Raw genomic sequence first — 72,089 nt, 5'->3', positions numbered from 1 at the left:
GGTCGGAATTTCCGACAACACGCTCCGATCGGACATTGTCCATCGGAAAATCCGACCGTGTGTACGGGGCATTAGGGTGTCAGCATACCAAGACATTTGGTAAATCTATGTAAAGGAATCAGGACCTCCTTTGTCTTGCTGGTGATCCTTCTTGTGATTCACCCTAGAATTCTATTTGCTTTTCCCACTGCCTGGCCACACTATTTGCAAATTTTGAAATCATCTGAAATAACTACCCCCAGATCGTTTTCTCTGTAGTTCTGGCCAAAACTGTACCCCAAATAGTGAACTGTATCAGTGAATTCTTTTTCTCTAGGTACTTTTTTTTATTTAGAAGCATTTATCTGCAGTTTCCACTGTTTTGGCCAGTTTTTCAGCAATGCCAAATCATGTTCCTTGTTACTAACACCTCCAGGACTTTCAACCCTATTGCACACCTTTGTGTCATCAACAAAAATACATACCTTACCCAACAAACTTTTAGTTATATCACTTACAAACAGAGTAACACAGCAGTGTCTGATGGCCCTTAAAATGGGACCACCTTGTTCTCCACCTTCTTACCAAGGTATTGTGATTGACTCAGTGGCGGAACTACCGCCATAGCAACCCACGTGGGCGCTATGGGGCCCGCAGCCGAGTGGGGCCCGCTGCCGAGTGGGGCCCGCTGCCGAGTGGTTTGTTCATCTTTTTTCCCCCAGGCTGTGACGGGTGGCCTGGGTTATACACAGTGCTGAAGTCGGCTGCGGCGACAAACGATTGGCTAGCTGCATTGTGGGAGTTGTAGACCGGCTGCGCTAGTTCCTGGCGGTGTGAGGAACTCATCGTTAGGGCGTAGCAAACTACAACTCCCACCTCCCAGGAGTCTCAGAGGCAGGTCGTGTGGCACTCCAGGGGAGGGGACACCTGGCATTACGTCACACGTGACTTGCTGAGCTTGCAGGCGCTGACTTGAGGAGTGGCTGCAGAGAAGAGAAGACTGACTGATTGATTCAGAATCATCATCCTCCCCCCGAAGAGTGGCAAGGACCTGGCTCAGTGTCTCCTCAGAGTCCTCACTGAAACACACAGCTCTTCCCAGCCTGAAGTAAGGTAGTAAGGTGTGATGACTGGTGATGATGATGACCCCTGTTTTTTTTTTCACAGTTAAACTTTATTTCATTATGAATGTAACCATATAAATAAATAACTTATGAAAACAGTCACAATGAGCAACCTTTGAGAATTTGTAAAACAAAAACCCTTTCATGTAAAGGACATACAAAAAAAAGTTACAAAATGGCAGCGCCTAAGAAACAGTTATTTCATCTACATTGTGTAGAACACATCTGCTGTGGTCAGGTGGGACAGACTTTCCTTATAACCATAAAAAATTACCAATTTAAAGTCTACACTGCCAAGAAACATTCATCACCCTTGTTAGTGGGTTACTAAACAAGTTCCATATTGGCAGCATTTTAGTGCCACATGAAGGCTCTCAAAGTCCGGAAAACACCACATGCTAGCAATTACTGTAAAGACAGTCATGATTATGAGTGGAGCAAAAAAGGTGATTCTAGGACCACTAAATTAATGGAATGGAGTAATACTTTCGTACACAGATGGCGCCCAGGATCACAGGATACTTGCCAAGGCTAGTAAAACTCTGAACCTGTGGTAATGCCTTATAATAGCAGTCTTAGAAAATCAACTCTGGATCTTTATTAACAAACTGACTTAAATTTAAGAAATGATGCATAGCATAGTCATCATGCCAATTGTAATTTTTTGCAATGGCGTTGTTCTGACGAGAAAGGTCCCCCCATCAGATAGTGTCCGCCCTGTACTGTGCAGGTGCAGTGCTTGCGCAGTACGGAGGACAAAGGAGACACCGAAAGTCTCCGAACATGAACAGCTGTTCATGAGCACTACATGGCGCCTGCGCAATTAATAGTACATTCTGTCACATGCTCCCGCGTGCTCCCAATGCTCGTGGGGGTGGATTTCTCAAATGGGAGGATCTTTGCAGGCGCTGTTTACACAACTGAAGGGTGGGTTTAGCAATGTTGATGGGTGGGTTTGGTGGACCTATTAATAAAAATTAAATCAGTAAAGTATTGAAATTGCTTGTGTTATGTATGTAACATTGAACTACCCGCCCTTATGAGCTCTGGTCAGCATAGTAAAACTCCTTCAGTTGTGTAATCAGCTCTGCCCATTTTGTAGGCACACCGCCCCTTGCAGAGTTGTACGAGCATCGGGAGCGTGCGGGAGCGTGTGACAGAATGTAGTATTAATTGCGCAAGCACCGTGTAGAGCTCATGCACAGCTGTTCATGTTCGGTTACTTTTGGAGCCTCCTTTGTCCTCCGTACTGCGCAAGCGCTGCACCTGCACAGTATAGGGCTGACACTATCCAATGGGGGACATTTCTCAACAGGACAGCAGTTTGTGTTTTTGTTTTGGGGGGGGGCTGTTTGCAGGGGGGGGCCCATACAACATTTTGCTATGGGGCCCTGTGATTTCTAGTTACGCCCCTGGATTAACTATTATATATCTTCCCATTTTCTTTATCGGATTAGAGTGATATGGGTCCCTAATAACTAGTAATTTTATGTATCTATATTGCCATCTATAGTACCACTAGGGACCACTATCTCTATAGATTCTGTTCTCTGCTGGTGGATTTGAAAATGTTTACCAATGAGCCTGGATGTAACCTGGGGGATTAGTTTAAGGGTAGGCCATTTCCACCTTAGGTTTGGGGCAATTGATTTTCTAAACTACATATTTATATTACTATCTGCAGTGGTCCTATCAAGACACAATTGTGCTCACTTATGAATGTTATCCTTCCAGGCTGGGCGTTCTTTCATTGGCGTCCTCTATGCTTTATTGGACACCTTCTGGCTTCGTGGTGTTCTCTTGGGCTCCCTTATTGAGTATGAGGAATACCATCCTGCCCCAATTTTTTGAGTATATTGCATGCACCACCTGTTTTTAATAACTTTTCCTATAAAAAAATATGCTGACTAATATATTTATTTATTGCGTTACTGTAAATGTAAAAAAATCTCTGTGATACATTGTAAATCTCTATGTGGTTATCTGAGATTTCATTCACATATGCTCCTGATGAAGATACAATATTTATCTAAAAGAATCAAGATATATTGTGGTTAAAGTCTTATAGGATGATTTTATGTTGACTTTTTAACATTTGTACAATAAACCTTGTTTTGTTTTTGTTTTTTTTTATATGATTTTATCTGTTCTGTGGTGCCACGCCACACACTGAGGCCTTGAAAAGAAATTTACTATTTACCAATTTTATTAGAACTTTTCTTTATCACAACACATTGTACTTGACAAACATAAAACATATATGTGCATTAAAAAGCATTATCATTACTTGGTAAAAACTGAGCATACATGTTGTGTTGTTACAAAGAAAAAAAACAACACTGACAATACTATATGTGTTAATATATATATTAATATACTATACTAATATTATATTATATTATATTATATTATATTATATTATATTATATTATTTTTAAGTATTATTATACTATGTGTATGTGTTACTATATATTGTTTTAATGTATGAATATGTTTGTATTAGTATTATAATATGTAATATTCATTCAACTATATTAAATGCTTCAGACACACAATGCTCTTTTGTAAAGTAAAATAAAAAAGTAAAATGCGTTAAATGAACAGATAACCTTTGCTAATCAATACTCAATGTGAAAGGTTAAGAATCCGCCTGGGGAAAGGAGTGTAAGTTTAATAGGGGTGACCTGTCCAGTCTTAAGATGAAAAGTACAGCCATGGATTCCTCCAATGAGAACACCCTAAGGGACAATAAACAATATGTTTTTTTAGGTGCTTAAGTTTGTATAAATAGAATGAACTGTTTTTTAACCTCATAGGAAGGATTTCTCCTTTGTTAAATAACCTTTATATTTAGTTGTCATTGCTCTTTTTTTTCCACCAATACATTAAAGTATAGGATCTGAAGGGTTTGCTTGTGACAACAGTAATTTGGAATAACATGAAATAAATTGAAATAATTTGAAATAAATATGAGTTTGCATCATAGCTTCAGTATCATTTTCTCTGACGTAGTCCTATTGATATTGCATATGACTAGGGCATAAATGTTCTGTAAATACACTTAATGTTTCTCCAGTAAAGTATGTTCTAATGGACTATAGCTGGCACTTAGTATATAGGACAGTGATTTAACCTTAAGGCTGGGTTCACACCAGAGCACAGAGCATCTCACAGCAGGGGGTCCGGTGCACCTCCATTCAACGGTTCAGGTCCGATTTCAGTCCGAATTTTTGGCTGAATTCGGACCTAAAACGGGCCTAAAATGGACCAAAAGAAACACAGGACTCCTGTGCAATTCACGCCTTTGCCGCTCCAGAGATGTGTGAACTGCTCCATAGAGACCCGGTCACAAGCTCCTGCTTTGCAAATTGGATGTGGGGAAACCTGCATCCAATTCGCAATAGTGTGAACTCAGCCTTAAAGCGGAAGTAAACCCATCCATTTAACAGTTTAAAAAAACAGTTACATTTCTGCCATATGCCGGGAATGTAACAATCCCATTGGTTGTGCTCTCAACCAAACTGTCAAACCATCCAATGGCTGGTGTCATAGCTGATCACATGTTCAGCATCATGGCAGTTATAGATCAAACATAGGCCAAGATGGCAGCTTCCTTGGCTGAAAGCAATAGAAGGGTTTACTTCCACTTTAAATGAAAGGCTGGATAGTTGTATTTATTTTCACTATAAACTAGCTGCCCTGAACACACAGTTAGTCAGTGGTTTAGTGCTGTTTGCTTCCACCTAGAAAATCCTAAATAAACCCTCTTCCTAGATCATTACTAAAAAAACAATTTTATTACAAAATCTTATGTACATTTACCTTAAACACAGATTTCAACTTACCAACCCCCCCAAATGCATACACACACACTCACAGATTACCTTCCCCACCTACCTCACCCCCCTGCTCACAATGCATACACTGCTCACAGTGAAGTTTATATCCCGCCCAGAGCACATTTCTGCTCACTCAAACCACATTCCTCCTCATCCACTGTCCCCACTCAGAGCAGCACATACCACTTTGGCCTCCCCACCCTGATCTAAATGCCTCGCTCCTGTCCTTTACAGTGTATTGCACCCTGGTCACCTCACCACCTGCTTTGTTCATAAGTGATCCTTGCAACAACAAAATCCATTCTATCCCTCCCTGCCTACCTAATAACAGCCACAACACCCCCTCCCCACACACACACACACACACACACACCAGTCACAGTGCATAGCTCCTTAATTAACCACCTAACCTTGCAGAGAATTCTTCCCTGTCCACCTCACTTTATGTCTTACAATATATCCTTCTTACGGCACCCAGCCTCAGTCACATCTCTTTTCCCTGAACCTCACCTTTTTGCTCACAGTACATCCCTTCTCGCCCACCTCACATCCTGTTTACAGCGCATCACACTTCTAAACCTATTCACAGCACATCTCTTCCCTCCAACTACGAGCCCCAGTCACAGCACAGACTTCTTTTGTTCCCTAAACATGGAAACAGGGGCTTCTGAACCATCTGTCACCTACAAATGATACCATTTCCCTACAGAAATTTGAAAGTTTACACCTTTGCCCATAGAACCAGAACAATTAACACATGCCCCAGATTTATTGGCATTGTGTTGATTGTATTGTGGATAACTTGGAACAGCGTGGTTCCACAACCTTTCACGTCATGTCCTTGAAAACTCAACACATACCGTAACATTTTGATGGTGACTGGATTTATTTAACTAAGTTGTTTTTTTGGCGACGAATGTTGCATGATCTCAGCACTCATTTGAAATGAGGACATTATGAAACAATTCCTGTTAAATGTGACTTATAACTACAAGCTACATATTAATGAACATGAATGTTTTTCCTCAAGAATCAGAACATTTGAAGCAAATGTCTAGAAAATATTTAAATTAAAAAGTCTGAAAAAATGTATTACAGAATAGGAATAGGTTTGATTAGAACAAAGACAATTGAAAAGAAATGTTTTATTTTAGAGTTAAACAAGTTGAGCTAAACAAATCTGCTGGTTGAAAGAAGCTTTTTTCACTACTGGTGAAGGAACTCATAAGTACCTCAGCCAAGCTCTGCCATGCTTACTATTATTTCGAAAAGCTGTATTCTCAACTTTTGTAAACAGCACAAACCTTCTTCGGCCACCGTCTGGTTGGTGAAAATTGTGGAAATCAGTGGGATGAAGAACCTGATTGTGACTGAGAAGGGCATTGGGGAGAAATTCCAGAAGAAATGTTTTTATTGGCATGGCTTTTTGTATTCCTCTGAGTAAAAATCTCTGCAGGACTTGACCTTGGGAGGCTCTGCAGGACTTGACCTTCCTCTGAGTAAAAATCTCTGCAGGACTTGACCTTGGGAGGCTTGGTGACGCAAGGAATGAGGGGTGTGGGGGGGGGCTTATCCCTGTCCCCTTCCTTGAATTGGGGGCTATCCCCCCTCCTTTTTACCTTTCAGCCCACCCTGTTTTTTAACATATATTCCCCTCTTTTTAGTTGTTCGATCCCATTTTATGGAATTTTTGTTAGTGGGAAGGGTATTGCTTGACATGCTTTTTGTGGTAGTTTGAGAATTTGTTAGACATCATGTTTGTTCTCATTGGGATCAGTGAATAATTATGTATCTATATTTCTATCTGACAACCTACTGTTTTGTCAAGAAAACGCTGTTTTAGTTATTGGGTTTTGTTCATTCAGTTGTATGTTTGCAAACCGGACTGGGTCTTCTTCATGTTTATAGAAACAGCACTCTATATGTTTAACTCAGCGCTGCACTTGTCAGCAAATGATAAAATTGAGATCATTAACAGTTGAACTGTATATGGTGCCAAGCTGGGCTAAATAGTTGATATATGTACATGTACAGAAACCAGATGATGTGAACACAAGGCAAGAAGTTCTTATAAAAAAAGAGTAGAACAGAAAGTCAGTCATCCCAAAGGAGAGATGGACTGGTGGATGTAAAAGTTCAAACAGTCTCTGGCTAAGACTGCATAGAGGAAGTGAGGCAGCCTCTATGACGGGCTAAGGAACCTGACCGCTGTAACAACAAGAAGAGAATGGGGAGAGAGGGGCTCCAGAACCACCAATAGTGCAGTAATGTTTATTAAATGATGAACGATTATAAAACACTCACAAAGTAAAACTCACAAAGGTAATGCACTCACAAAGTTTTCAGGACAACGGGCATGTATGGTGTACAATGAGTCCACTCGAGGAATCCAGGTCTGTGCTGTGGCCGCCATGAAGCAGGATCCTCGCGGGGTGCAAGATGCAGAGAGCCTGGAAGACGCTGGGCATATCCTTCGATGACAGGAGCTGTCACAGATGGGTAGTTCCTAGAGAGAAGGCAGTTTGCAGGAAGAAGAGGAGGATATTCTTGCATTCGGCAGCAGAGGAGACACCCAGGACTGATGCAACAGGTTAAGAAGCCCTGTGTGAAACCTTATGCTGTGGAGCGTATCTAGCCCTCTGAGCCTACAAGCCTACATAGACCATATGTAAAGGTGTGGTTATATCTCCCAGGTGAGAGCACATCCGGTGGAGGGAGCACAAGTCAAGGATTTGATTGTGTGCACTGCTTGCAGGAATAATTAAGGATTCACATAAAGAGACACTTTTTTATATATATTATATATTTTTCACATTTTAAATTTACATTTTTTATTTTCATTTTTAGCATAGGTATGGACTTTACCTATGGACTTTAGTTTTTCAGATTGGATATTCATTTTTGTTTTTAATATGTTATAGAGAATATCTCTGGATATTTACACATGTTTGGATTCATGTATTTTATGTTGATGGTGAAGTGCGGCATGTATCTATCTTTCTAATTGTATACAACACTCTTTTTTCTTGATTTTTGCATTGGGTTCTCTGCTAAAATCCATAATAGATTTGAAGGTTCTGATATAAAATTTGAGGGGGGGGGGGGGGGACACATGTCTTTGGTGGGTACCCCTTTTGAACAGACAACCCTGTTGCTAAAAATTCACTGAAACATATGCACTTATCTCTACAAAAGAATCTTTACAGGGATCTTTCCAAGTATGTACTGTATATTCAGTTCCAAAGAGATCATTTGGGAGAATATACTGATCATGTGGAATGCCAGCTCACTGATTTCACTGCAACATATAATGAGCTAGTAGATGCTCATCAATCACAAGCTGCAACATATGGCTAACTCACTTACTTAGAGGAACAATGTTAAGATCAGCAGTATCCCTGAGTCTGTCCAAGCATCTAGCCTAAACCCATATTTACAGCAGTTTCTCAATACCCTGGTCCCCATGCTATCTTCACAAGATTTAATCCTAGATCGGGCACATCGCCTCCATAAACCAAAACATATCTCAGACACGGCTCCACGTGATAACATGTTAAGGAGCGCATACTCTTAGTGGCTAAACTGGCTACCTCCTTTCCTCAGCCGTACTTGCAATTAGCGATTTCCACTGATAACTGGAAGACCCAGGTACAACACAGGCATAAGGAATTTGCCCCATAACCAAAGTTCTTTGTGACCATCATGTTCCCTTCAAATGGGGTCTCCTTATGAACAGTCTCATTCATTTTAAAGGCAAGACCACCTCCATCTCCCATTCTAAAGAGGGAACCACACTGCTACATAACTGGGGCCTGATAACTGCCTCCTCCACCAACACTGAGCCTCATCATTGCAAGCACCCTTCTCAGATCTCCGTTTCTTTGGAATCAGCCTCTCCTATTTGAACTAGTACTTTTACAGTATTCACACACATTCCTTTTCTTCTTAACATGTTGCTCTGATTTAAATTCCCTTGGCAGTTTGGGCACATGTTTGATTTCTCTCCCCCCCACATAAAAAAAAAAAAAGAATTCTTTAAATTACATGTTTGTGCGATGCATTTATTATGGTGTTATGGAACAACACAATTTTCACACAGTGTCAACAAAACTGTATTCTGGAATCACATACTGTATTAATTTTGCTAGTATAAGGACAGTACACAAGCACAATTAGGCAGCAAAAAGAAACGGACAAAGTAGATTTTATCATGCAATAAAAAAGGATGTATTACCTGAGAGACAATAGCCACAAACATTTTCTTAGTGATTGGACAGTATGTAATTAGTTTGTTTAGGTGGCAATATAAGAGGGAGAGGCAAGTTTTCTTTAAATAGAAAGTAAAGTGAATTATTTGAGGCACAATAGTGACAAATATTGTAAAGTGTCTGCACAGGCAGCTCCATCATTTAGCAGCAGGCATCAACTTCCATCTTAAGCTTCAAAACCGCAAAACTATAGCCACCCACAAGTCTAGTGATCAGAGTCCAGCCCCACCTGCAACCCCTCCCATATAATTTAGTGGACTTTTCCTGGTCTAGATTGCCCCATCCATAGTGGTAGATTCCCAGACACATTTTAAAAAATATTTTTATAAATATATATATTTTTTGGTTTAAAATTGTTCTCCTCCTAGGTTCTTAGCAGCCAGTTGTATTTTTGTACCATTTGTTTCATTATAGTTAGGGCACTGGAGGCATAGCTGCAGGGTGAAAATTTATAGCCATAGGCTGCCCGCCTTACCACACTGCAGGGGGAAGGTTAGGCAGCAACAAATGTAGGGGGGAGATTCTACACTTAGGGTAAAAGGCAGGCAGCAGAAATTATTAAAGGCTGCCCACTCGTTCCTAAATAAGGGCTGTCCAAAAAACTTTAAAAATTACAGGCAAGCCCAAAAAAGAGAGGTATAGGGGCTGTCACATGGAGGTAGTAGGTGGCGAACCTCTTCCTTACCCTCCCTTCCATCCTACCTCTAATCGTCTTCCCCTTCATCCATCACCTCTTCTTCTACAAAATTTAAAAAAGAAGTTTCGACTTTGTGTGAGGCAAATGCCAGTTGAATAAGGCAATACATGTATAGTGACTAAATGAGTTTATTTTCATAAATAGGGTATAGAATCTCACTCAATATAAAAAACATTCAGAGCCACTACATATTTGTAAATATTGAATGAAGTATAGTTCATAGGCACATACAATTAGAAAATACAAATACATAATCCAAATGGTTCATGTATGAACAACCTTAAAAATAAAATAGCAGCACATTCCAGTTACCAATGTATGGAGTAAATACTCTGTGTAAGGACATAACCAATGATAAAAGGGATAATAGATATTCATCCCCCTGCTCCTTCACTTTTTCTGATGCTTCTGACAGCATTTGTACCTCCTGACCAGCGGCGGCCAGTCCATAAGGGGCGCAGGGGCGCCACCCCCTAATCTCCATGCACCAGCCCCCAATCTCCATGCGGGGCGCTGGCTTCAAAAAGTTTGGGCTCGGGGTGCAGAGCACAGTGGCCCGGGACCACCCACTTGTGACATTAGCGAATCAACATTCGTTATTTCTTCCTGCTTCTCCTCCCGGCCAATTAGGACAGGAAGCAGGTCTTAGGACCGGATTGGCCGGGAGGGTAAGCGACTGGATTGGCCAGGAGGAGAAGCCAGGGAAGACGCCGAAGCCACCGACAACCTGGATGGAGTAAGTGCAGGGCTGGCAAACGAACGAGCAATGCATTTGTTTGCCGCCCCCCCAAAAAATGGAGCACCAGCCGCCACTGCTCTGACACTTCTCCTCCCTCTCCTTCCTTTTGTCCAAAATTAATTTACAGTACCCGCTGGGTACTGTCCAAAATCAATTTACAGAACCCGCTGGGCAGGCACAAACTAAGCACAGCAAACAGGTACTGGTGGTTGGCAGACAGGCAGAGCTCTGAGCATAGTCAAAATCTGATCTAAAGTTGTCAACAAGGGAATCAAAACAAGCTGACAGGGCTAAGATGCAGGTCTAGGCAGAGGAACAAGGCAGAGAAACAGGGAGCTTGAAGCATGTGTCACAAACACTATTACAAGTAAGACACTGAGGGTTTGTCAAGCTTAAAATAGGCTTGGTCTCCATCCAGAGGCTGGCTACATCAATCACCTTGCAGGTGGACAGGTAGACAGGGAGAATGCAGATCGGCCAAAATTTTTGGGCAAATAATTGATGAAGAACGGTGGATTTGCAAGAAATATACCACATGTTTAGATTATACTATATATAAAATACTTTAAGCTGCTTGAATTTTTGTATAAAGGCTAAAAAAAACATGTAGAAACACACTTATCTTAAAACAAGTAGTAGCATAGGAAGTACATAAATCAAAGTAAAACCTTTTGCAGAGGTTAAAAGAGCTATCTCAGTTGCGTATTATTACATACTTTCAAAACAAAACAAGGAATTCCTTACTTGATTAATGCACCGAAACAAGAAAGATAGGGTTGATATCTTTATTTTGCAGCATTGCATACAGGGTTGATTTACTATTGTAGAGACTATTCACTTGGCAAAGTGAATGTTCGCCTAGCTTGCTGAATAATTTATAGCTGTGCTTGCTTTAATCATCCAATTGTTACATAGTTACATATTTACACTGTATATCCCTGTATGTTGTGGTCGTTCAGGTGCTTATCTGATTGTGTGCAAAAAAAAATCGTATTTTTGAGCTTCCCTTGCACAAGGTTGGCCATGCCACCTGTTTTCGCCACTGACCCCAACCCGGCTGCCTGTGTGAGCCCTGAATGTGGTTTCATTCGGTAAAGTCCATTAAGAAAATCCATAATCTAATGTTAAAAGCAAACTTTTTTTTTAAATTACTTTCAAATGACATTCGCCATGTCATTGAATGTATTGATGAGAATTTTTGGGCTCATGCAAACATTAGGTCCAAAACCTACTAGCGTTTAGCCAGCTTTGAATTGCAGCACCAAAGCAAATGTTCCAACAAGAGTATGGATGGTCAACTGTTTAAGCATGTCAGTTCCCTTACCAATATCCCATCCTTAGTTTTGCAAGAGGCTGGACAGTTAAAGCATCCTTCTCTTAAGGTTCTGGTGGTAATAGTTTTTTATGCAAGGTCCCAGGCCTGTATATCTGTCTCAGCCATTCAGAGAAAGGTTTGATATGCCTCTTGTTTTCAATTTTTTATATTTATTTTTTTACTTTGGAAGACAGAAACCTAGGAACTGCAACAGGGGAATTTAATCTCTGAGGTCCCCAAGTTTTAAAGCAGACCTTCATTACCCTTTTACTAAGAGTAACATCAGCATGCAGCACTGTATGCTGATTTAAAATCATCTTTTGTTTAAAGGAGAAGAACGGCCAAAGCTCTTTTAGCCATACTTTTCCTGTGGGTCAGAGTAGTGCACTTCTACACGCTTGTGACCCAGATTCAGCTGACAGCTGACAGCAGGCTAAAGTCTACTGTCAGCTGACATCACAGAGCCAGTCCATTATTGCCGTGATCCACCTAGATGCCTGGTGGGCAGCTGACTCAGCCTCCCAAGGCACAACTGAGAGGCTGAGCCAGCCGCTCCCGCCCCCTCCACAGTGGCACACTCCAGTGAGCGCTGGAGGGGCAGAGCACAGAACAGTGACTGACAGAGTGAACTCTAGAACTGTGTGATCAGTGGTCTTTGAATATTCAGTTCTCCATATAGATCTGGTGTGGGACCGATGCAGCATCAGATCAATGCTGCATCCATCTAAGTGGGTATGTAGGTTTTTTTTTGTTGAAATCTCTCACTTCTCTTTTAACAAATATGTTTTTTGTTTACTTACATTTACTTTTTTTCCACTGAGCGAGGCACTGGTGATGTATCCCTGGCTTCACAGTTTCATCCTGGGAAGGCTACATCATCAGGTCACGTGCACTCACAGGTGATGTGCTTCACAAGGTCCCCTTCCTTCTCAGGTCATGTGCACTCACATGTTCCAGGAGGCAGACCCAGAGTTCTAGGAAGTAAAGAGAGATTGATTCATCCGCCCTTAGTAAAAATGGTCACTGTGAGAAGAATCAAGAGAAAAAAAGAAAAAGGTTTGCAAAAAGGCTGCAATTTTCTATATCTATCCATTTGCAGATTGCCATTACTAAACATTTCTAGTGGATATGTTTTTTAAGCAGACCTGATCAGGCCATTCAGCCCTATGGACTGGCTCTAATCCAATCCGGTCAGGTAAAAAAAAAAACTGGAAGGGAATCCATCCGCTTCCAATAAGGTGGATCGAATCAGAGTCTATTTACACCCAACCATCCATAAAGCGGAGCAGGATCTGTCCATGTCTGCTCTGCATAAACTGAGCAGACACAGACCTGCTGATCTAATCGGAGTCAGCCCCATGTGAAAGGGGCATAATACCTGCAGGTTATAAATAGAGTACACTACCATTACAGCTAGTTTTGATAATATTCACAGTGTTTATGGATGCCTCACAATGGTTTATACTTATTCATTAGAGAATATGACATGTAATGTCTTAAATTCAACCTAAATGATTGCTTCAAAAATATTGAACCCTCAAGATGGTGGGATTAAAGGCCCTTTAGTTTAAAAAAATAACCTAATGCTGATTTTAACCTCCCTGGCGGTTTTCCTGAGTGTGGCTCGGGGTTAAATTTCAGCACCATTAGCGGTAACCCCGAGCCACACTTGGGATTGCATTGCAGGATCCTGGTGCGGTATACTTACCTCGTCCCCAGGATCCTGCGATGTCCCCCCACTGTGTCTGTGGGCTCTGTCCTCCGCCTGATGCCTCTCTGTGCTGGGCTCCATTCCCTGCGAGCGTCGCAACGCACGGGGCGGAGCCTGGCGGCAAATTCAAAAAAGTGAAAAATCATAATACATACAGTACACTGTACACCTAGTGTAATTTCTGTCTCCTCTCTCTACCCTCTGCTATCTGCATTAGAAACTTCTAACAAGTTATTCTGACATCACAGAATTTTGGGAGATGACTCCCCTCCTCTTCAGCACACATAAGGTTACTGGAAGCCTCAGCTGTGCATGTTTCCCTAAAAGGCTGTGTAGAAGGGGGTGTGTCTTTTCCCCCTTCTCAGGTTTCAGATTACACTCAGCTCTCCTCTTCATGCTGTGCAGTATGTGACATCAGATTCCTCCTCCCTGTCTGCTGGAGCTGAGAAATAGCCTTCGATCTGTGTGTTTTAGAAAGCTGCATAAAAAAAGGGAAAATTTACGTAAGAAGATTTTTTTTCATTTGTGTATCACCTGAGGCTAGTCACTTAACTGGGTTATGTAAGGTTTTACAACCACTTTAACCTTAATGCTAACACTAAGGGATCATTTACACCATAGTGCATGCATTGATGCGCACATAATATGCATGCTCTGTCATGCATTTTTTAAATTGTGCTCCAATGCACTGTAGCACACTGCACTGTGCTGTACTGAAGTATGTTTTTAAAATGTGTTTTTTTGCTGTATGCTATTTACATGCATTGCAATGCACTATAGCAAGTTGGAATGTTTTGCACTGTGAGAAAACGCAACTATCTATCACGTTGAGGTCAGGACAGTGCAGGCCAGTCAAGTTCCTCCACCCCAAACTTGCTCATCCATGTCTTTATGGACCTTGCTTTGTGAACTGGTCCAAATCATTTGGTGGAGGGGGATTATGGTGTGGGGTTGTTTTGGGGGGTTGGGCTTGGCTCCATAGTTTCCGTGAAGGGAACTCTTAAGGTGTCAGCATGCCAAGATATTTTGGAAAATGTCATGCTCCCAACTTTGTGGGAACAGTTTGGGGATGGCCCCTTCCTGTTCCAACATGACTGTGCACCAGTGCACAAAGCAAGGTCCATAAAGACATGGATGAGCGAGTTTGGGGTGGACGAACTTGACTGTCTAACTAAAACTTGTGGACAACCTTCCCAGAACAGTTGAAGCTGTTATAGCTGCAAAGAGTGGGCAAACTCAATATTGAACCCTACGGACTGAGATTGGGATGCCATGAAAGTTCATATGCATGTAAAGGCAGGCGTCCCAATACTTTTGACAATATAGTGTGTGTGTGTGTGTGTGTGTGTGTGTGTGTGTGTGTGTGTGTGTTTTTATATATATATATATATATATATATATATATATATATCAGTTGCATGTAAGGAATGTTATTAATATCTAATTTATAAACAAATTAACCTTAATATCACTTTAAAGCCTTGTTCACAAGGGACAGGGTGTACTATTCTGTACACTGATGCAGGACTCTGTTTACCCACAAGGGGATGCACAGGTGTTTGTGCATTCCCATGCAGCCAGTCCCATTTATGTCAATGGGCCATGTCCATGCAACTGGTGTGTCGCTACTGACATCAATGGGAGTGCGTAAATGGGCATCCACAGAACTCCTGTGCATCCCTGTGTGGGTAAACACAGTCCTGCATGGGTGTACAGTATAGTACACCCCATCCCATGTAAACAAGACCTAAGAGTGACCATAGATGACCATAGATGGACATAGGTTTTTCAGAAAATGAGGTAAGGAGAAACATCTCTGCTTATCCCCCATTGCACTGGAACCTGCTATTAGGTGTCCTGATCCTGAGAAAATAGGCAGAAAGGATAAATATATAGTCAGTTTCCCAATCTGGATTAGAAAGCGTTGCACAGATTTTCCAATGTAAAGAGTTTGATTCCAAACCCAAAAGTTGCATCAGGTCATCAAATTGGAAGTAGAAAGAGACCATTCTAACAACCACTGATATGAATGTAGAATATGTAAAACATTGTGTAAATGTGGGCACTATATAAAGTAAACAGCTGTAATAAATACGTAAATAAATACATAAATGACTACATAATACATACCCTAGAACATGGATGGCTTTGCAGCTTTACGATTAACTGCAAATGTATGTAAAATAAAGGGATTGATTTACTAAAACAAGAGAGTGCAAAATCGGATGCAGCTCTGCATAGTAACCAATCAGCTTCCAGGTTTAATGTCAAAGCTTATTCAAACAAACTGAAATTAGAAGCTGATTGGCTATCATGTACACCTGCACCAGATTCTGCACTCTTCAGTTTTAGTAAATCAACCCCAATATGTCTAATGCAGCATAGAAAGCCAAACAACCAAAGTGCTTGTTGCTAAAAGCGATCTAGCAATTAATATAGTAATAGCATATAAACCAAAACCAAAATCCAAACTGTTCATACATGAAACAGCTTGTCATACTGTACCTTCATTAACTCTGTGGCCACTTAATAATAGTATTTAGGATTTCATGTATTACATGAAGGAGGGTTACTAAGTGTCTCCATAAACTTTTATAAGGCATGCTAGCTATCATACACCATGCCTAAGGTTTTTTTTTCTACTGATGTGTCATAAATAAAACAGCTGAACAAATATGCAATATAATTTTTATGTCTCTCCATGTTATTTAATAGCAGCCATGAAACCCTAATTTATTGCCAGAGCATGCCACAATATGACAGTGACATTCTGTTGCCAGTTTTTTTTTTTTTATGAATTGACCTACACCACCATCTCATTAGATCATCAAATATATACATTGCTAATAAAGCCTCTGCATGTTAATAAGAATATCATTAAGCATAGTTTTTCAGTTACAACCATTACCATATTTTTCCAGTGGTCAAGGCTGCTTAGAGAATCAAGGAATAGCAACCTCTGTGACATTAATGACATGTATGTGTCCTCCTGAGGCTTCTTGGAAGAAAAAAAGAAAAAGAAAAGAAAATAATTGGCTGCCTTTTAAATATCATTTAAAGGATCTGGTTTCCCATAGTGGAGAATGTATTGTGTCAAAGTCTATTACCTTGCTGGACGCCTATCCCTTAAGTTAGGAAAAAATGGAAGCATCAGCAGAGGTTTGAGAGGTCGATAAAGCTTTTAGATTTGGAGATGTTTTCAGGGGAACCATTTCCTGCGGCTAAGAGTTGTTAATGGAGCTTAAGGAATTATCTTATGACTCGAGCTCTGAGAGCAGTTTATTTCCCCGCTCCTGTTCCCTTGTCGAGGCTGAATATGCTGCTGTCAGAGTCGCTTAATGAAAAGTAACGCGTCGCTGATTACAGTTTTATTTGGGCTCTATGTAAAAAGCGCTGTTAATTTAGCATCTTCTCCTCTGTGTGTTTGAATTTGCCTCGACTGAATGATTAAGAGTCTCTCAGTTTCAAACTCTCACTCTTATCCCCCCTCACCTTCTTTCTTATGCTTTATTCAAGCCTCAGTATATTGTGTTCTGCAGGACTGCCCTTCATACAGCAATTGTCGGGCTAGAAAGATAACAATTACCAGATTTGCACAATGGAGAAAGAAAGAAAGAAAGAAAGAAAGAAAGAAAGAAAGAAAGAAAGAAAGAAAGAAAGAAAGAAAGAAAGAAAGAAAGAAAGAAAGAAAGAAAGAAAGAAAGAAAGAAAGAAAGAAAGAAAGAAAGAAAGAAAGAAAGAAAGAAAGAAAGAAAGAAAGAAAGAAAGAAAGAAAGAAAGGGTGAGAGACAGGGCAGAGAAAGATAGACAGCAAAACAATTAAAAATAAAGAGAGAATAAGAGAGAAAAACAAAGAGAGGAAGGAAGGAAGAAGAAGAGGGCAACAAAAAAAAAGAAAGGGAAAGAGGTAGAGGGTGAAAAAGTGCGAGAAAGAAAAAGGGAGGGATAGAGAGGAGAGTGAGGAGTGAGAAAGAAAAACAGCCGGAAAAGAAAGAGAGAATAAGAGAGAGAAAGAAAAAACAAGAAGGAATGAAAAAAGGATGGAAGGATGGAAGGAAGGAAGATGAGGGCAATTAGAATGAGAGAGAGAGAGAAAGAAAGCGAGAGAAAGAAAGAGAAAGAAAGAGAAAGAAAGACAGCGGAAAAAAATAGAGAATAAGAGAGCTAGAGTGAAAGAGAGAAAAACAAGAAGGAAGGAAGGAAGGAAGGAAGGAAGGAAGGAAGGAAGGAAGGAAGGAAGGAAGGAAGGAAGGAAGGAAGGAAGGAAGGAAGGAAGGAAGGAAGGAAGGAAGGGAGAAAGAGAGAGAAATAAAAAGAAAGGGAGAGAGAGGAGAGTAAGGAGTGAGAAAGAAAGACATCGAGAAAAAAGAGAGAATACGAGAGAGAAAGAAAGAGAGAAAAACAAAGAGAAGAAGAAAGGAAGGAAGAAGCTTTACACCTTTTTCATGCTACTGGAAGGAAGGAAAAAATGAAGAAGGATGAGGGCATAGATATAGGGAGAGAGAGAGAGAGAGAGAGAGAGAGAGAGAGAGAGAGAGAAAGGAAGGAAGGAAGAAGATTTACACTTTTTTATGCAACTGGTGTGTGGATATACAGCCCATTCATTGGGGCAAACTGATGGACCGGAGGAGTTAGTACTTGATGAAATCAATAAAATCCCACTGGTTTAATAAATAATATCACCAGGATCCAGCATGTAGTTTTGTAGGAATATGAGTTTTAGTAAGAAATAAATGTATAAATGTTATTACCATGAGTGGCTGGGTGCAGGTCCATTTATTTGCTATATTAAAAATTGTCTGTTTTCATTGCTCTGTCGCATTGGGGCTTCTGAGATCATAGGAGCATTCTGCATCGCAGGTTAATATTGCTGCAGAGACAAAGTGCAATAATATCACTTGTACATTTTGCAGTGTGAATACAAAATACAATGGTATATTGGGCTGGGGTGTACAGGCCTATAATATGTATATGTACAGTCTGCTGTAAAAGGAATAAGAATATTTACAAAGAAAGAAACGCTGAAGTGTTGCATTAGTTACATTACAATGTGCACTAGTTTTGTATTTTCATGATCAAAACGTTACAGGCTACTTGGGGAGAAAAAAAAAAAGAGAGAAAGAGAAAGTGAGAAAGAGAAAACATACATTTGCCTAGTCTTGTTTGATTTAGTGATAGCTCAGTCCCGATACAAAAGGCACACAAACTTAACCCAAAATTGAAAAGTGAATAAATGTCCTAGCAGATTGCTGTGGTTTTGGACAATTGTGTGACTATTAGCATTTGGAGCAGGGACTGGGTTTAGGTTGTCATCCTGCTGGCTAGGTCAGCATTAACATTCCTCCTTGCCTCCAGCAAGCCCTCTTCTCTCTGGAGAGTACACTTTTGCTATTACTGTCAGGTACCCTTGACTCTCTTTTTTGCCCTTTTATCTGTTACAAGAAATTCGAGTTCTTCTGCCCTTTTCACTTGAAGACGTGGCTTTCTGTAAAGCCTACCCCTGCCACTGAGATCACAAGGTACAGATCCTCTAGAAATTGAGGGGTTTACTGTCAAAATGAAAATTTCACTTCAAATTATCTTGGCTGATGCACATTTTCCAGGGCCGGGGGCTGCTCTCTGAGTCTTTTGACAGCTAGATCAGCGGAGAGGTTCAGTGATCTCGATAATATCATCCAGGAGAGCGAAAGTCAATACAATGACAGCTTATATGACTGCATACAATCCAATTACAGCTACCTGTACAGCTGTGCAAAGAATCTGATCTACTGCTACCAGCTACATTCTTTAATTGCCAGTCACAAGTACATGGAAATAAGTCTTTGGAAATCAATGTTTTAAGTGAGTAAGCATTGTCAGGAGCAAATAAATATGTGAGGCTTAGAATAGAAATAAATCTGATAGAGCCCCTCCATGCCTGTATCTGTACTCTGTACATTGCTGTATACCAGATACAGGGCCAGCACAGCCATCGCTATACACTGACATAGTTAGAAAGTGAGATATGTTCTTAGTGGCTTATTAAGAAACTTGCTCATTCTCTCCAGTCACTCGTAAAAAGGAAAGAAAGAAACACCACCGTCTTTTTCTCTCTCTTGGCTGCACTCTTATTTTAATGTCAGAAACGTTAAATCATCTATCCTGAAATGTTAAAATATTCATGCAGGTTCATGGAAACCCCATATATGCTAAGGGAGGCATTAGACTCAAAACGGTGATAAAATCAGGACTTAGGAAGATGTGAAGTCATTGTCAGCAAAGTCTAGAGAGAAGGAAGTGTGAGAGGGCTACAAGAAAAGAATACTATATATATATATACAGTGTGATATTCAGAGTGCTAATATATAGATGGCGAAAGGCAGTGGTGATACTACTATGATGATTTACTCAAGAACACGATAGATAGATAGATAGATAGATAGATAGATAGATAGATAGATAGATAGATAGATAGATAGATAGATAGATAGATAGATAGATAGATAGATAGGCTTTGGTGAATGAGATAATTGTTGATAGCTGTATTGCAAAGCAATAGAAAGAAAGAAAGAAGGAAAGATAGGTGTTGGCAAGGTGATAAAGAAAGAAAGAGAGGAAGGAAGAAGTAGGAAGGAAGAGAAAGAGAGAGAGAGAAAAAGACAGGAAGAAGGAAAGTTAGATATGTAAATATGTGTTTAGACAGACAGGCAGATAGAGATTGATCAGACTGGTTGTTCCCGACATGGTGCATTGTGATGTATGCAGTCTATATACACATCCAACTCTTCCATACACAACACACAAACCCCTTGTATACTCTCCCATACACACAATACACAGACCCCCTGTATTCTCTCCCACACACAGTATTCAGACCCCCTGTATACTCTCCCACACACAGTATTCAGACCCCCTGTATACTCTCCCATACACAGTTTACAGACCCCCTGTATCCTCCCTTCATACACTCAGTATACATACCCCTGTATACTCTCTTCATACACACAGTATACCGACCCCCTGTATACTCTCCCATACACACAGTATACAGACCTCCTGTATACTCTCCCACACACAGTATACAGACCTCCTGTATAGTCTCCCATACACAGTATACAGATCCTCTGTATACTTTCCCATACATACAGTATACAGACCCCCTGTAAACTCTCCCATACACACAGCATACAGACCCCCTATATACTCTCCCATACACACAGTATACATACCCCCTGTATATTCTCTCATACACACAGTATACATACCCCCTGTATATTCTCTCATACACACAGTATACATACCCCCTGTATATTTTCTCATACACACAGTATACAGACCCCCTGTAAGCTCTCCCATACACACAGTATACAGACCCCCTGTATACTCTCCCATACACAGAGTATACAGACCCCCTGTATACTCTCCCACACACAGTATACAGACCCCCTGTATACTCTCCTATACACACAATACACAGACCCCCTGTATATTCTCCCATACACACAGTATACAGACCCCCTGTATACTCTCCCATATACACAGTATACAGACCCCCTTGTATACTCTCCCATACACACAGTATACAGACCCCTTGTATACTTTTCTATACTCACACTGCCTCTCAGAAAGAGACCTATCAAATGGTAAGGACCAAGCCATGAACTCACACTCTACAAGCAGCTCCTGGTCATACACAGCAGGTCAGTGGCTCTGATCTCACAGACCATGATCTGACCTGTAACATACAGATTAGAGTCTGGCAATCAAACAGACTTGCCCTTTGTTTGTTTCTGATACAATTTATTGGAGTGAACAAATAGAAATACCGTTTAAAAGTCCAACATGTGCATGAGTGTAAAGTCAGGAGGAGTGCCATGTGTGAAATGAAGAAAAGGTCCGGATGATCCATTACTAGTCTAGCATGCTTCAACTGATAAGAAAACTCCTTCTTCTGGGTTTGTAAACTTCTGAGTTGTAAACTGCAAAGAACTCCAACACATAGTAGTCCGTGCTTTACACACTGGTATAAATAACTATCACAACACCAAGACTTTTTAAGAAAGAGAATTCAAACAAAGATGAATGGCTGAACAGAATATCCTAAAGCGGTAATAAATCCAAAAACAAAAATGTCATCTATTACCTATCCTAAATGTGGTGGCTGCACTAGATTTCTCTTTTAAGATTTTTTGTTCCCTTTATTTTCATCTGGGGATCCTGCCAGTAACACACTTCTTGTTTAATGGTGGCCATACATGCTTTAATAAACAATTTATTTCTTCTTCATTCAATCTCTTCTGATAGGAATAATTGAGCTATAATCAGCAATCCTCTTGATTTATATGCTGTACACAGGTAAGTGGGTTTCAGTCCATAAATTAATATTAACCCTTAAGCCTCGTACACACGATCAGATTTTCCACAGACAAAACCTCAGACTTTTATCCGAATGCGTGTGCCTGGATTTTGTCTTGCATACAAACGGCAAGGAATTGTCGGCCAACAAACACGAACGTAGTGACGTACTACGTGGTCTTTCAGCTCTTTATCGCCACCCTTTGGGCTCCTTCTGCTAATTTCGTGTTAGTAGAAGTTTGGTGAGTGTTGATTCGCGCTTTTCATTTTGCGCTTATCATTTAGTGCTTTTCAGTTTCTTCCTGAATGGCCGTTGGTCAACCATGTTGCGGAATCGGAGGAGATAACGTGTTATTTATTATTGGCCTTGGAGTTATTGCTTTGACCCAAGTCCAGGAAAAGGAGGAGGAGGAGTTCTTGTACCAAAAATTGGCTGCTTTATTAATAGTGACCAACTATGTCATATGCCTTTGCTGCGGGAGCTCCAGGAGAATAATCCAGATACGTTTCGGAATTATCTCCAGATGACGGACCCCTGCTTTCACCAACTCTTGGCATTGTTGACCCCCTATATTAAGAAGCAGGACACATGCATGAGGCTTTTATTTTATTTTTTGGTTGAATAATAATGATTTGATTTGTTATATTTTCTGTATTTTTGGATGCATAGAGTACACTTTTTGGTTCAGTTCTATTGGCAGATAGCATGTCTAATTTTATTTGTTTTCTTTTTTTGATGCACAATAAAAAAAATTGTGGAGAATAATACTTGGCAATGTGTTTTACTTCAACTGACAGTTTGGGAGTAGGCAGTTACATTTAAAAAAATACAATGTAAAATTGACAAGGGACACCAACATAGTTGTATCTTTGATCTTAAAAACTACGGGATAATGGTGTTGTGGTATCTTGCCCCCCAAAAAATTAAAAAAGCATAATAATATTATTCTTGATATAACTAGAAAAAAAAGCCTTTGAAAATACGTTCGCAATAACTCCATCAGTATCAGCAGCAAAGCAGCTTCATTATTATCCCATTAAAGAAGAAGAGAATGTGCGCTGCATTTTGAGAATTTCATATTTTTCCACGTCATGAATGTTAATTTTCCTTTACGAGCGCTAGTTTACAAGACCGACCCGCTTCTGGCTCGTCCTTGCTTCCGAGCATGCTTGTTTGTATTTTGGACTTTTGTCCAACAGACTTGTGTACACACGCTGGGAAAATCTGACAACTGACATTTGTCCACGGAAAATGTTAAAACCTGCCATCCAACATTTGTCCGCGGAAAATCCAACAACAATTGTCCGATGGAGCGTACAGTCGGATTTTCCACCAACAGCCTGTTATCACACATTTCCCGTCGGAAAGTCTGATTGTGTGTATTTGGCTTTAGTGTTTCTAAAGCGGAACTTCACTCTCCATAATCCTTATGATGCTAGCATTAGGAAATAGATAAAAAAGTATATCATATTTACTTGTTTCAGGCTGGGTTCACACTGCCGCATGGAGCGGCTCACAGCAGGAGTCCGGTGCATCCCTGTTCGCTGTTTCAGGTCCCATTTCAGTCCTAATTTTTGGCTGACTTCAGACCTGAAATGGACCAGAAGACGCACAGGACTCCTGTGCAATTCATACCCGAGCCGCTCCTGAGATGTGTAAACTGGCTCCATAGAGAACCGGTCACAATCTCCTGACATGTCAATTGGATGCGGGGAAACCTGCATCCAGTTCGCAATAGTGTGAACCCAGCCTTAAACTTTTTTTTTTACATTTCTTCAGTTACTTCCTGGTTTCTTGCCTAGGCAAATGATGTCATACATTCCAGAAGTCTTCAGGAGGGGAGGAGGGGTTTTCTCAGCTAGGCACACTCTCTTGCCTGCATGTCTGAGCTAAAGGCAGATGGATTCTTAAATTCCACATTAAGCATTTGATCTTACTCAAGATGGCCATGGGCAGAAATGCTAGGGGGTGATTTCTCAAAAAAATAAAGCATAGAGCTCTGGATGGATGGGGGAGTTTGCTTTGAATATTAAAAATGAATAAAATAGTGTTTTTGGTTTATGGTGCTCAGATGCAGTGAAGATCTGCTTAAGCACTTTCAGCAGCTGATTTAAAGTGATACTAAAGTCTCCTTTTTTTGTTTCAAAATAACAAACATGTTATACTTTTGGTTTTGCACAAGGCAGCCCAGATCCTCCTCTTCTTGGGTCCCTCTTTGGCACTCCTGGCCCCTCCCTCCTGTTGAGTGCCCCCACTGTAAGCAGTTTGCTAAGGTGGCACCTGAGCTAAGCTGCAGCTTTGTGTACCCATTCAGACACGGAGCTGTGGCCCGGCCCTGCCCCCTCTCACTCCTCATTGGCTTATTGACTTTGATTGACAGCAGTGGGAGCCAATGGCGCTTCGCTACTGTCTCAGCCAATGAGGAGAGAGAATCCCGGACAATCAAGTCACTCATGCAACATCGCTGGTTTGGAGGGAGCTCAGGTAAGTATTAGGGGGGCTGAGGGGGGCTGTTGCACATGGAAGGCTTTTTATCTTAATGCATAGAATGCATTAAGATAAAAAAAATATGCCTTTACAACCACTTTAATCATTTATTGGGTATGCATCTTCTTTATCTTGTATTCTTTGTCTATTTTACAGTTTAAGCTAGTGCCATGACTGCTGCCCCAGGTTCCCCGGGTAGCTCCTTTCTCTTGCAGCATTCTATGGAGCCACCCTTGCATGCAGACATTAGAGCTGTGTCTCCTTACACTGTGTGCATCAATAGAAACACACAGCCCAAACAGCCTAGCTTGGTGAGGCACTCCCCTGCTCCTCTTGCTTCCTCCGTTCTCCAAACAGACTGACTAGAGACTGCACTGTCCACTGTTAACTTTTTCCTGGGGACAGAACTAACAGAGCAGGAACCAGCAGCATTGAAAGTTGTAAACTGTAGGTCCTGGGGTAAGTATTTTAGCAAATTGTTTACTGGGGAATGTTTATTTTATTGTGCTCATGTTAAGCTAAAAAATGCTGGGGGTTTAATACTACTTTAGGATATATTTGTAACTTATGATCATACATTATTAATCGCATCTCTGTTTTCACCATGTAATCTTATAATCTGATCAATCAAGATGCAACTGCATTAATGAACAAAATATCTCAGGGCTGCTGATCAATGCAAAACAATCAACAATTTTCTGCCCTGGCTGATCAAACTTAGGTTGGTCAAATGCAATCTAAATTGATTGGAAGGAAAGTTATGGCTATCCAGTTGTTTGCAGATTTCATTGTTTTGAAATAATTGCACATCAATCAGATAAAACAATAGTGTGGATGGAGGAGCAAAAGAGACACCTTAGTATAGCAGCATTTTCACACCGTAGAGAGGGTATTGTTTGATTGACTGGCAGATTTAGACTTGACTAATATATTAAAGTGAACTCCATATCTAGATTCCATCATACAGAGATACCTTCGATATAAATCTGTCACTGGTATTGAACCTCAATGTGTTTCAACACATAAAGAATCTTCATCAGGAATAAACAATGAAGTAAAAAGCCCGTTGATGCATAGTAAACGAGTGAGTGCAAATCCAAGGGAAACCCTGAGATGGAAAGGTGTAATAAAAGGCATACCAAGCCCAGCCACACCCTCAAAACAAGGATGGAATGATTGCCTAATATCTATGAGAGGAAAGCCTCTAAATGTCAGGCCATGGCCACGCACACACAGTGCTCTTTTACTATGCATCATTGGGCTTTTTACTTCATTGTTTACTGCCTGATAAAGACTCTCTATGAGTTGAAACACGTTGAGGTTCAATACCAGTGATAGATTAATATTGAAGATATCTCCGTATGATGAAATCTAGGTATGTCATATAAACCCATGATGTTTTTGATTGCAGTCTTTTATTCTGTGTTAAATTTTTTTATCTGTATACATTTTTTTTATCTGTATTGAAAAAAGAAATATACTTTTTACTAATTCCTTATTGTTTTGGGTATTGTTTTGTTTTGTATACAATATCCAATTAGGAATGAGGTACCCATATATGGAAATGGTTTGGTGAAAGCACTACGATTATAAAGTGAACTCCAGCTAACACATTTAAGCACCTACAGCAACAGTTTTTCGTTTGGGCTAAAGGATTTACATAAATGAATAAAAGCTAACCATCCTGTCAGTGGTTTGTCTCAACCGACCAACTGCCACTTTTGCTGGACAGCTGGTCTGTTAAAAGAAGTTAATAAAGGTAAAAAAAAAGCCTATAAAAAGAAACAAATGCAGCCACCACATCAAGAATTGGTAAGCTGCAATACATCACAGTTTGTTTTTGGGTTTAAAACCACTTTAAATGTCATTGGAAGGGCTTTACTCTGGCCCCAATCTGAGATTAATGTTCTCTGTCTCTGCTATAAAGTTTCAGCTTCACATTTAACAAAGTTACGAGCAAAACATTTTGCTGCCAGATTTGGGGAATGCAATAAACTCTTTGTTTGTGTCATGTCCTTTAGTTATAGTGCTAGGGTTCCCAACGGAACGTCCTAAGGAGCCAGCTTCAAGAACGTTTCCTTTGGTGGTGGCCCAAGAAACGGTGGTGTTGGTGAGGGCCTGGTTCAAAGTGCTGTGTCTGAATAAAGGGTCATGAAACACCCCATCAACCCAGTTTCTGAGACTGGTTACAGGGGAATCTTGACGCCTGTCGATAACACAGACTGGTGTGGAAACAGCAGAAGAAGATGAGGATGAAGAAGGTGAAGACAACCCTTGGTGCTTTAGCATACATGATGGGTATTCAGTTTGATTTAAGGAGGTGGCAGTGTGAGCTAGTGACCATATTCGTGGTTTAGAATCCAGGTGTTGTTGACTCTGCTGTGGAAAACATAGTTTGGATTCACAGGCTCTCTGTCTAGCTCTCATTAAGTCTTGCTCACATTCATCAACAACGCTTTTGAGACAATTCTTAGCCCGATCAAGTTCTTGGTCTACTGTTGATGCCCTTAAAGGCATCTTAAGCAGTACATCTTTGCAATGTTCATTGAGGCAATCTCTGGTCCTCATTTGGTGTCCTTCCTGGGATTGATGATGAAATGGCTGTTTCAGTTCACATTCAGAGCTTTCAGACTCTATTGCATCAAAGTCATCAAGGTCACTCAGTTCCAGGTCTTTGTCTTCTCTTCCGCCACTTTCTTCTGCTGACAGAATTAAGATTGACAATTAAAGCTCCAATAAATCAGCTGATATATCATACTTAAAACTGCAATATCCTACAAGGGTTCTAGTTATACTGATCATACTGATATCTAGCACCTAACATTATCAATACTCTATTGTTCTAATTGGACAACAACGCAAGCCAATGCAGTCATATTTGATCAAAATCAAACAATAGTAGTCAAACATTACAACCACTAAATGATTTATTCCATTGATGTGTATGCTTGAACCATCTTAATGTGCATGCTTATGGGACTGGAGGAAGCAATGAAACCAGACATCAATAGCATTAATTTATTCTCTTAGTATTCTGCTGAAAACATAACATTTAGTGTGCCTGATACTAGCCATAGACAAGAAAATGATATCCGAAATCCATTGAATAACATAAAGCTCTTCCTAGTGGTGATCTAAAGTAAAAATATATCTGTTATGCAATCTCTGACTTCAGTTCCTAAAATCATGTTTGGGCTAGCACCTTCTCACCGCCTACATCTCGCTGTTAAACCCAAAAAAAACATGGTGAGTGGCCTCACTTATCAATTATAAGGCATAGGAGAGTTTGAGGCTTGTAGGCAACTCTGTAAACCATCAAATAAGATGTGCCTTTAGATATGGAATAGTATTTCTTTATGCCATTTATAAGAACACCTCTACCTGTTTGGTGAGTGGTGAAAAGGTAAATGAGAAACTAAAAAAAAAAAGTTTGCATATCTTGTTTTTACAATTTTTATATATTCAGCATCACAGGGTACTTGGAAATCTCCCTGCGCCTTCATCTCTTGCTAAGGAACACTTTGTCCCTGGAAGTGTCATTATCTCCAACCCAAAGTCAGCAGTATATTGTCTCTGGTAATATCACTCCCTCCAATACTTGACTCAGCAGTGCTCTTGGAAATATCTCTGACCCAGTCAACCCCATCTCTGCACAATAGTGCACTTAGAAATATTCTTATCTCTGCATCCCAAAATGAGCTGCATATTTATTTATTTCAGGGACTTATTTATTTATTTCAGGTACTTATATAGCGCTGTCAATTTACGCAGCGCTTTATATATACATTGTACATTCACATCAGTCTCTACCCTCAAGGAGCTTACAATCTAAGGTCCCTAACTCACATTCATACATACTAGGGACACTTTAGACAGGATCCAATTAACCTACCAGCATGTCTTTGGAGTGTGGGAGGAAACCGGAGTACCCGGAGGAAACCCACGCAGGCACAGGGAGAACATGCAAACTCCAGGCAGGTAGTGTCGTGGTTGGGATTCGAACCAGCGACCCTTCTTACTGCTAGGCGAGAGTGCTACCCACTACATCACTGTGCCGCCCACTTATATATTGTCGTCAATTTACGCAGTGCTTTATATATACAGTGCTATGAAAAGGTATTTGCCCCTTCCTGATTTTTTTTTTTTTTTACATATTTCTCACACTTAAATGAATCAGATCATCAAACAAATTTTTATTATAACACAAAGATAACCCGAGTAAATCAAGATGCAGTTTTTAAATTATTATTTAATTTATTAAGGAAAAAAATTCTGTTCAAACCTGCCTGGCCCTATGTGAAAAAGTAATTGGCCCCTCCCATGTTGAATCATGAATGAACTGTGATTAACCACAATTTTTTGGAAAGCAAAGTTAAATTTCACTTGCCACACCCAGGCCTGATTACTGCCAGAGCTGTTGAATCAAGAAATCACATAAATAGAAGCTGTCTGACAAAGTGAAGCACGCTAACAGATCACAAAAAGCCACGCATCATGCCACAATCTAAAAAAATTCAAGAACAGATTAGAAACAAACATGTATCGGTCTAAGAATAGTTTTAAAGTCATTTCTAAGGCCTTGGAACTACAGTGAACCACGGGGAGAGCCATTATCCACAAATGGAGATAACTTGGAACAGTGGTGAACTTTCCCAGGAGTGGCTGGTCTACAAAAATTACTCCAAGAGCATGATGACGACTCATCCAGGAGGTCATAAAAGAACCCAGAACAACATCTAAAGAACTGCAGGCCTCACTTGCCTCAGGTAAGATCAGTGTTCAGGATTGAACAATGAGAAAGCGACTGGGCACAAATTACATCCATGGGAGAGCTCCAAAGCCAAAGCCACTGCTGACCAAAAAGAACACAAAGGCTCATCTCACATTTACCAAAAAACATCTTGATTATCCCCAAGACTTTTAGACAAATATTCTGTGGACTGATGAGACAAAAATTTAACTTTTGGAAGGCGTGCGTCCTGTTACATCTGGCATAAAACTAATACAGCATTTCATAACAAGAACATCATACCAAGAGTCAGACATGGTGGTGGTAGCGTGATGGTCTGGGGCTGCTTTGCAGCTTCAGGACATGGACGACTTATCATAATTGATGGAACCATAAATTCTGAGCTCTACCAGAAAATCCTAAAGGAGAATGTCCGGCCATCAGTTTGTGACCTCAAGCTCAAGTGCACTTGGGTTATGCAGCAGGACAATGATCCAAAATGATCCAAAAACACAACAGCAAGTCTACCTCCAAATAGTTCAAAGCAAAATTTAGATTTTGGAGTGGCCTAGTCAAAGCCTGGACTTAAATCCAATTGAGATTCTGTATCATGACCTTACACAGGCCGCAGTGGCGTAGCGTGGGTTGTCAGCACCCGGGGCAAGGCAAGTAATTTGCGCCCCCCTCCCCTAACCTGCGGACTTTTATCACTCCCCAAGTCCCTTCAAATACAATAGTACTGACCTACCTGATTCCTATACTGACCATTACACACTACACTGACCACTATACTATACTGTCCACTACACTAAGAACTACACTGACCACTACACTACACTGACCACTACACTATGCTGTCCACTACACTGAGAACTACACTGTCCACTACACTATACAATACTGACCACTATACTACACTGACCACTATACTGTCCACTACACTGAGAACTACACTGACCACTACACTAACCACTACACTACATTGACCACTATACTGTCTACTACACTACACTGACCACAATACTACACTGACCACTATACTACACTGTCCACTATACTAGACTGTCCACTATACTAGACTGTACTGACCCTTATACTACACTGTCCACTACACTATACTGACCACAATACTACACTGACCACTACACTGTACTGACCACTACACTGTACTGACCACTACACTAAGAACTACACTGACCACTATACTGTCCACTACACTGAGAACTACACTGTCCACTACACTATACAATACTGACCACTATACTACACTGACCACTATACTGTCCACTACACTACACTGACCACTATACTGACCACTACACTGAGAACTACACTAACCACTATACTGTCCACTATACTATACTGACCACTACACTGAGAACTACACTACATTGACCACTATACTGTCTACTACACTACACTGTCCACTATACTACACTGTCCACTATACTACACTGTCCACTATACTACACTGTCCACTACACTATACTGACCACTACACTACACTGACCACAATACTACACCGACCACAATACTACACTGTACTGACCACTATACTACACTGACCACAATACTACACTGTCCACTACACTGTACTGACCACTACACTACACTGTCCACTACACTATACTGACCACAATACTACACTGACCACAATACTACACTGTCCACTACACTACACTGTCCACTACACTATACTGACCACAATACTACACTGACCACTACACTATACTGACCACAATACTACACTGACCACTACACTGTACTGACCACTACACTGACCACAATACTACACTGTCCACTACACTGTACTGTCCACTACACTACACTGTCCACTACACTACACTGTCCACTACACTACACTGACCACTACACTACACTGACCACTACACTACACTGACCACTACACTACACTGACCACAATACTACACTGTCCACTACACTGTACTGACCACTATACTACACTGTTCACTACACTGTACTGACCACTACACTGACCACAATACTACACTGTCCACTACACTGTACTGACCACTACACTACACTGTCCACTACACTACACTGTCCACTACACTGACCACTACACTAACCACTACACTACACTGTCCACTACACTGTACTGACCACTATACTATACTGTCCACTACACTAAGAACTACACTGACCACTACACTACACTGACCACTACACTACACTGACCACTACACTACACTGTCCACTACACTGTACTGACCACTATACTACACTGTTCACTACACTGTACTGACCACTACACTGACCACAATACTACACTGTCCACTACACTACACTGTCCACTACACTGACCACTACACTAACCACTACACTATACTGACCACAATACTACACTGTACTGACCACTACACTACACTGTCCACTACACTACACTGACCACTACGCTACACTGACCACTACGCTACACTGACCACTACGCTACACTGACCACTACGCTACACTGACCACTACGCTACACTGACCACTACACTGTCCACTACACTACACTGACCACTACACTACACTGACCACTACACTGTCCACTACACTACACTGACCACTACACTACACTGACCACTACACTGTCCACTACACTATACTGTCCACTACACTACACTGACCACAATACTACACTGACCACAATACTACACTGACCACTACACTACACTGTCCACTACACTACACTGACCACAATACTACACTGACCACTACACTGTACTGACCACTACACTGACCACAATACTACACTGTCCACTACACTGTACTGACCACTACACTACACTGTCCACTACACTACACTGACCACTACACTACACTGACCACTACACTGACCACTACACTACACTGACCACTACACTATACTGACCACAATACTACACTGTCCACTACACTGTACTGACCACTACACTACACTGACCACTACGCTACACTGACCACTACGCTACACTGTCCACTACACTGTCCACTACACTACACTGACCACTACACTGTACTGACCACAATACTACACTGACCACAATACTACACTGTCCACACCACTATACTGACCACTACACTATACACTATACTGTCCTGCCTAGTCTTCCTATACTGACACTACATATACGGCGCCTGTCTCTTCTCTCCCCCCCCCCCCCCGTTTATCTATTTCTTACCTTATTGTGTTGCATCGGTCTGGAGGATGAGAAGACATCTGCCCCGGCGCTCACACTCTCGTCTCCCCTGCGCTCCGGCCGCCATATTCATTTTTCCCGGCGCACTGTGATTGGGCGAATGGGGGTCATGTGCGGAGGCGGGACTTCAGGAGCGACTGTGATCGCGGATAGGCCAGCCCCACGCCGCACATGACCCCCATACGCCCAATCACAGGGCGCAAAACACTAGACATGGCGGCGGAGCGCGGGGGACACAGGAAAAGAAATTAGGAGGAGGCAGCCAGTAGTGACACTACTGGCACGAAATTGCGCCCCCCTAAATTTCGCGCCCGGGGCCACGGCACCCCCCGCACCCCCCACGCTACGCCACTGACAGGCCGTCCATGCTGGAAAACCCTCCAATGTGGCTGAATTAAAACAATTCTGCAAAGAAGAGTGGGCCAAAATTGCTCCACAGCAATGTGAAAGACTCACTGCCAGTTATCGCAAATGCTTGATTGCAGTTGTTGCCGCCAAGGGTGGCACAACCAGTTATTAGGTTTAGCGGGCAATTACTTTTTCACATAAAGCTAGGCAGGTTTGGACAGCTTTTTTCCCTTAATAAATTAAACTATCATTTAAAACTAAACTACATTTTGTATTTACTCCGGTTATCTTTGTGTAATAATACAATTTGTTTGATGATCTGGGTCAATGAAGTGTGACAAATATGCAAAAAACATAAAAATCAGAATGGGGGCAAATACTTTTTCACAGCATTGTATATTGTACATTCCCATCAGTCCCTGCCCTCAAGGAGCTTACAATCTAAGGCCCCTAACTTACATTCATATATACACATACTAGGGCCATTGTAGACAGAATCCAGTTAACCTACCAGCATGTCTTTGGAGTGTGGGAGGAAACCGGATTATCCGAAAGGAAACCCATGCAAGCACAGGGAGAATCTGCAGATATAACTCTCCCCATCTCTAACTTGGCAGTGTAGTGTCCTGAAAATCACTCTCCCCATCCTTAACCCAGTAGTAACCTTTCTATCATCATTGCCTCCATACTCAGCTCAGCAGCACATTTTTTCCAGAAGTATTATACTCTAGCACTCTTTGCTGCTTGGAGAACCACTGTCCTGGATTGTATCGTATCATTCCTGTGTTAATTAAGGACAAGTGCAAAACACATAGGACAGCTAATGGTATAGAAAAATTACGCAGCAGGACTTAAAGTAGAAATTCAGCCTAAAACTAACTAATTCTAAATCTACTGACACATTCTAAGACTAATCTATCTAACCCTGTAAAGCACAAATCGCTATACATACCTTTTCTGCAGCCAGTCCCACACTGAGCTGTTAGTGACGGCTTCTCTGTTTAGGCATATGCAGGAGAGGCAGCCGACAGCAAAGCTCCATAGTAAATCTATGAGTGACATCACTTCCCAAGCATTTCCCAGCCCTTGTCGGCTTTCTCTTCCACACAGCATCTGCCGCTGGAGACCAGACCGGGTTGGCAGCAGAAAAGGTATGTATAGCGATTTTTGCTTTACAGGGTTAGATAGGTTAGTCTTATGCCCCGTACACACGGTTGGACTTTGTTCGGACATTCCGACAACAGAATCCTAGGATTTTTTCCGACGGATGTTGGCTCAAACTTGTCTTGCATACACACGGTCACACAAAGTTGTCAGAAAATCCGATCATTCTAAACGCGGTGACGTAAAACACGTACGTCGGGACTATAAACGGGGCAGTGGCCAATAGCTTTCATTTCCCTTTTCATTATTTAGGGGGACTTGGCAGGGCTGCTCTCTCTCTCCAACCCTTTTTGTGATTGGAATAGAGCCGGTGATAGAGGCTTTACGCACTTCCCCCCAATATTAAGGGATTGCGGATTGGCTGGTTGGAGGAGAGGGTAGCCTTGTATGCAGATGACCTTTTATTATTTTTGAACAATGCTGGACCCTCGCTTCAAGGGGCCTTGGAGATACTGAATTCATTTTCAACGGTTACAGGATTGAAGGTAAATTGGACTAAGTCCTTGTTGTTTCCATTAGACACGGAGGCCCGTAGCACGGCTTTGAATGATATTCCACTGCAGTGGGTAGAGAATTTCAAGCATTTAGGAGTTTTAATTCCCCGCCAAGCTTCTGAATTTATTTCTTTGAATTTGACTCCTATTCTAGGAGACATTGGGTCAAAATTGAAAGAATGGAAGTCGCTACCATTGTCCTTATTGGGATGTATTAATCTCTTAAAAATGAAAATTATACCAAAATGTATGTATTTATTTAGACATTCTCCTCAGTGGCTCCCTGTATCCCTTTTTACAAGATTAAATCAGCTTTTTTCATCTTTTTTATGGAGATCAAAGAACCCCGGGTATTAATTAAGCACCCTGATGCGCCCTTGTGAACAGGGAGGCTTAGCTTTTCCGGGTTTATATAAATACTTTTTGGCCACTCAGCTGGTTATGGCCATATGGTGGCTAAGCCCATATTTTTATAACTCCTCTACTCGGCTGGAAGCAGCAGTGGTTGGTTCCATAGACGCTCTTAAGGTACTTTTATTTATGGACCGTAGGGCGTCCTACCAGGTGACTACTCTCATGTTAATACTATTCGAGCCTGGGAGGCTGGTCTTAGATGCGAGTGTTATTCAAAGGGTGCGATTTCTCCAAATACCCATCTATGGTTTAATCCTACTCTTCCTCTATTTTTTTAAAGTACCAGAGCCTATTGCATGGACTAAATATAATATTAAATTACTTTCTCAAGTGGTTACTAATCAGAAACGATCTACTTTGTCTACACTTACTTCAACTTTTAAATTACTTAGTTCCCATCTATTTTGATATTTCCAGCTTCTCCACACTTTTCATACACAGTTTCCCCAGGAGAGTTTAATGATGATACAATCCACTCTGGAATCAGTACTTAGGTCTGAGTGGCTGGATAAGCCTACCTTGAGACTGTACTCTCATCTTACTTTAATTTCTATTTTGCCACTAGAGGGTTTTCGAGCTAGGTGAATGCGAGATATACCAGATTTGGATATGGAGTATTGGAGTGGTGTGTGGGATATCCCTCTGCGATCTCTGGTATCCTTGAGAGACCTCATGATCCTATTTAAATTGTTATATATATATATATATATATATATATATATATATATATATATATATATATATTATGCCTTATAGGCTTCAAAAGATAAATCCTGGGTGCTCTTCTAAGTGTTGGAGGTGTGGAGTATCTCAGGGGGATTTCACACATATCTTTTGGACTTGCTCATATATAGTTATTTTTTGGGTGGAAGTGGTGGATTTATTGAATTCTATCACCTCTGCTCCTGTACCGGTTTCAATGTCTGTTTGCCTGCTGGGTTTGGTAGAAGCTATTATCCCTACAGTGACCAAGCGATTTGTATTTGTTAATAAAACATTATCTATGCAAGAAAAGCCATTGCTTTGCATTGGAAGAAACCTTGTTCTCCTACGCTTTTATATTGGAAACAATTGATAAATAATAATCTCCCACTGTATATAGTAAGTACGATAAAGTCTGGGCAAAGTAGCTGGATAAATCATACATGGCATCTAATACAGACGGGTAATTAATCATAATCTGGGTGTTTCTTTATAGGGGATGCTTGGGGCTACTGGTGATAGAAGGGACTAATGCTTGATTCCTCTTTTTTTCTTACTAACTATATGGGGTGAGGTCTGATATTTCAATGGATACATGGGATGGCCTAGATCTAAGCCCAGATAAAATATCCTCTCTGTTAATTATTATATTCTTTCCATTTTTTATTTTCATTTTGGATTGATAGCTGCAATGCAATGTGATTGGATCTTGACATTTCACTAATATACTTTAGGTTCAATGTGTATGATGTTTTGTTGTGTTTTGTTTTGTCTCTTTGTCTAAGAAATTGAATAAAAAGATTTAAGAAAAAAAAATGATGTAACTATGTAATATTAATGTATTCTATGTTGCACTGTGAAATATGTTAGCAATATATAAAATAATAAAATAGATAGGTGTGCATTTATGCCCTCAAAGATATTGTACGGCTATTGTCTATCTATCACTACTGTTTACTGGAATGTTTTTACAGATACACACACATTTTGTTCCAATAATAAATATATTCCATTGCATTGCATTATTTTTGTGCACTTGTGTTTACTGTTAGAATTAAATGTACAAACCCTCTATTTTTTTCTCGTTCTTTATATTATCTTTGGAAGATTCATCTTCTTCTTCTTCTTCATCATCCTCCTCATAAGGCCTCTTCTCATCTGAACACTTGTTTCTTGGCGGCCAAGTCATCTTGTTCTCCTTTTTCAGCCTCCTTCTGGCATTAGCAAACCACGTGGAGACCTGGGTGAGGGTCATCTTGGTGATAATGGCCAACATGATCTTTTCACCCTTGGTGGGGTAAGGATTCTTTCTGTGCTCCTGTAACCATGCCTTTAATGTACTTGTGGTTTCTCGGGTGGCATTCTTCCTTCGAGTACTCCCATCCATGGTACCATACCTGTAGAACATATTAACATTGCTCATATTTTCCACTTTGTATGTGATTCTTTGAATTATTCAGAGAAAAAGCACAGTGATAATATAAGAATTGCCTTTTCAGTAGAACCTCGGTAACAATGTCATACAGGCTTTTGAACTGCGTGATACTGCGTAGTTAATATCTTAGTGAGTGAACGTCATTTTGCCCAGGATATCTGGAGACTGTTTTTAAGAAGAGAAATTTGAATGACCTAAGGGTATGACTGTTAATATAAATATTTTCCTTTGTGCTCCTTTATTAGGCACGTCTCATGCTTTTGTTGATGAAATTGTAAAAACGTATAAAGACAGTGGATTGCAGCTGAATATTTAATGCATATCATACTGAAAGGTCACCGGCACCCATGTGGTCTTAAAAAAAGGGTTGAAATGGCTTAAGTGGTTTTGTGCTGCTATAGGGATAATAGACGCAGCAAGGTAAAACTGTTCTAAATCCCTTCAGGGAAGGTGGACGCAGAGCACTGCGTACTTCTGAACATATGAGATGGCTACATTATGATTCACCTAATACAAAGGCATTAGATGGTAGGTGAGAAGCGTTGCATGGCTGTTCATTTATATTGCATTGTGCTGTTCCCCAGCCACCAGGGCTTCTTAATGCATGAGATGAAAGCTGGTTAATACACTGTGAAACTCATGCATTTAATTCACATTGTTGTAGTTAATGGAGCTATACTTAGCATTCACTACAATATTTAATAATTGTAGATAAAAGTGGTATATTTAAATCATTAGCAAATGTAGGGCCTACTGTAAGATAGATAGATAGATAGATAGATAGATAGATAGATAGATAGATAGATAGATAGATAGATAGATAGATAGATAGATAGATAGATAAGCAACTATTTAACTGACAACCAGCTCATAAAAATTCCCAACAGTGTTGATCACTGCATCATCTCAGAGTAGAAGTCAATGTGAGATTAATCCTGTCAGACATGCAGCATCATTTTTGGGAGAAGATCCTATTGTGTGACAGGATCTCAGGCATGAAATTACAGGCTTGAAAAGTCATGATGTGACACAAGCTGTAAGCATGCAGCATAAGGTCAAATCCAAAAGTGCCGGACATCAGCTCAGTCAGTAGTTTGCATGCAGATTATTAAAATAAAACAAAAAAAAAAGTCACTGGTATGAAAAGCTGTTGTATAAACCTGTCCCACATATGAAATGGTTTTATTGCCCAATCCAAAGATTTGACTATGAGGTGGAGACAACCATAAGAATCATAACAATGTTTCAGGTATAGAAATACAAATGGCTGCTGTTTGAAAAATACAACAATTTTCTAATTATTTTTTTTGTAATTTCAAATAAATGTACTGTGCATGTAGCAGAGTTTACACCAATGTCACATCTATTCCACTATCCACTCTTTTTTACGGAATTGTTCACAATGGAAGTGTCCATCACTAAGGATTGTCTGCTGAGAATGATTTTGTCAGGTCACAAAATCAGTTTGTTATATATTTACAGGTTACCACCCATGTACGATTGTTTTTGTACATAAACTGAACCAATTATTGTTAGCAATGACCTGCTGTATCAATTGTCTGAACTGAGCAAATCAGCCAGATCTTGTGCTTTACTTGGGGATCCCTGTTATTAGATGTAAATATCCTTTTTTTTGCCACTTATTGAAATTGCAAGTCTTCATTGCATTAACGATGCATTGAGTAATAAGACTGAAACAGGCAGTATCTGAGCAGACTCAATAATATAACTTATAACTATTATCAAGCATATTAGGATTAGTTCTAAATTGGTATCTTGTCATGTATGGATTGCAGATTGCAATGATTAAAAAAAAGCATCCAAGAGGCACTGAGACTTTGATTTGAGTTCATACAAAGTAGTGAGAGGAGAGGACAAAACATTTCGGAGAGCTCACTGGTTTCAGGTTAGGCTGCTCACAACAGACAAGGCTACCCACCAGTAGGTACCCAGCAGGGTACAAATTAAAAAAAAAAAAAAAAAAAGCACTAATGGAAGGAGCGCCAGATCAAAGGATAGAAGAGGCCAAATTAATTTATTGGTTTATAAAAAACAGCCAACGTGTTTCGGGGGTCAGAAAAAAAAACAAAAAAACTTTATCAGTGATACAACAATGCACAATATAATATAAATATATAGTTACAAAGTTACATAGTAGGTGAGGTTGAAAAAAGACACAAGTCCATCAAGTCCAACCTATGTGTGTGATTATGTGTCAGTATTACATTACATATCCCTGTATGTTGCGGTCATTCAGGTGATTATCTAATAGTTTCTTGAAGCTATCAATGCTCCCCGCTGAGACCACCGCCTGTGGAAGGGAATTCCACATCCTTGCCGCTCTTACAGTAAAGAACCCTCTACGTAGTTTAAGGTTAAACCTCTTTTCTTCTAATTGTAATGAGTGGCCACGAGTCTTATTAAACTCTCTTCTGCGAAAAAGTTTTATCCCTATTGTGGGGTCACCAGTACAGTATTTGTAAATTGAAATCATATCCCCTCTCAAGCGTCTCTTCTCCAGAGAGAATAAATTCAGTGCTCGCAACCTTTCCTCATAACTAAGATCCTCCAGACCCTTTATTAGCTTTGTTGCCCTTCTTTGTACTCACTCCATTTCCAGTACATCCCTCCTCAGGACTGGTGCCCAGAACTGGACAGCATACTCCAGGTGCGGCCGGACCAGAGTCTTGTAGAGCGGGAGAATTATCGTTTTATCTCTGGAGTTGATCCCCCTTTTAATGCATGCCAATATTCTGTTTGCTTTATTAGCAGCAGCTTGGCATTGCATGCCATTGCTGAGCCTATCATCTACTAGGACCCCCAGGTCCTTTTCCATCCTAGATTCCCCCAGAGGTTCTCCCCCCAGTGTATAGATTGCATTCATATTTTTGCCACCCAAATGCATTATTTTACATTTTTCTACATTGAACCTTATTTGCCATGTAGTCGCCCACCCCATTAATTTGTTCAGGTCTTTTTGCAAGATTTCCACATCCTGCGGAGAAGTTATTGCCCTGCTTAGCTTAGTATCGTCTACCCACCCCTGACCATTCTGAGTACTCCCCATTTATCACCACCCTCTGAACACGCCCTTGTAGCCAGTTTTCAATCCATGTACTCACCCTATGGTCCATGCCAACGCACCTTATTTTGTACAGTAAACGTTTATGGGGAACTGTGTCAAATGCTTTTGCAAAATCCAGATACACCACGTCTACGGGCCTTCCTTTATCTAGATGGCAACTCACCTCCTCATAGAAGGTTAATAGATTGGTTTGGCAAGAACGATTCTTCATGAATCCATGCTGATTACTGCTAATGATATCATTCTTATTACTAAAATCTTGTATATAGTCCCTTATCATCCCCTCCAAGAGTTTACATACTATTGACGTTAGGCTAACTGGTCTGTAATTCCCAGGGATGTTTTTTGGGCCCTTTTTAAATATTGGTGCTACATTGGCTTTTCTCCAATCAGCTGGTACCATTCCAGTCAATAGACTGTCTGTAAAAATTAGGAACAACGGTCTGGCAATCACCTGACTGAGTTCCCTAAGTACCCTCGGATGCAAGCCATCTGGTCCCGGTGATTTATTAATGTTAAGTTTCTCAAGTCTAATTTTAATTCCGTCCTCTGTTAACCATGTAGGTGCTTCCTGTGTTGTGTCATGAGGATAAACACTGCAGTTTTGGTTACTGAAGCCCCCCGATTTACTCGTGAAGACTGAGGAGAAGAATAAATTCAATACCTTTGCCATCTCCCCATCCTTTGTAACCAGATGTCCTTCCTCATTCTTTATGGGGCCAATATGGTCTGTCCTCCCTTTTTTACTGTTTACATACTTAAAGAATTTCTTGGGATTTTTTTTGCTCTCCTCCGCTATGTGTCTTTCATGTTCTATCTTAGCCGTCCTAATTGCACCCTTACATTTCTTATTGCATTCTTTATAAATTCTGAATGCTGAGGATGATCCCTCAACCTTGTATTTTTTGAAGGCCTTCTCCTTTGCTTTTATATGCATTTTTACATTGGAGTTAAGCCATCCAGGATGTTTGTTCGCTCTTTTAAATTTATTACCCAATGGGATACATTGGTTAATGCCCTTATTTAATATGCTCTTAAAGCAAACCCATCTCTCCTCCGTATTCTTTGTTCCTAATATTTTATCCCAATTTATGCCTTTTAGCAAGGTTTGTAGTTTAGGGAAGTTGGCTCTTTTGAAATTCAGTGTCTTTGTGTTCCCTTCATGTTTCCTATTTGTGTGATTTATACTGAAACTAATTGACCTATGATCGCTGTTACCTAAATTGCCCCGTATTTCCACATCTGTGATCAGGTCTGTATTGTTGGTAATTAGTAGATCCAGTAATGTTTTATTTCTAGTTGGTGCGTCTACCATCTGACCCATAAAATTGTCCTGCAAGACATTAAGGAACTGGCGAGCCTTAAATGAATGCGCGGTTCCCTCTGCCCAGTCTATGTCTGGATAATTAAAATCCCCCATTATGATAACACTTCCCATCCTTGCTGCTAATCCAATTTGTGATAGGAGATCCGTCTCCACTTCCTCCCTCAGGTTAGGGGGCCTATAGCATACTCCAAGTATTATTTTCCCCTTAGCTTCATCCCTTTGGAGCTCTACCCATAAAGATTCCACCTATAAATGTGACTATGAATGTTACAGTGGATCAGTCATTATATTACATTTTGTAATTACTGTGTTTTGTTGTAGCCCTGATCAAGGGGAATTTTTCTGACCCCCAAGACACTTTTATCCTTCGGTCTAGCACTCATTCCATTAGTGCATGTTTTTTCATGTATGGATTGCAGACAAGTTTGGAAGCCTGCTTGGATATCAAACAGGTGAGAAGATCCACATATGATGACCATACCTGTATGTATGAGCCATCAACATACACCCCCTTTAATTGTCCTCTGCAGGTAGAATGCAAAACTTTACATAATGCAGTATATTTTAAACTGACTAAGAATTACAGATTGTCTGTTCTTTGTGTTTGGAATGTAAAAAATCCCTACACATACTGTATACTGTACTGATGTCAACATGCAGATCAACAGATTACATAATAACTGCATGTACCCTGACTTTGTGCAGGTTCCCTAAGAAAACTCAGAATATACTACACGCGCAGTAGTTACTAAACAAAAAAAAAAATAAAGTTTCAAAGTAAATTACTTTTTAAGTTCATTTACTGATTCAACTAACACTTGGCCAAGCTTCACTGAGGCAGATGCATTTTTTAAAAGCTGACATACATTTGCAGCTATAGTAGCAACTGTCTGGATATGGATATATATAAGGAGGATACAATTATTACACGTGAAGAACAACTCCTGTCAAAGATAAAAAGAAAGAAAGACAAAACATTTCAAGCAATTATAAAGACCACTTCCTAATGTATATCTAATACTGTATAGTATATAATACACACAGTGTATACTATGAGAGTATAAGATGCTGTCACTGTGACATTGGTCATTTAAAAGACACATGGTGTGCACATTGGCTCGGTGCAGGACTACAGAGCGGGGATGTGGAGTGGAGAAAACTGCTTTTTGCAACTTTCTACAGGTTTTGACATACTTGGATGGGGCTCTGTAATTTGGAGATCCCATAGTGTCTTGGGTGGGATGGAATCTGCAACCCAGTGTCCAGGTTTTGTGGAGGGCCAGCAAGGTGTGTGCTCAGGTGCACACAGCCCTTATAATGGAGGTTTAGAAATACCTCAGCACTCCCAGTTAGAGACTGCTTCTCCCAAGAGAGACAGGAGAGCTCCAGGAGTCTGAGAGGCTGCAGGAGGCAACTAGAGCATGTTTGTCTGCAAGAGACAGTAAACGGCTTGAGGGCTGAGGCTTGAAAGAAGCTGTGTGCATTAGAGTGAAGCTGTCGGCTTTCACGAACCTATGGTCTGGGTGACCAGTGGAAAGAGCAGAGGTACTGCTAAAGAAAGTATCCAGGCAGGCTAGCATTTTTCAGTTGTGCATGTTGCTAAAGAAAAACCCCTGTGTGGGAAGCCTTTATATGTTACGGACTTTCTGTTTTCATTTTTCATGCCCTGAAACTGAAATGCTGACTGATGTGAATCACTTGAAAACGCATCTACCACTAGAGCTAATTGCCTCCATGTTACAAGTGTTTGTCGGAAGCGGGCAGCTGATGGTGGAATCCAGGTCTGCGCTCCAATGATGAGTTCATGTCAGGAACTGTTGGCTGTGTGGTGAAGTGCAGCCAGGCAATGAGCATTGTGTGCAGGTAGTTTACCTGTGAAAGTAGAGTCAAAAATGTTTCTGCTGTGAACTGTGTTACAAGTCACTGAGTGTGTGACTGCAAGGATGAGGCGGTCAAAGCAGAAAAAAGATGCAATCCTTGCTAAGGCAAGGGAAAGGCTACCATAGCTAGAGGGTATTTCACCACGTGTCCCAGACACCCCAGAGAATTCATCTGTGTGTGAACTAGCTGTGGACTGGTCCAAACTGGTCATTCCAGGGGAAGTGAAGGACATTGTTCCAGGCCATTTACTGTCTCTTGCAGAAAAACATGCTCTAGCTGCCTCCTGCAGCCTCTCTGACTCTGAGTCTGGTCTTGAGACCTTCTGTCTTTCTTGGATGGAGCAGTCTCCAACTGGGAGCCCTGAGGTATTTCTAAACCTCCATTATAAGGGCTGTGTGTACCTAAGCACACAGCCTGCTGGCCCTTCAGAAAAACCTGGACACTGGGTTGAAAATTCCATCCCACCCAAGACACTATGAAATCTCCAAACTACAGAGCCCCAACCAGGTATACCAAAACTCCACACCTACACACTGTAGTCCTGTACTGAGCCAATGTGTGCACCCTGTGTCCTTTAAATTACCAATTTTACAGTGACAGCATCTCATACTGTCACAATACACAATACATATATATTTATATACAGACTTACAGTATATATCATCTATGATAAAATCAGTACTCCTCTAGTTATATTCTGAGCCCGTACTTACATATCTGTCACAACCCCAGCTTCAGGCACATGTTTAGGGCACTACACTGAAACCACACTCATTCCCTTTCCGAATTATCACTTAACTGTACACGCAGTACTATACTTACCTTTCCTGCCCAAGCCAGTGTTCTAGATTCCATTCATTTAGGAACATTGATCATGACTCTGCCTGAGCATATGTTTCTTACCCTTTAGCAATCAGCAACTCCGAACTCCTGCTTCCTCTTTCTCCCTCTTGCCCTACTTCACAAAAGAATCAAAAGACAAATGCTCTCACATTTGATTACATAATCATCTCAGGAGGGAGACTGGTACACCAGAATCTGCAGTAAAGAAATGTATAATATCAGGTATTTTACAGTATATGAATTTATAGAGAACAGAATTGGGAGGGGGAATTTCAGTATACTGTAGGTCTGATAAAGCCTTCTGACTGCCTACTTAAATCAGACCTTCACCCAAAAAGGAAGCTGTAGTATTTTGTCCAGGGACTGGGAACTTTTTTTAACCAGCACCGAGTCCTACCTCCTCTATCCTCCCCTCTCCCATCCGTTACTCCCCCACTGCCCGCAGCCTCATGAGACACATCTCACATCTCAGGAGACTGAAGGACCAGTCTCACTGCATTGTCATGCTCAGCTAGCTGTGAGGCATCAGGACATCACAACCAGCTCTCGAATCTAAGATGGCAGACTCAGACCTGGAGCGTAGTGAATAATCGGCTGTGGGGAAGACAGTACTGGACTCCATGGACTGGTAAGTATTTCTTTCTTAAAGGTCAGCGGCTACAGTATTTGTAGCTGCTGACTTTTACATTTTTACAACCCCAGTGAAGTTCGTCTTTCAGCGTTCTTACTCTTTAATGCCCTGTACACATGGTCGGATTTTACGATGGAAAATGTGTGATAGGACCTTGTTGTTGGAAATTCTGACCATGTGTAGGCTCCATCTCACATTTTCCATAGGAATTTCCGACACACAAAGTTTGAGAGCTTGCTATAAAATTTTCCGACAACAAAATCTGTTGTTGGAAATTCCGATCGTGTGTACACAAATCCGACGCACAAAGTGCCATGCGTGCTCAGAATAAATTAAGAGATGAAAGCTATTGGCTACTGCCCAGTTTATAGTCCTGACGTACATGTTTTACGTCACTGCGTTCAGTACGATCGGATTTTCCAACAACTTTGTGCGACCGTGTGTATGCAAGACAAGTTTGAGCCAACATACGTCGGAAAAAATCCATGGATTTTGTTGACGGAATGTCCGATCAATGTCCGACCGTGTGTACAGGGCATTAGAGTTCTAACATTGTCACATGGCAAAATCAAAATTCCATGATAGGCTGAAATTTCTGAATATGGTTTTGGGATATAATAAATAATATATACGCATTATATTCACTAAAAATGCCGGACTGCAGCTGTGCAACTAAGTTTGCCTGTCAATCTCCTCAGCCCTCAGAATAGATACAGGATCATCCCAGTCACCCATGAAGAAAAGTTAACAGCTTCCAACTCAAACAATACAATCATTGTGCAATGTTGGTGATCACTGGGAATTTGGATCAATGTTGCAAATATTACGTGTATATGTTTATGTGTGTGTGTGGGGGGGGTCGACAATATGAGGGGGCGGCATCCACTTACCAATAAGTATATTAATAATATTTGTTCTCAGCCCAGCCTACTGGAATAGGGATTATTACCGTTTTGCAGCAATTGGGTTGTAGGTGCAATTTCTACCAGGGTACAACTGGGGGTGGGGGGGCATTAGAATGTAAGCTACTGATAATTACTGATGTGATTGGCACCATGTTCTCTTTGCAGCACTGCAGAATATGTCAGAGTTATGTATACAATATTGTGCAACTTTGGGGGGAAGGGGGTGGGGGTTGATTTGGTCATTAGAATGTACTCGTCTCTGGTGCAGAGAGTGACTGGCCCAGGGATCTCTGAAAAGCAATGCGGAATATGAAGGATAATAATTTGTGACTGTGTTGGTCCATTGGAGTTTAAGCTACTGGGGTGCAGAGAATGATGTGAATGGCTTAGTGTTCTGTGTACAGTATTGCAGAATATGTCAGAGCTATATAAACGTATAATATGACAGTGTGTGACTGTGGTGGGGATATTAAAGTGTAAGCTCCTATGGTGCAAGACTGATGAAGGTGCAGAGACTGATGAAGGTGGCTTTCTGTTCCCTGCCCTCCCCCCCCCCCTCTCTTTCTCCCTCTCCGCTGCCTCTCTTCCTTTGAAGTGTTGCAGGAAAGAGAAAACTCAAGCAAACTCCATGCAAATAGCTTCTTGCTTTAAACCAAGGACCCCTGTACTGCAAATCAGAAGTGGTATTATATGCCTGTGCATCACAAAATAAAATGAAGAGTATGAGTGTAGATCAATCTCAAAACTTTTCTACTAATTAGTCATTGTCTGCAAATACTTATGATCTGTGTGTTACATATTAAAAATGTTACCACACCACAGCTGTTCCTTTTCATTTGCATTCATTATACTTTGTACATATGAGTTCTACTCCTAACATTTGTATAACTTACAGGTTGTAACTATATAAGTTAAAAATCTTGTCAGAGGAAAACTATGGAGGTTGCTATAGTTGACCTCTTCTATATTGTAAGCTCTAATGAGCAGGGCCCTCTGATTCCTCGTGTATTGAATTGTATTGTAACTGTTCTGTTTGCCCTCATGTTGTAAAGTACTGCGCAAACTGTTGGCGCTATATAAATCCTGTATAATAATAATAATGCTAGTTGGCTGGCTTCTGCAGACTTCAATGGTTTCCGACTATGCTGAAAGTGACTGATGTGCATGTTTGCAGTCATTTGAGTCAGTGCCACAGGAAGTATAAAAGTCAGAAAATCAGCAAGGTAGCCAAGTGTTCAAGCAAGTCAGCATATGTTTTTTTCCATTGCTTTCTTCTTTTAAGATGAAGGCCAAGTGAATCAATTTGGCTGAATATTTATTCACAGTTTGAAACTTTTATAAGTGTGTATTGGTAGGTGTAAGTGTCCTTTGATTGTTGCTCCTCTTTTGGTAATGTAGTTGGTGGAGTTAGTGCCTCTTTATATGCCAGGTGTGGGTGGGGCCCAATGGAGTTGGGGTATGGGAGCAGGACACCCCTTATCAGTAAAATGTAGTGCTGTGCTGGGGGGAGAGAGAGCTCTCTGCTGGGCTGGAATGACAGGGTGATCAGAGGAGGATATATTGGGAAAAGATGGAGAAACCTTGCCACCCCTGACCTTCCTGTAGCAAGTCCTGTGGCTTAGTTTAGGCTGGCCTCAAAGCCTAAGTGAGGAGCACTCTATGGGGTTGATTTACTAAAGGCAAGGGGGTTGATTTACTAATGATAAATAGACTGTGCACTTTGAAAAGTGCAGTTGCACTCTACAAGTGCATTTGCTCCACAACTTAGTAAATGAGGTAAAGCTTTGCAAAAAGTAAAAATCTAAGGGGAACATGCAAGGGAAATACAAAAACATGCTTGCACATGATTGGATGATAGAAATCAGCAGAGCTTCCCCTCAGATCTAGAGCAACTGCACTTGCAGTGTACTTGCAGTGCACAGTATATTTCCTTTAATAAATCATCCTCAATGTTTGAGAAAGGAACACCCTGTGTGTGAGCCCCTATGGAAAGAGTCTGGTAATATCTGGGAAGATGGCTGCAATGGTTTTGTGACTATTTTGAGTGTTCTGCACTAAAGAAGCAACTGTCAGGAAGTCATATAATAGAGGTATGGTGTTCTGCACTAGAGACTACTGTCAGGAAGTCATGATAGAGAGACTACTGTCAGGAAGTCGTGATAGTGACTGTTGTGTTATATAGAAGAAATGTCATTGTGCCAGTGTGAGGACTGTGCAGTCAAGCACTGAAATGCTTTTGGGGTGGACATTTTTTTATTCTGGGTAATAGGCCTCAGGCCAGGAGAGTGTGACATAATATGCTGGAGCATCTCCAAAATGACAGGTGGGTGACTATCCCACCCAAGAAGAAACAAAGTGGGTCCAGAGTCAGCTTAGCAGGAACAGCCTTACACGTGTGTCTCAGAGCCCTGACAACCACTCGCCACAACACACATTTACATGTGAAGTGAAAGGGATAGTTTTCTTGCAAATGGAAGACTAAAGACTAGCTTGATGGCAATCAGTGAACCATTGCTTAGAATTTTTTATGGTCATCAACCTTTCATACTTCCATTCAAATTGAGAGACCAGTAAACAAGTGGTTATTAGGCAGTTTTGAAAGATTTATAAAGCAGACTCTTATGGCAGACCCTGTTTTACTCATTAAAGTAGCTAATGCAGCTCTGTTGCACATTTTAGGCATGGAGCCTCAGATAAAGTAAGGTTCTAAAGTTAGAAGTGCACCAAAGATCACAGTGCAGTCATAGGAAGTAGGGAACCAGAGAAAGAGCAGTTCACTATTGTGTCCTTATTATTTTCTGTTTACTGAGCAATTTGCCAGAATTTTGGAGGATATCTATCTGCTTTCTAAAATGCTTGCTAACTGCTTGCCAAACACCTGGAAAGGCTATAGATGTTTGATAGGAAGTCAAACAAAGTCTGAAGAACCAGCTTTTAGAATCTCCCTGTGGGATTCTCAGGCAATTTCAACCATGTTTAACCAGCATTCAGTCATAAAAACAACTGGACAGATCAAAGCCATCTACTACCAACACTTTAGATCAGTTAACAGCATGGAAAGTAACTGTTGATGGTAGGTTGCATTAATTTTGTTGTCATTTTTTAGATTGAAGCAGAAAGAATTAGAAACAGATTTTAATGTACCTCTGGCTGGAATCTTAACACCTGTTGTTAAACACCCATAAGGTTCAAACTGCACTCAATAGCTATTTGATATAGCAGTTGTCAAGCATTTGCCAGGCTTCGGCATAGCCTATCATACATCAGCTGAAAGACTTGTTGTTTTGCAACAATCAATCAACAAAGTATAAAGTGATGTTGGGTACAGAAAGGGCGTGTGCCATAAACACAATTCCATAATCATCGAACGCAGTATATGCTTCTCCTAAAAATTCTCCCTAGCCAAACAGTCTTCCTGATAACAAATGCACAGGTTTCCTTACATTCTTTACCTAGATAAATATCCCTAGGGCATGGCTCCATAGACTTGTATTTGGGGCTGACAACTAGGCTGGACCTTTGAACTCAGGAATCTCAGGAAGTTCTACAAACATACAAGAAATCATTCTCCCCAAAAGCTTTGACAACTTTCCTGAATTTGTTCAAAAGGTTTTCTAAAAAGTTAAATACTTAAAGCTCAGTTCCAGCCGAAATTGTTATTTTTTGTTTCATTGTTTTTTTTTTTGGGTTTTTTTTTTGCTGGCTGTGTCCATTCCCCCACACATCCTGTGAAGACAAAAGGGTAATCTCCCCAATGGGGGGACACAGACAAAAAAAAAAAAATAGTAGAGTAGGGGAGAGGTGTACAATTTTGATAATGTTTTATTGCTGTCTCTGCTTCTTCCTATTATGGAGATAACAGCTCTCCTCATTTCTCCTACAGGTGCTACAGGATAGGAAGGGAGGGAATAATCTACCCAATGAGGGTGTGAAAATTAAAATCTGATGAAAATATAAACTTCCTACCCCCTCTATCCAAAAGTAAAAAAAAAAGAGAGAAATATTTGATTGGTTTTAGGTTCTAAGTTTAGGAGGAATATATGTTATCTGCCTTTGCTTGCCTCCTCTGGAAGATGCCAGTCGCATGTCTCTAAAGCCTAGTACACACAGCCCATGTATATGGCAGCCGGTCCAACAGAAGTTCAGCCGGCTTTTGTCAAAGGGTCATGACCAAAAAAGGTCTGCCAATGGCTGAGAGCGCTGTTCTTGCGAGGGGGGCGTCTCCCTGTCAGAAAACAAAAGCACAGCAGGCGAGATCGCCATACTAACATTGGATTGTTAGTATAGAGACTCCAACCTGAGCTGACAATTTTTTCTTCATTTAACCCGCTGGGTTGAATGAAAAAAAAAAATAGTAGTGTGCACGAGGCTTAACACAAAACAATTACGTATCCAGTGAAGTCAGAACTCTTGATCTGAATACTCTTTTTTTGTACAGTTATTCAAGGTACTCATCTCCAACCAGCACTTTTCTTACTCTTTTCTGAAGATACTGAGACACACAGTGAGGACCAAGCTCTCCACTGGAATACCAGACAGCACTAAAAGTCTGATAGAGGTTCCACCTAACTCTTTTAACAACTATAAAAGTTCTAGATGAAATAGTTTTTACACCATTAGATTATGCAGGAAGCTAGCATATTCAGAAGGAGTTGCCAGCCTACATAGTTACATCATATTCAATAAAATCTAAACTCAGAGATGATATAAAAGACAGAAAATAAAGCAGCTCTGAATTCAATAATACATCATTAGGTGTATTTTTTTTAGTTAAAACTGTGTAGGTACCTGAATACAGGCTTCCTGTGATCTCTGTAAAACAAAGTTTGGATAGTAACTAAAAGAGACAGTTTGTTGTGCTGCAGTACAAAGAGCATGCTGATAGGAGGAGATAGCGCATCAGTCTGCCACTTCTCCTTTCACTGTCCATTCATATTTTGGGAGAGGGGCAAGACCTGTAAGTCCATTTCAACAGTAGCAGAGAAAAATCAGGTCTCTACTAGACAAAGCTGCGTTATGCAACTTTGTTGTGTAGACTAGACTAGGTGGACAGGAATACAAATCCTTTGGCAGACAAAGCTCTCGTATATGTATTTCATCTGTGTGTTTAGCCTGGAATTCAGCATTATATATACAACAATTATCGGAAGTTATTCTATATTTAAAATCTCATAGAAAACATTTAATCTCATAGAACTATAGGCAACACTTATTTTTTCACTGTGAATAGAGCAAGGAAGGGTTTTATATATATATATTTTTTGCTTTCACTTTCAATGATAATGATAAACAGGACAAATAGAGAGGGGGAATCTCCTTAACGGGAGCACAGACATCAATAAAAACTGGTAAGAGTTCTAATCCCTCTCCACTCTATCCAAAACGAAAAAAAAAAGTTTGACCTTTAGTTATTCTTTAACCGCTTGTCGACCAGCCGCCGTCATTATACTGCGGCAGGTCGGCACAATCCCGTGAGCCATCGTAGCTGTGTGTTGGCTCCTTTAAGCGGGATAGCAGGCACGCGCGCACCGCCAGAGGTGCACGCATGCACCCGCTGAACTGCTGGGGTGCAGATCGCAGCCATTACTATTAAAAAAAATAATAATAATAAAAATGCCATAAATCTATCCCCTATTTTGTAGATACTATAACTTTTGCGCAAACCAATCAATATACGCTTATTGCGATATTTATTACCAAAAATATGTAGAAGAATACATATTGGCCTAAACTAAGGAAAAAATTAACTTTTTAAAAAAATTGGGCATATTTACTACAGTAAGTACAAAATATTGTGTCTTTTTTTAAATTGTCGCTCTTTTTTTGTTTATAGCGCAAAAAATAAAAACCACAGAGATCATCAAATACCACCAAAAGAAAGCTATATTTGTGGGAAAAAAAGGACTTAAATTTTGTTTGGGTACAGCGTTGCACAATCGCGCAATTGTCAGTTAAAGTGATGCAGTGCCGTATTGCAAAAAATGGCCTGGTCATTGAGCAGCCAGATCTTCAGGGGCTGAAGTGGTTAATATAATAGATACAAATACTGATCTATTGTTTAACCTCTTAAGGACCACCCACTGCACTTATACTGTGGCAGGGTGGCCCTGCTGCGCTACATTCTGTACATGTACGTGATTTTGTAAGTATGGGTAGGGGTGCGTGAAGCAGGCCCACAACCCCAGCTGTGCTGCCATTTGCTGCAGCACAAGCCAATCAGCAGGTCCTGGCCAATGATTTATGGCCAGAACCCGCTGATCGGCTGAGCAAAAAGAGCCCTGTGTAGGTAAACAGCAACTACAAAGAAGGGCAACTAAGCTAATAAAGGATCTGGAGAATATTAGTTATGAAGAAAAGTTGCGAGCACTGAACTTATTCTCTCTGGAGAAGAGACAATTGAGAGGGGATATGATTTCAATTTATAAATACCGTACTGGTGACCCCACAATAGGGATAAAACTTTTTTGCAGAAGGGAGTTTAACCTCCCTGGCGGTATGATTATTTCAGATTGTAGGTGCTGAAAGCGGTACCATTTTGCATGGAAATTTGGCGTTTTATATTGTAGGTCTGTAATTCTTAGAAATAACTCGCTTAAATCTGTCCAAACCAGAGTCTAGTAGACATCCCGGGTATGATAAAGTTTGAAACATGAAATCATAAATTATAATATAATAAATAACTATAAATAATTATAACAAATAATAATTTAATAATAAAAATAATTCAATAATATAATCAAAACAAAAACACTGAAATTTGCTCAGTTGCAGAATTGTCGCTGTCATTACTTTTAGTGTTTGATGACGAATTTCCCCACAAATCGCTATCGCTCAATTCTGCAAGCGATTCTAATTTATTATCAGTGTTTTCTAGCTGGTCTAAACCCACTTTTGACGTAAAGGGACACTTTTTGGTTGCTGTGGACAATCTCCAGTTTCCTGGCAGAAAGAACAGTTTTTATAATATAAAACTGCATGCAGGACACTGGACAGACCACTAGGGACAAAGGGGATGTGTAATTATTTGATACCGTACTATAATCCGTAAGATTACAGTATACTGTATCTATACTGTGTTTTTTACTTTTTGAATTTGACGCCGAACTCCGTCCCCGTGCGTCGCAACGCTCGCAGGGAACGGAGCTCGGCACTGTGAATCGAGCAAGACACAGCGGCTCGAATATCACAGCGGGGAGACATCACAGGATCCAGGGGACAAGGTAAGTAATCTCTACATGGACCCTGTGATGCGATCCCGAGTCTGGCTTGAGGTTACCGCTTTTGGTACTGAAATCTCACCCCGAGTCAGACTCGGGAATACCGCCAGAGAGGTTAACAAGACACGTGGCCACTCATTAAAATTAGAAGAAAAGAGGTTTAACCTTAAACAACGTAGAGGGTTCTTTACTGTAAGAGCGGCAAGGATGTGGAATTCCCTTCCACAGGCGGTGGTCTCAGCGGGGAGCATCAATAGTTTCAAAAAACTTTTAAATAAGCACCTGAACGACCGCAACATACAGGGATATACATGTATATATGTAATACTAACATATTATCACACACATAGGTTGGACTTGATGGACTTGTGTCTTTTTTCAACCTCACTTACTATGTAACTACGTAACACAGGGCTCTCCACTGTCAGCAGCGATGTGCTGTTTTTTTTTCTATCTGCAAAGGAGGGAGTAAAAACTGACACTTTGCTTATTAAAAACATCACACACTACACACAGTAAACATTGTTAGGCACACACTTAAACCCTTGATCACCTTAAATGTTAACCCCTTCCCAGCTGGTGTCATTAGTACAGTGACAGTGCATATTATTAGCACTGATTACTGTATTAGTGTCTCTAGTGATGTCAGTGGCAGTTAGTCAGTTCCTGGCCGGCGTCAGTTAGTGGCAGACTGCCTGCCACACTATCACAGTCCCATTATAAGTCACTGATCACTGCCATTGGTAGTATAAAAGATACAATATATTTACCATAATTTGCAGACAGTATAACTTTCACTAAAACCAATCAATATACACTTATTGGGATTTTTTTTTTTTTTTTTTACCAAAGACTTGTAGCAGAATACATTTTGGCCAAAATTTATGAAGATATTTGATTTTTTAAATAATTTTTTGGATATGTTTTAAAAGTAGAAAGTAAAAAATATAGTGTTTTTTTTCAAAATTGTTGGTCTTTTTTGTTTATATCGCCAACAACAAAGAACCCAATGGTTATCAATGGTCATGAAGGGGGTACAATCTTCTGAAGCTGAAGTGGTTACTTTGATCAGTAAAACATTAAGAGACCAAAATATTATGATTTGTACAATTGCCACTGCTTGCGCCCGGATTCCACCTTTGGTGTTACAAAGCTAGGCCTGGGCTGGCAATCAAACAGACAATTTAAGTACTGGACACAAGAGCTACACTATCTGAGAAAATGTGTAGGCTGGTTTAAAGCAGCCCATAGACAAGTCAGATTTTTTTTTTTTGTTGAACCAGCAGGTTGAATGAAAAAACTGACCTGATTCCCTGATCCACATATTCTATGTGGATGGGGAAATCCTCCCCACTGAGCTATTGTACTCTGATAGAATACATTGATCACGGTTGCAGTCTATAGCGTGCAATGCTGGTTTATGTGGAAAGTCAGAGAGGGCACTTGTACAGAAGTTTGACTTCTGTACAACCTTGGTGCTCAGACATGGATCAAAATTGGGCTGGTTCCTGCTGAACCGGCTGAATTTTGATTCACGTATGCCTTGCTTAATCTACTATGGGTTTCTCAACCTCACTTGTAATTAAAGGGCAAAATTCACTGAAAGCCTGTACACTTTTTGCCCCTAACCCGCTAAAGCTAGAATGACAGCAGAAAAACATACATTTACACACACTGGGGTTTATTTAATAATGTAAATGAAAAGTATCTGTTCACCTAGCAAAGTGAATGTTTACTTCAGAAAGCGTACATTGACCTTGCAAAGAGAAGGTTAGTAACAAAAGGTGAAAAAGGTGTTGGCTTTAAATATTCAAATATATGGAAAGAATTAAAAAAAAAAATAAATGATTTTTGTTAGCAAATGATCAGTATTTACAGTGAACACAGCTTTGTCCAATTCATAAACACTGACTTTTCAAAGGGCCAAACTGAGCATTCACTTTTCTATTTTGAAAATTCTATACTCAAACCGACCCTGATGTCTTTAGTTCAGAAATGAACTTAGCAGAGTTGCCAAAGGGCACAGTTGTGGCCTACTTTACCAGAAATACTTTTATGTCTACTCTTGACACTCTGCTCACACTATACATCCAGGGGAGTGTCTAAGACACTCTTTCGACATGCCTTCACACGACAAATATCAGGGCTGGCAGCAGAATCATGTACCCGTTGAAGATAGGTACAGGAATCTGAGGCATGCATCAAGCATGGAGGTGCATTACAGACACCCTTCCCTCAGTGTAACTGCACTTTCTCTCCATCACTCACTGCACCTGTCAGGCAACGCAGTGTTCAGGAGTTTTGTACATGGGGGCGAAGTCTGATGGGGATTCACAAACACTAGTTCCACATCAAGTCTGCTCCCCCTGTGAATCTGCCCACTTTCTATAGCAAATTACAAGGTGAGAGCACACCTGATGGTGAATTGGTGTCTCATCTTCCCCATCAGGCTCCGTCCAAAGCAGCATCATTGGTTGCTAGCAGGTTGACAGCTGTAAAACATATCTTAACAACCAGTGACAGGGAGAGGGTATCAGAGGAAAATATTCCACTCTGCTACACTGAGTACAGGGACAGGCACTCTGCCTGTCTCTGTACACCTTGTTAGAGTAGGCTTTAATTACCTCCAATTTTATTATCTATAAACTGGAGGTAATTATTTTACATTTGTGCATTAATAGTGTTATGTTTACAATGTGAACAAAGAACTACATGAATCTGCACATGTCTGGAAAGTCACAGAAATGGGCGGTAGGGATTTTTTAATCTGACACAGCCCAATTTAAAGGTCATAGCGACAGAAAACTGTCAGCAGCACTTTATTGAATCCCATGAAATGTGCTGTGCAAGGTCAGTTAAAGTATATCTATTTATACATGCAAAAACTACCTGCCAGAAATCGAATGTGATCTTGTTTCCTGGGCATTCTTCAGTTTTATCTCAAGCAATCTTTTCATCGTGTCCAGTTTACCTCTGTGAACTACAGATCCCCTCGTCCTGTGTTATGGGCCTGAAGAATATGTGTTCTATAGTTCTAACATAGTTCCTGCCTTAGGGTAACAATACTGCTCCTCCATAGTTACAGTACAATGAGTGAGTGTTGTCACCCTAGTTCAAGAAGTGAACTGAAAAAAGAATGCAGCCATAATGTGACTGGTAAGATACTACATATTATTATTTTTTTTGTTTTTGTTTTGTTTTTTTCGGTTTACACTTTAAGTGCCTAGGATCTAATAGGCAAAGTTACCCTCAGCATGTAGCCACAAGTCTTATGGTAACAGGTGCTACCATGAGTTTTATGTATAAAAATGTTCTCAAAGGAAGAGGTTTACATTTTTTTATCCTTAGCATATAATCATATGCTTCTTTTTCTTTTCAATCCTACGCATACAAAACAACAAATGTATGCAAACTGGGTCATAAGAATTTGTGTCACTTTGTAGTAGTTCTCTCTTAATAAACAGAACAAGAAAAAGAGAATTTTCTTAAAGGTCACCTCCAATTCTGTGACTGATGGATGAGGTATTATCCCATGAACATTGACTTGCTACTAGTAATGACACTAATAAAGCATTCTCTATGCTGATCTATTGGGAATTAAATGAATGTGATTGATATACTAATTGTTGCAGTAGTGGTATAAATTCCTACCAGAGGAATGTCTGGTAGGCTTCATAATTAGCCTGATAGTTTGTGTTCTTGGTCTTTAACAGCTTAGCAAAATGCTTGGCTTTCAATATTTAGTGATAGTCTCCCAAGCAACCAATCCACAGCCTTGATATGACCAAAATTACTAAAAATATTATTAAAATGGAAATTTGCATTTTAATGATTATATAATTGATTATAGAGCTGTAAAAACTAACAGAAAGAGGCTATGAACACTAATGCCAGTAGTGTGACATTGGGATGAAATTAGTCTTTATCATGGGTAGGCTACAAGTCTTTTTCAGGGGTAGGCAACCTTGGCACTCCAGCTGTGGTGAAACTACTAATCTCATCATGCCTCTGCACCTGGAAGTCATACCTTTGCCTCTAAGAGTCTTGCAATGACTCATGTGGCTTTTAGTTCCACAACAGCTGGAATGCCAGGGTTGTCTACTCCTGGTCTATTTTATAGGCTACCTACTTAGTGGATGTAGCAAGTTCATTTCAGGAAAGGTGGGAATTGCTCACATTTTCATGAACTATTAGTACACACTGATCATGTAGGTCCACTAAGGGGCAATTTAAAATGTAAATAACGTTTTAAAAGGATGGGAATGCCACACCAACTTGTATAGTTCTTTAAAAGATTTTATTTTGTAACAGCCAACGTGTTTCGGGGGCTCAGTACATCCCCCTCAGCAGGGCTAAAATCTAAAAACTAGATAATAGGAAAAAAAAGATAAAAACATATGGATGGCTAATGCTGTCCACTCTACCCTGGACACCACAGTGTTACTCTTCATCACTGCCTGCATTTTATATTGCAATAAAAAACATTAACATAAAGGAGGTTACATACTTTGAATTAGATACATACAGTTACTATTGTATACTTATACATGTGGTGTGGGCAGATATCAATGATCTGTAATTGATCCAAAATAAAGCCTGTAAAGCACTTAGGTGAGCACAGCTCTGGGTGGAAGGAAACAAGATCACTACTCACATACAGGTTAACTGAAATACAGCAGCATTCTCTCTTTCTTAAAGCGGTGGTAAACTCTGGAATGTAACAAAAAAAAAACATTTCCCCTACAAGGCAATGTCATAATGTGCTAGTGTGCTAGGATGCATCACATACTAGCACATTAACTTACCTTAGAATGAAGCCCTCCAGCGGAGCACTGTCACCTCTGACAGGGTTTCCATCTTCACCTTTCTTCCAGGTTCGGGGGCTCCAGCTATCTGATTGGCTGAGCAGCGATGATGTCACTCCCGTGCATGCACATTGGAGTAACTGTTTATGGCACAGACCTCTGAAGGAACGGCACAGTATGCCGTTCCTTCAGAGCGCATGTGCCGGTGACCTCCCTGGCTGCTGCTCTGTGGAATGTCTCCTAAAAGGTGCACGTTTAGGAGATATTCATTTTACCTACAGGTGAGCTTTATTATAAGCTTACCTGTAGGTAAGAAAGGGCTAAGATTACTTTACTACCACTTTAACACAACAATATATTTTTTCCAATTTTTTTGATAAATATCTGAATGTGCACAAACTAAGGAAACAATCATATTGATGTCCATTAAGATCATAAAAGCCTTGTTTTTGTATATTTTTTAAATATATACAAACATGGTCAATTTCCCCACAATATATGCAGATTGTGCACTATCCTGTACTGTTCCTTTGTCTCATTTTAAAACTAATCATAACCACATGGATTTCAACCTTATTTCTGTAGGTAGAATCAGAGAAATTTTATAGATTCCTCCATTCATGCTAAACAGTGGGATGGAGGAATCTTCCCTGCCAGATGTATTCAGACAGCCGCAGCACCTGATTGGATGCAGTCACTGTTTGGCCAACAATTTCCCACCTGGCTCCTTCCATTTTTCAATCAAAGTTTGTTGATCTGGATGGTGCCAACATAGCCACTCATGGCTCGAATTTCGATTGATTCAGGTCTAAGCTCACTGATAAGCTCTCTTTGTCGCTAAAGCAAATTGCAAGAATATAGTAAGGTATTCTTTAGCCATATAGTCGGCACACTGGGGGGGATTTACTAAAACCGGAGAGTGCAAAATCTGGTGCAACTCTGCATAGAAACCAATTAGCCTAATTGAACAAGCTGAACGTAGGCTGGCCATACATTATACAATTTTCTTATTCAATTTCCTTTAGATTTACCTTTAACAATGTAGTGCAAGGGCTTGCCTAACTGCATGCAAATTGAAAGCGTTTAGGTTTGACCTAATATTACAGTATATGGTTTGGGTAAATCTAAAGGAAAATTGTACAAGAAAATTGTATAATGGCTACCCATAGAAGCTGATTAGCTACCATGCACACCTTTAAACTTCCCAGTTTTAGTAAATCAACCCCACTGCGTGCAAAGTTTTCACTATTGTTCCCAGAATATCTTAATGTTCGCTCAGTCTCAGCTGTCTGAGTCCTGTGCCAAGGCTGCTGGTGAGTCAGGAAGAGCACCAGAAGAACCTCTATGTGAGTGAAATTGCTGCCCTGCACTTCCAACTGATATAGAGGTCTTTTTTCAACCTGACTAACTATGTAACTATGTAACTATGTAATAAGGGGAACCACAGGTTCAGAAGCACATACCTAAGGGTGACAACGCCTCTTCTTTACTAACTGGCGGTGTTACCAACTTAAATTATTTTTGCTGATAATGAGGATACAGAGGTGAAATTCAGTTGATCGCTAATGCCAAAGATTCTAAATAAAACCACTAGGGACATGAGCAACATGTATATAAATTAAGATTTTCAAGTTGATATAAACTTTACAGTCTAACTTTGGCTCAGCCCCTTTATTGCATCCCCTCCCTATTTGGAGTACACATGTATTTTATGTTTTTCTAAAATACTTACCTTCCATATGCCTTTAGGCTGCTCAAGCGATGAGAGGGGTCTGCTGCCTTTTTGGATCTTTTTTGGCAATGGGCAGTTCTCGATAGGGCCAAGAACACAGATGATATGATGGCATCAATGTCATTCTCTGCATCCTTACACTGTAAATGCAGGGTGTCATAGTAATGCTCAATGAGGGGGTCGGTCCTGCACTTACTTACTTATGTCCTCAGTCTTCAATGGTTGAAGGACACTGGACTGAGGACATCTTTTGATGCAAGGGAATTACTGTGGGGAAAGCACCGGAGAGAAGATAAGTATTGCAGCTTTGGAAAAATAAAAGCTCAGGGTTGGACTTTAAGCAAGGTTGCTAGTTATGTACACATGACTGCACCAGATAGCATTTACGAAATTGTATAAGAAATACATAACAAAAATGTTTTTTTAAAAAAACAAGCAAGTAGACATTTAAAGGCCACATCAAAGATTACATTCAGGTGAATGTTACAACACATTTAAAAAATACTTTCCCTTTACATATAGCAATGGTTACTATCAAGACAACATATTTTTAAGCCCCAGGTCATCTTCTCTGAGTCTGTGCTTCATGGCAGCTATGCGGGTAGTTAAATAATTTGCCAAAGAGTAAAAAAAAAAAAATGATGCTGTTTGCTGTGAAATGTTATCAGCCCTTGCCACATCTTCCCTGCATATGGAAAACCTTTAATGGGGTACACACTTGAAAAGGTCCTCCTTCAATTATAATGCCAGATGCAGCAGAATGTGCAGTTACTGCACCGTTTTTCTTTGTGACAGACTACTTCAGCATTAAGTCACTGATTTGAAGTGACTTTCTAAGATTTTCCAGACAAGTACTATATATATCGCATCAAGTCAATTGTCAGTACAGGAGCACACAACAATTTTTTTGTATTCATAGAAAATGTACAAAGTTTAAAATGTATATTTGCAGGAAATTACCAGACTAATAAACTGGATAAAAAAATTCAGACAATGTCCTCTGTTTTTTTTTTAAGGAATTTGGGCTTGTTCTTGCTACAATTAGGACCTATGGCCATAGGGTCATTTAAGAGTTTGCAGCATTCCCAGTGTGTCTAGTGCTCAGCCAGGTGTCCATAAGTAATAAATGATTGGATATTTCCAGATATGTGCACCTGCCATGACCTTTACAAAAAATAAACCCCTTGCTGGAATTTCAAAAAGCGAGAATACCAAAAGGTGGGTGGAAACTTTAAGTGAGGTGGAAAGTGAGCCAGGCATATGTTAGGGAAAACTATCCATAGGTTCATAGGACAGATGGTTAGTAACTCACCCAACAATTGCCAGGCCAAAACTAAAACATCACATTTGGGTGCAATTACTTTTTAGCATCAATGGAATGTGCTTTCCTTGCACCTTCCAGTGTTCAGCTGAGAAACGTTTGAGGTCCTCAGATGAACAGATGAGAGCTACACAGCTAAAGCCAATGGAGCTGATTGGCTAGTGGAGAGACTTCAATGAAAATCATATTTAAAGTGGACAAGATTTTGCTTATCACATAATGCAATAATTGAAGTGAATATTACATAATTTTTGAGTTACATAGTTACATAGTTAGTCAGGTTGAAAAAAGACACAAGTCCATCCAGTCCAACCACAAAAAAAAAAAAAAACGTACAATCCAATATACCCAATACTATACCCACAGTTGATCCAGAGGAAGGCAAAAAACCCCAGCAGAGCATGCTCCAATTTGCTACAGCAGGGGAAAAAATTCCTTCCTGATCCCAGAGAGGCAATCGGATTTTCCCTGGATCAACTTTACCTATAAATGTTAAGATTCTCAACTCCTTTAGTAATTCAGCCTCACTGTATTATACAATATGAACTGTACTTCTCATTGAACTAAACCAATACTGTGCCTTCCACCTACATTTTTTTTTACTTGAACAGCCATATCTGACCTACATAAAAAACAAATAAAAAAGCTGTGTTTTTTTGGGCCTGATTTACTAAATTGTAAAGTCTGGTGAAATGAACTTGTATTGAGGTAATCATCCAATCATGGGCAAGAGAAATTCCATTTTTAATATGCTCCTCCACATGACTAGATGTTTATGTACAGTCAATTTACTGCACTTCACCTACCTTTATAGTTTAGTAAATCAGTCACCTACCTTTATAGTTTAGTAAATCAGTTCTATCGTGTTTACACAATATGCGCAACTGTGCCAATCAGAACACTCACACAATCTAGGCATAGCATGAGATGCTTGGGTGTATCAGTCCCTTGCCAGAACTATGTATATTGCTACATTTTACTATAAGTAAGTTATTTTAACCCATTACTCTGAATATGATGCAATTTGAGGTAAACATAAAAATACAGCTGATCTCTATATAACCAAGTGACAGTGTGAAATGCTAGCATTATTACAGTTAAATAGAAAATATAACATGATTACATTTGAACTTATCACTACTGAAGACATATGGAATGGCTAGATGATAATATGGACAGTAAAATGTTGCATGGGGTCTGAACCTTTTTAGAATATTTTACCATGATTTGGGAAATATTTTAAAAGTTTACATTAATAGTATGAGTTGGATCATAGCAATCATTGCTTTTTCACAACAAAGCCAATGTGTTTATTAAATGATGATATTAAGATACATGTAAATTAATGAGCACTTTTAGAAATGTTCTTAAATAAAGGAATGCAATGTACCTATTTGTTTTAGCATATCATTTTTTATCTTGACTTATGCCTTAACTATTTCTTACAATAGAGCGGTATTATTGTCAGTGTGTCTTGCAAAGGTTGTTGATACTGTGCAGTTGTCAAAAAAAATATGTTTTGTTGCTTTCTGATTGCCTATCCCCCCTGGCAGGATGCTGACACAAACCGCCTCAAAATGATAAGGAGAAAAGGCATTTTGACCATTGGAAGCAGTTGTCAAGTAACAATTTGCACCTGCTTCTGAGGACAGCATAAAAATACAAAAACAGCTCCCAGTAATTTCATTTTATTTTCAGAAATAATTTGGAACAACCTGGAATTGATTCAAAATTTCCAACCAGTTGACTTGTGTTTGATCATGGTTATCTTCTGACAATTTCTACCATGGGCACTATCCAGTTTTCAGGTTAACGTGTTAAAATAGTGAGGGGCAAATAAAGTACTAAAAACAAATTAATAAATACATAGGTAAATAAATACAAATCCTCATGCTGCTGGTTTTCACAGCACTGTACAAATATGGCTTTTGTAAGGTTAAATGTTACAATAACTGCTCAAGTATAAGTTTTTCAACCTTATTAGTGAGAAATGACACTGTAAAGGTCAAGCACTACACGTTTTGTCAGTAGAATTTCCCATTAAGGTTAATAGGACAATGACGGCCAACCTGCTAGACTTTTGAGGCCTTTCATTTGTTTCCAGATTCCTCCAGAAGGTTACAAATTACAATTTTAATTTTAGACTTTTACAAAAAAAGGTAGAAAAATCAAGTAAACTGCAGAGGAGACCTGCTGTAAGGAAGATATACTGGCAGAGATATAGCGGCAATGTTTAATAACATTTTAGCAACTGCAATAGGGCCTAATAACAAAGTACAGGGAGTAATAGTAATGCTAAGTGAAAAGAATGGGCCAACAGTCATGCATGACACTTAAGCTGGATACACACTATACAATTTTCTGTAGATTTTTTCTTTCAGATTTAACAAAACCATATAATATGAGGTCAAACCTTAAGAGTTCCAATTTGTATGCAATCGGGTAGGCCCTTGCACTACATGGTTTTGGTAAATCTAAAGGAAGTCAGACGAGAAAAGTTGTATAGTGTGTATAGGGTCTTAGTAATAGATCATTCTTATCTGCACTTATTCAGTGAGAAAATAACAGCCACAACTTAAAAAAAAAAAACAAACACAAATTTTGTTTGTACCTAACACGAGCGGGGCAGATAAATAGACACTGCGGTGGAATGCTAGTCACAGAACACAAGCTACCAATGCAAGACCATAGAACTTTAGTAGCATTAAATGGACAAACAGTAGTGAAAGTGAGTAATATATGGAAAGCTATAATAAGCCTTAAAAGACAAAGAGTGCATTTCATTTCTGTTTAGTGGTAATGTTTGTTTATATTGCTTTTTGGGAGTATCATTTATTACAAATAACAATAATATTTAGTGAATGATTTACCTGTCATACTGGTACTGGCTGAGGGTATGATCATAAGGATAGTAGGCAGCAGTCTGAGTGATGCCTGCATGTGCAGATCCAGTGCCATCTTTTGAATCAAATGTGTTCTGTAAACAGAAGGTCAATTGTACTTTATATGGCTATAGACACATATATTATCTGATTTACTGTTCATGCCACAGCAGACAGACACATACCCCATATTTACAATCTAATTTTTTTATCAAACCATTGCAGGCACTGTATAATAACACTAATATAGCACTTCTAAACACAAGACAAATTAGCTCATTCTCATGACAGATTTGGATATGACCTGTGTATATATAATGAATAGCAACATTATACATTTCCTTCCAGAACTCATTTTATGGTTAATATGTTTGTAGATAAGAGAAACAATTCATACACATTTAATACATATTCTGCTCTACAGAAAAAAAAGATAAAGCAACTGACAACATCCATCTCCTGCTGTCACATCTTGTTTATCTTTTTGAGAATAGGGAAGATAAATCCTCTATGCTAATCTGAAGAATAACTGTAATACTAGCTGATAAGGGAAACAGCAAGCAGGGGTGTTCTTCTTCTTCTTCTTCTTTTTTTTTTTATTACATTGTGTGTGTGTAGGTGTGAATAATTAATGTGTGTGAGTGTGAAAACACACAAAGCACTACTTTTCTATTCTGTCAAAGCAAACCCCCCCCATACATATAAAGGAAGCAATGGTCTTACCAGGGAATAAAAGGCAGAGGCATCAGTGCCATAGGTGACATAGTTTCCATAGCCCTGGGATCCGGTGTAAGGGTTGCTATAAACTCCTAAAGCAGCTGCAGAGTTGAGCTCATGCCTGGCAGTGGCCAGTAATCTGCTCTCATATACAGGACAATAGACTGGGGTCTGAGCAGAGGCGGCCGCAGCTGTATCTGTCAGAGTCCTTCCACTAGATTCACAGCAGGTAGACAAGGAATTGGTGGTCATCAAGAACTGGGGAACACATAAAAAAAGGCATGCAAAAAGATCAGCCAGACCATAGCAAAATTAATTTAAAAAATAAATAATAAAAAAAGAGTACTAAATACAAAAATAAATGAATAAATAAATAAATAAATAAATAAAACGCCTAAAGTCCTAAATAAATAAATAAAAAAATAAATGGGATCCGCTAAAGGTTTTTTTTTTCCAATAAAAAGTTGCAATCACACCATCGCCCTGATGCATAAATGTGACAAATCTGCGATCAGATGAATATAATAAATTGTGCTATGGAAATCTCCAGTTCTGATAAAGAAATGTATTTCCGTCAGCCAAAATGAATGTACAACCTTGCAGGACATAAAATACTTGGGTTTACAGGTTGGACAGCTTTGTCCTGTATAATCACTCTTTTTTTCTTTTTTTTTCCCCCTCCAGATCCTATCTGTTACCATAGATCGCGATGTTATCACGACAGTGTTTAAAGTGTGCCTGGTCTGTGATGAGGACAAGGTCTTACCTGTGGGGTGGATGAGTAAGGATAACCAAACTGAGGATATGACATGATACATCAACTCCTGGATCCCAGGGAAGGCAAGAGATGCTGGAGCTACAGCTGTACTCTCTTCTCTAACAATAGCTCGGTGACCACAGCTTTCCAGATGCTTACAGGAGAAAGAAGAAAACCATTTTTAATATATTTTTTTTAACCCCTTTAAAATCTTCCAAGCTACACTTCTACTAAATTCTTGAAGTCCCTTGAAAAGTGTCCAATAGGACACCATAAAAACGTCTCTGTCATCGAGCAACAACAATCAAAACACTCAAAAACAAAGCAAGAATATAAAAAAATAAATATATAGAAAAGGCATCAGGTCAGAAGCAAGTTGCTTTAAACAGTGCTTGGAGTGACGTCACGAAACCCTTTAATTCCCAGAACTGTTTTTTTTTTTTTTTTTTATGGATTCGGATGCTGTGCATCCAAGGGTGCAAAATACTAGTATACAACTATTGCTTTTATGGATCGTTCAAGTGATCTTACAAGCTAATTATAGGTGTTCCTATAGCACTCAGGCAGGTTGAGAAAATGAATGATTTGATCTAAACAATCACCGAAACACCCATTAATGATTTTTTTTTCTCCGTATTCACTGAAGGGTGGTAAGCAATTTAATTAGAAATTAATTAATGAGCATCTGTTTCTTCCCACCTTACTCTAAATAATCAGTCTCAATTACAAAGGAGAGCCATGTAAGGACATAAATGGGACTTTTTTCTCCTGATCCTGATACATACGAGTACTTTCACTCATTTAAAGGTCTCGGATTAAATGTCAAATCCGTTTCTTTCTTTTCTTTTTTTTTATGCTTTCCTGTCTTGCAACTCGACATTTGCCGATAATTAATTCTACTTTTTAATTATTACATTTTATGTATGAAGGACACCTATTAGCTTAAAACATTTGGGTCAGTGCAAAGTTTTGCATATGGTTTTGTGATTTTTTTAATTATTATTTATTTTGTTTAGAACAAGAATGGTTTTCTTATACTGTAACATTCTATATTAGATGTTTATTAATAATTAGTGTCAAACGTATGAAATCACAGTTTCAGCATAATGTCCCAGAGTCGGGGATCACTCTCCAGTTTATTATATACAGTGACTTCTATCAGAACTAATATATTAAAAAAAGAGTGTCCCGAATGTACAATAATTAATTTTAAACAAATGAGGACGAGTTACATTATATTTTGAGAGTCCTTTGGGCTTAGCACTAATTTTCAGCAAGTGTCATTATTGGAAAAGATAAGCTGTGTTTTAAAAGAGACTTCAATGAGTGTGAGGATGACTGGTTGGAGAATGAAATGTGGGAATAAAAAGAAGTGTCCTGAACTTACAAGAGGCAATAAAAAAAGTATTGGTTACAATAGATTTTGATAGTCCTTTGGGCTTAGCATTAGTTTTCAGCAAGCCTCTCTGTAGGAAAGGGTTAGCTTTCAATAAGTATGAAGATGACTGGTGGGGGAATTAAAGATGAGAATAAAAAAAGAGGTGTCCTGAAGTTACAAGAGGTAATAATAAAAAAAAGTACTGGTTACAATATGTTTTGAGAGTCCTTTAGGCTTAGCACTAGTCTTCAGCAAGCCTCTCTATAGGAAAGGGTTAGCCTTCAGTGAGGATGACTGTTGTCTGCCATGTATTGCCCTGACACAGGACAGGCTGGGCCAGGACAGCAGAGGAAGTCTTCTCCTAGGCATGGTGTGCTGACTTGCTGAGATAGCTTCCTGGGTTCAGACATGTGGATAGCCCCAGGGTCACACTCTAATTAATGACGGTGTTCTCTTCTTTTCCCCAGCTGGAAGACTACCTCCCAGAGACGAATCTGCCCACTCCTGACAGCTCGATTGAGGGTGATTGATGACTATCTGGAGACCACTGTACGTCTAATATAATATATACCGCTTAATTGCTTTCATTTACAGATGAAAACACCTCTCATCACATTACAGTAAACTCTCCAGCAACATGCTAGATCGCTAGAACTATATTTCAGAAAGTGCCACTTAGGAAAGTTCCTCTCACTTGCTCATATTAGACTATTGGCTTCACTGAACTGGATCAGCAGATGAGTATTGAAAATCATCTACTTAGGTAATTAATCTATCCTAATGGCCCTTAATATGTTTACAGCAATTACACGAATACATTTAGATATATACAAATTGAGAGTTCCACAGATTCGCTGGATGTATATATGCATGCAGTGCTGTATGCAGGATGATATATATATATATATATATATATATATATATATATATATATATATATATATATATATATATATACTTTGTGAGCTCTAAGGATCCCACTTCTAGGTTTTCTCAGGGGATTCCTCATCCTTCTGATAATAACATATGAAATCAACACAGCTGACAAGCATGCCATTTTAATAAGTGTCTTCCTTGACATCTGCATAACAAAGGCTGTCAAATGAAAATCACTGAGAGCAAAAAGAGGGAAATAAATGAAATAAGTGCCAGCTTAGTTGGTCTAAATGTTTACATGCCATTCTGCTTTATCAATGAGAACTCTAATATTGAATAATAAAGAAAGCAGATCGATACGGGTGGTCTTCTGATCCCTGTATCTGATGGGAGAAGAAGCTTTAACACAATGCTTCCTCCTTAAATTTCCAGGGAATGCCCAGGACAGGACGTGTTCTCATGTAGGTTAACATTTCAGTTTGCAAATATATGGTAGATCAGAGCATGTCAAATGTGAATGGCCGGGGCCTCTGCTTAGTATACACAAGCACCTGAACATGGGCTTTGATCGCCAGACATCAAGATAAGCGAGCCCTGGAAATGCACCGATTAATTCATCTGTCATTTCTATATTTTATTACAACGTTTTGATATATAGGTAATATTATCACTCATCTGCACAGAATCCCAAGCTGGCCTGATCTCTGACAGCAGGCAGTCTATGACTATACACATACACCCTGACTGTAAGGGCATACAGAATAGATATACAGACATATAAATAACTTACTTGTATTTTACATACCTATTATGCATCTATACATACTGTATACACTTTATTCACATATAGAACAGATATGCACAAATATAAATAACTTCCTTGGACTTTACATTCCCAGCATATATCTAGACATATACACTGTATACACAAATTTAAGAACATATAGAATAGATATGCACAAATATAAATAATGTACTTGGACTTTACATTCCTATAATACGTCTATACATACTGTATCCACTGTATCCACAAATAATGAGGACATATAGACTAGATATGCACAAATATAAATAACTTACTTGGAATTTGCATACCTACTATACATACATATACACTACACCCACATACAATGAGGACATAGAATAGGTATGCAGAAATATAAATAACTTCCTTGGACTTTACATACCTATTATACATCTATACTGTATCCACGTAGAATGAGGACATATAGAATAGATATGCACACATATAAATGACATCCTTGGACTTTACACACCTGTTATACATCTACTATATACATATACACTGTATCCACATATAATGAGGACATATAGAATAGATATGCACAAATGTAGATCACTTCATTGGACTTTACATACCTGTTATACATATATACATATACACTCTGTAGAGTGAGGACATTTAGAACACTCATAGACAAATATAAACCACTTTATTGCACTTTACATACCTGCATAATACCATACATATGCGCAAGAACTGTATACACATATAATGAAGACATTTAAAACAGATGTCCACAATTCTAACCCACTTCATTGGAATATATATATATATATCCATATATATATATATATATATATATATATATATATATATATATATATATATATAATGAAAACATTTGAGAAAAAATGAGAACAAGTATAGACCACTTCATTGGACTTTACATACCTGTTCACTGCCTTTGGTAAGTAAGAATCGATTCTCATTTATTATATTTTAATATTATAAAGAATGATCAACTCACATACTAACAAATTGCCTTCTGAGTGTAAGCAGCCTGTGATGGCACAGTAGAACTCAATTTTATAAAAAGCCATAAATAGAACACATCAATAAGGGTGACCATACCTATTATAATTTGATTGTACAATCTCTTCCCAAAACTTTGTGACATAAGGGTAAATATTAACAATCGATTCCGTTTGAATTCAGTGTGCAGGCCCTGACATTCCTTAGTTGGTGGTAGATCTAAAGGAGATTGCACAATCAAATAGTATAGTTTATGGTCCCTGATACAGTTATGTGTGATGGCCATACATGCTTCGATAAATGGTCAATTTATTTTCCAATCGATCACCCCCAATAGGAATAATTAATCTACAGCATACAACCAATTTCATCAAAGTGGCACACACAGAAAATTGGAGTCTGATCTACAGTTAAAAGATACAATCGCAAGTTATCATCTCTGTTCTCACTATGCAATCTCATAATCTGAGTGATTGAAATACGATCAACTTCATGAGCAAAGTGTCTCAGTGCTGCCATCAATGGAAAACGATCGATTATTTTATGCCCTGGCTGATCAACACAGGTTGATCAAATCTGGTCTAAATCGATTGTAAAGGAAGTTATGCCCATGCAATTGGCTGCTTGATCGGATAATAAAATCAAAGCGTGTATGGCCACCATAGGAGTTGAAGAAAGTTTTCCCCAACTACATGTAGGCAGCATAGAGAGCACACAGCACATGGGATGATAGGCACCATACTCCTTAGCTATTGTCAAAGCCAAGTACCAAGTTTGTAAGATTTTCTATCTGCCATATGATCCTTGAACTTCTAGCTGACCTCCATACAGAGTACATAAGCAGAGGTCAGCTAGAAGAAGTTCAATCATCAGAGCCAATGACACCATAGCAATGCCTACAAATGCCATACCTAGAAGTAGTGACTATTCTTTGTAAACAGTTCTCCATATTATGAATGAACCTGCTTTCTCTTCCCTCTCCTCTACCAGTCCTCACACCCCTTGTAGCCATTATTGTCTGAAAGCAGCAAATAAACACAAATATATTACCTGGATGGTGGCAGACTGCAGACAGTCTTCTCCCTGCTGGCTTTCCTGAAGACTAGAGATTTCCTCTCGCCTGCTCTGTCTCACTTGGTAAGGAGATGCGAGGGAGTAATGTAGACATTTCTGCGTGTATCATACCTGACTAGTGTGGAGTAGAGCTCAGTCCCCAGGCACCGCAATCACTTCACTAACCCTCTCTACTCGAGTGACGTTATAGTGAGTGAGCAGCTCCACTGAGCACGGGGCTCCTCTGATTAACACTGAGGAGCCACTGAATGAGGAGCCACTAAGATCCTCAGTCACTGCAAACTTCCTACACATCACTAATCATCCATTATCTATCCATCATCAATTATCTATCTATCTATTATCTATCTATCTATCTATCTATCTATCTATCTATCTATCTATCTATCTACCTATCTATATGTTTGTCTATCTATTATCTATCTATCTATCTATCTATCTATCTATCTATCTATCTATCTATCTATCTATCTGTTATCAATCTATTATCTATCTATCTATCTATCTATCTATCTATCTATCTATCTATCTATCTATCTATCTATCTATCTATCTATCTATCTATCTATCTGTTATCAATCTATTATCTATCTATCTATCTATCTATCTATCTATCTATCTATCTATCTATCTATCTATCTATCTATCTATCTATCTATCTATCTATCTATGTGTTTGTCTGCCTTTTATCTTTGCAATTTACAAGCCATTACAATTCCTGTCTGCATACACTGAGATAAAATAGACGTTTTCTAGTTATTCTACAATCCACAAAAAAGACTACATTAGATTTTTGTGAGCCGGTTCCCTGACATGAACACCTTGCCATGCACACACAGGGTTATAAGGTGAGTCCTGATTTGCATTGGCCTCATTTAGCAGACACAGTGAAAGTGGTTAGTTGAACATGATTTGATCCAATTGTACAGTGTATGTGGTTTGTACCTTTCCTTCCCCTATTAGTCCCTATACTTTCATGCTATAGGATTCAGATATACATAGCAGTGGAGCTGGAGGAGATGTCTGTTAAAGGGCACAGTGTTAAATCCTGTTCCCCTAAATTAAATACGTCCAGATGATGATGATGATGATTTGCTCTATTAGTCACAAGGCCATTAATCTTGTGACTTGTAGCAGATTTTGTCCTGAGGGATGTGTGTTTATTTATTTATGTCTTCTCCTGATATAACAAAGGAATGCTGTGTGTGTGATCCTGTGCCTACCTACAGCATGCTCATAGTTAATGTGTGACATGGAGAAAGGTGTTTATATTGTATTTGCAGGGAACAGACAATAAAAAGTCCCAGGAACACCAGCTAGCTATTCACACAGCACACTCCACCAAACAAATGCTGCAGTGCAATAGAAAAGGACTGCCATGTACAATACATTGCTTTTAAAATTACACTTTCCTCCAGAGTTCACATTGCTGAGCCTAGGGTGAACCCCAGCACTTTTTGTAAAGCATGTTGAGAAGCCTTATGTAATCTCTGAACAGAAATTCTGATGTAGCTACACAGGCTCAGTCTTTTATGGCTGAGCCCACATCATCTATCACCATCACAAACACAAATGATGACAAGCTGACAAGGGGCAAAATAAATGAAAGCTGCTGCTAGCATGTTATATTTGGGTGGCTGTATATTTTTCTTTTTTTTTTTTTTTTTTACTCTACACTGTGCACTACCATGCAGGGATCATAGAAATTCACACCTTCTTTTAGATTGTAAGCAGGACTCTCCTAACCCTCTTGTATGTAATTGTATTGTAACTGTACTAGCTCCTCTTATTTTGTAATGCGGTGAGCACTCTGGGTGCTGTATACATCCTAAATAATAATAATAATAATAATAATAATAATAATAATAATAATAATAATAATAATAGCAACCTGGGAAAATAAATCTGGCATTAAT

The 72,089-nt window shown here is 39.7% G+C and overlaps 1 protein-coding gene across 2 annotated transcripts; it reads right to left on the bottom strand.

Annotated features, from left to right (window-relative positions):
- Positions 1-21,430: 21,430 nt before the first annotated feature.
- On the bottom strand, positions 21,431-71,054 carry IRX4 (iroquois homeobox 4). 2 transcript variants are annotated; one of them, XM_073630770.1, is made up of 6 exons: positions 70,150-71,054; positions 65,078-65,222; positions 64,318-64,569; positions 63,583-63,689; positions 36,599-36,927; positions 21,431-27,196 (listed from the first exon to the last, which is right to left on the bottom strand). In XM_073630770.1, exons 2-6 carry the CDS (start codon positions 65,120-65,122, stop codon positions 26,445-26,447), a joined length of 1,485 nt encoding a protein of 494 aa, XP_073486871.1. In that variant the 5' UTR covers positions 65,123-65,222; positions 70,150-71,054; the 3' UTR covers positions 21,431-26,444. The 2 variants fall into 2 exon arrangements, with proteins under 2 accessions (XP_073486871.1, XP_073486872.1); XM_073630771.1 differs by having other exon boundaries at positions 21,431-27,193; positions 70,150-71,052.
- Between the last annotated feature and the right edge of the window lie 1,035 nt (positions 71,055-72,089).

The sequence above is a fragment of the Aquarana catesbeiana genome, linkage group LG05, assembly GCF_042186555.1.
Source record: "Aquarana catesbeiana isolate 2022-GZ linkage group LG05, ASM4218655v1, whole genome shotgun sequence".
Lineage (NCBI taxonomy): Eukaryota > Metazoa > Chordata > Amphibia > Anura > Ranidae > Aquarana > Aquarana catesbeiana.
This window is presented reverse-complemented; position numbering and strand designations above follow the sequence as displayed.

What these genes read in the sequence shown, in the direction of transcription:
- IRX4 (XM_073630770.1), bottom strand. Translation starts at nt 65,122, where the DNA reads ATGTCATATCCTCAGTTTGGTTATCCTTACTCATCCACCCCACAG. An exon ending in CCTCTGCCTTTTATTCCCTG is followed by an intron (nt 63,690 to 64,317) that starts GTAAGACCATTG and finishes TTCTGTTTACAG; the next exon opens with AACACATTTGATTCAAAAGA. An exon ending in GAACGAGAAAAAAATAGAGG is followed by an intron (nt 27,197 to 36,598) that starts GTTTGTACATTT and finishes TAATTCTGTCAG; the next exon opens with CAGAAGAAAGTGGCGGAAGA.